The following is a 72,089-nucleotide window of genomic DNA, read 5'->3' as shown; positions in this document are numbered from 1 at the left end:
TTTCGACCGATTAGGAAGGCTAGTTACTATAGGGGTAGTATTCGCTACTATAAGCTTCCTTCTATAGTCGGTAGTAGTACGCTTAATTCGAGCTAAGTCCTTCGGCTTCTCGTATGCCCTAAGTAAGTAGCTAGTACTATTATACTTAAAGCACTTAAAGCTAGTTAGTAGAGCGCTACTAGATACAAACCGCTTAGTTTATTAGTAGAGGAATCTACCTCTTCCGCGGCCCCTACTACGCTAGGTATTGCCCCCTCGATATAGCCTAGACCGGTAGTTACTACGGCCTCGTTAGTAGTCGCTATTATTATTGTTACTATCCTTGTTAGGCTTATTAGCTCTGCCCTAGTAGCTACCTCTTCTACGGTTACTACGGTTATTATTATTAGGCTGGATCTTCGATTCTAGTCGTTCCTAGGCCTATATAGCCTATAGCTGCCTACTTAGCTAGATTAACTTCGACTATAAATTCAAGGCGACTATAGTATTATTTAAATATACGGCGGCGGTCTAGTTTAAGGGTAAGTTCCTACCTAAATTTAGGTCGTACTTCTATAATCTATATTAAATTGTCCTTAGGTAGTAGGTCGTCCTTAATAGCCCTTAGTCGGGTTTAGAAGGCTCGAGTAGTCTTATCGGGCTTCTATTTAGTATAGAGGAATTGTTCCTAAGCCCGCTATTGCCTTAAATAGGGGTTACTAAGCGTATTTAGTATAGTGTCCTTATAGGTTTGCTAGTCGATTTTAGATAGGCCTTTAAGGGAATTAAAGTAGTTATCCTAGGTTCTTTTAGGGTCGCTATCGACTTATTACTAGTTCTTCTACTATAGGCGCACTAAGTTTAGCTATAAGGCGTTAAATAGCCGCGAAATCTTTATAGACTTCCTTCTCTCGCTAGAGGGTATAGAGTTTATTACGCAAATAGGTCCTTAGAGGCCCGAGGTTAAGTAGTCCGAATATTAGATAGCTATCCCGTTAGCCTATAATAAAGCCCTAGTTTATAATATCGTTATACTTATCTATTTTAGTCTGTAATCGATTAGCTTAGTCGAATAGGCCGTATAGAAGGCCTAAGTTAGTAATTAGTACGGTCGAATTAGTAGTTTCTTAGTATATAGGTCTTGTTTTAGTAGGAGGCTAGTTCTAGTACGAATCTTAAGTCGTATTCCTAAATTAATCAACTATCTAGCTATAGCCCTTAAAGGGTAGACTAAATACTATATAATATAGGTTAGGTAAGTAGATAGATAGTATAGTCTAAAGCGTATAGTATTCGATAAGGCCTATAAAAGAGAAAGAGGAAGGTTAGAAAGTTAGGCTAACGCTAAGCGCTAAGCCCTACCTAAGGCACTAAGACCCTAGCTTTACTTAGCCGGTTATATGCCTTTTATATATCCTCTAATAAAATCGGACTAGGTTAAATATAGTAATTCGATCGTTCTACTAAGGATAACCGAGTACTATAAGATACTATAGTCGAAGAGCCTTACCTAGTAGTACTACCTACCCGGATAGGCTATTCTTTAATAGACTATATATAGCGTTACTACGGCTCTACTTTATATCTTAAAGGGCGGAAAGGTAGCATTTCTATATCTAGTAATAGCCTAGATTACTCGATAAGCTATACTCGAGTAAAGCGTATATTATAGTAGCAAACCCTATTATCTATCTAGTCTAAGTAGTACTAGAAGTACGTAGACCTAAAGAGTATACGAGTTTCTCGCCTTCTTATATAACGCTATATAGTATAGTATAGGAAGTCGTATCTATAGCCTTCGAGGTCTAATATCCTATATAGAAGTCGTCTTCTATATCTCTAAAACGCTCTTTAATAAAATAGTAAGAAAGGGCCTTTATCTAATACTAAAGTAATAATCTATACTTATATATTTACCTATACTATACTAGTTTACGTACTAATTATAGGTCTTTAAATATTACTAAAACGCCCTAAATTCCTTCTAACTTTACGATCTAGGTATCCCTCGCTATATCTAATTTTATATACTTCTAGCGATAGCCGTATCTAACTAGAAAGAGACGATAGGGAACTTAAAACTATATAGGAAGGTTTAGGTACTAAAACGCAGACTAGTATTATTAGGCTAAAAAATGTCGTAGCTTTTAGATTTCTATACGGTGCTATAGCCTAGGTAGAGAAGGTTAGATATATCGAGAGCTTTCGAGCTTAGGCGGGAATCTTTGTCGCTATTATAGCTCTAGCAATACCGCTTGTAATCTAGGGACAGCATATCCGACACAAGACTGCTAGATAGAGAATCATTACGTAATAGTATAATCTCTTTATAGGTATACCTCGATCGCGAAATTGAAACACATATCTTAATTTATCCTTATAGAGTTGCCCGATCTTCGGAGGCGTATAAAGTCCTATACTAGCGTCCGAGCGCCTAACCTACAGCTAACCGGGGCTTCCGACCTTGTAGAGCGGCGGTCGGCGTAGATTGTATACGCTTCCGCTCCTACGCGTCGACGCGTACTAGTTTGTTTAGGTTATTGTTTTCTACCTTGCTATCGCACCTTACTATCGCTCTGCGCTATCGTTTCTATCTCTTCTATTATTTAAATTATACCTTTAATATCTTCTAATGCTGTATTAATTGCGGACTACCTCGGAGGAGGTAGGGATAGGGATATACTAGTATCGTAGGTATAGGGTAACTTCGCGCTAGGTATAAGATTACGATAAGAGTAGAGCGCGGTCGGAATCGCTAACTTTTCGGCAGAGGAGGAAGAAGGGGACGATTTAGTCGATTCTAGTAATAAAAACGCGTTAGTGTCCCTAGACTATCGCCGCCCTCGAAAGTCTCGAGTTCTAGTTAAGCTAGACTCGTACTACGCGTCCTTACTATATATCGATAACCTCCGCGAATAGCGCGAACGAGCTATTCTATACGGCTTCGACGACTCGTTTAAGGTACCGGCAAAGCAATAGTACGCGTTGTTACTATATATTAATAATATATAGATAAAGAACAAGGACTATATCGAGAAGAGTAGGCTAGAAACGACGCGTTATATTTGCCGCTTTCGTAAGCAACTATACTAGAAGTTAGATAAGACTAAAGGGTATAGTGCGCGGCGCTTTAATAAGAAGATTAAACGCGCGCAAGGCTACCCTATAATAATAAAGGTATATACTATATATAATAAGGATAATAAGTCTAGTAAGCCGGAGATTGTCGCGTATCGAGTTTAGCGTATAAGCCGCGAGGATTACTCGGACTACTACTAGTTAGATAACTTCGACCTCTTCCGCCGGTATAGCGCGTTATTAACTACTATAGGGCACGAGGTATGCTATAGATATAAGCCGAGTACGGTATAGAAGACATTAAAGGCTTAGTACAACTTAGCAGCGAATGCGCTATTTAAGGCCGCCGGCGGCAATTTTATAATAAAGTACGACGTGCTTAATTCTAGTCGCGCCTTCCGGAAGGCATATAAGGATAGAAGGCTCGGCGGCGCGTCGCTAGTATAGTAAACACAGAAAGAAGATGTATTCGAGTAGTGTTAATAAGGTTAGTTAATCTTATTATTACTATTTAGCTAGGGCGTAAGGTTAGAAAAACAGCTATACGGACCGTCGCGCCCGCGTATCCGGACTCCGATTAACTAATAGATCGACGCGGAAGTCTATCTAAGTTATTAGCTCGATAGATAAAGATATTAGACTCGATTACCTGCGAATACTAGATACGAAAGGTAGAATCTCGAGATTCTAAAGTTCTTCGCCTAAAGCGGAAGCGCCGTAGAGCCTTAGCTTCGAGCTAATAAGATAATTTAGAAGCTGCGGCAACACCTCGGTCCGGCTTCTAGCGCGCCTTAGTAGACCGAACCCTAAACTTTAGGATTCTTTTGTTTATATTTGCGGTTTTCTATTATAACAATTACTAATATATTATTATAGAAGGGCTATTTTGCGAGAACATAGAAGCTATACGCTAAATCGATAAAGAGACTACCTACGGCGTCGTATATACTAGCAAAACTAGTGTAGAACTGCTTAAAGCCTATTATACGATCGCGTTTATAGACGCGACGTACAAGACTAATTACCTAGGTTAGTTTCTTTATACTATTATAGTAAAGGATAAATATGCTATTTCTCGTATAGCGGTATATATGCTCTTACCTACTAACGACGGCGATATTGTTGCGGAGTTTTTGCGTACTATAAGCAGGTAGATAGGCGGTATTTAGGTACCTAAATTCCTCCTTATAGACGACTCGGTAGCCGAGCGACGCGCAGTTCGAATAGCATTTACGACGACAATATACCTACTATACTACGTCTACGTTTAGCGCACTATCGATAGACGCTTTAGCGCGAAAATCTACTAAGAGATACGTAAATACCTACGCGCCGCCGTCGTATACCGCCGCTCGCTCGAAGGCGCGAAAGAGTCGCTCTAGGCCGCTATCGATAACCTCCCCCGAAATAGCGATTACGAGTTAAACTATATATATTTAGTTTAAGACTTCGGTAGCGATATTCGCCTATAGTATTAGCTAGTAACCGGCCCTATATACCTAGGCTGAGTTTTGAGCCTATATAAGAGGCCTCCTTCTATATTATAGATAGAGTACTAACCTCGTATAGTACATTGTTTATGTTACACTTCTATAATGCCTATGTTGTAGGGCTCTAGTTATTAGCCTAAGCAACCGTCTTGTTATCCTATTATGCTAAACATAGCTGCCTATATTGCTATAAGTTATATTACCCTCGGTAGCCTATACTATTACTATAGGTAGTAGTAGTAGTGTTAGTTTCCGTCCTTTATTAGAGCCGAAGGTAGGGCTATCTCTTTATATCTAACAGGTTTGGGTATATTAAAGGTAGTCTCTAGGTACGAATAACTATAACCGAAGCGAGGGCACGATAAGAGCCTACGATATAGACGATATAGAAGCATCTTAAGGGGCTATTACGACAAGCAGAGAAACCTCTTAACGAGGGCATCGCTTTAACCCCGAAAAGCTACAAACCCTTAGGACTGTTATAGCTTAGGGCCTAGTCTATAGCTATAGCTAGCTTCTAAGGACTCGGCTCCGGGTCGAAGACCTATTTAGCACCGCTTGCTCGAGATAAGCCCCGCCTAAGGAGGAGATAGACTAATTACCTATCGGCCTTGCTTAGTTTGCTAAGACTATTAATTAATAGCAAATACGGCTTATAGGTCGGATGGCCGGGGAGTCCCCTATTAATCGGGTAGGGCGATCCTAGATTCGCAGCCTCGCTTAGATAGTACTTAGCCTTCTACTAGAAAAAGAAGGCTACCGCCCCCCGCCTAGCTAAAGGAGATACGAGCTAGTTTCTAGGATCTAGGTATAAATAGAGATTGCAGTCTCTCCCTCCGAGCGGCTTTCGTCTAATACTAAACTCAGCTCCTAGAGGTAATTAGGCGACCCCTAGGAGGCTAAATCCTAATGCTACCCCGGGGGTAATACTAGGAGAAACAGCCTAATACACTATTCTCTCGCGCAGCAATATTATAACAAACCTAACAAACCAAAGACACTAAAAACACGTTTATATAGCATTTTATTACGACTTTATATAGCATTTTATTTCAACAATTTCACTAACAATCGAATAAGCTCTAGCTTTAGCGAAAACGAGTATTAAGAATTAGCGGAATCCTCTAAATCCGAAACCGCCCCTAATCCTATTAACGAAGAAATCAGGCGGCGACTAGTTAACATAAGTAAGCCTCCTACGCCTTCTACGCTAGAGGCGCTCTACAATGTTATTATAAAGATAATAGAGAAGCAAACTAAACTTCTCCGTTAAAACAAGCGTCGCCCGCTAGAACTAGGGAGTACTACAAACCCCTTATTCGAAGGGTAGAACGCTATAGTACATATTAAGCGCTTTAAGGAAGGCTTAGTTAATTACGAACTCGATAGAGAATCCGACTAGTACAAGATTCGGTCCTTTACGAGGACTACCTCCTCTAAGCTTTACCGAACCCTTAAAACCCTAGTTAGCTACCTAGAAAAGGACGACAAGTCTAATACCAACTAGGAGACCTTTAAGATAGCCTTTATAAGGGAATATCGGGAGCGCGATAGCCGTCGCATTAAAGGCAGTCGTACGTAGCTCGAGTCCCTCTGCTTAGTAAGGCGTACTAAGGATAACGACCTAAAGGGATATGTCCGCGAGTTTATCGAGTTAGCGGACGGCATCGAATAGAGTAACCTCGAAAACTCTTAGAGAACGAGGCTGCTCCTCTAGGGATTGCCGTAGCCTATAGCTTAGCGTATCTTCCGTCGCTACAAGCTTAGCGAGTCCGATCCTAAGAGTTTTAGGAAATATAAAGAGGTCCTAGTGTGTGTTAAGGCCGACATTAATAGCATAGCCGATGCGAGGAAGTTTATCTATAGCGAAGACCGGAATAACCTAGCGTAGGTTAGGAAAGAAGCCTTAAGAAACAAGGGACCTAAGTTCCTTCCTAAATCGTAAAGTAGTCCTAAGACCGTAACTCCTACTGTTACTAAGCACTCTTAAGACGTTGCGGACTTAGCTGAATCCCTAGCCTAGCTAAACCTAAATGCAAAAGCATTATAGCGAGTTAGGGAGGTTATTAATACTACTATACTAGGCGATGTGCCGCTAGTCTACTAGGTTTCAGATCCTAACTACCCTAAAGCCCCTTTAGTAGATGTCTACGCTATACGGAAGATCTATTCTAACTTAGATAGCAAGTGCTAGATATGTAGCGGGTTTAAATATATCTAATCGTCCTACCCTATCTAGAAAGAGCTTCTTAAAAGGAAGCTTATTATGTAAGTAAATAGCCGATTCTACTATATAGATACCGGCGACAAGATTGATTTCGAATAGGATCGGAGAGCCCCGAAGCTGCCTTAGCTAAAGACCCTTCTAGAAAAGAAGTATAGCGGCAAGATCGAGTTTGAGGATACTAGGAATAGTATCCTCGCCGCTATTACTAAACGAGAAACTTAGAAGGTTAGGGCAAAACAGGTTAAGGAGCGAAGTAGTAACGGAACTACTAAGCCTATTAAAGTCAACTTTGTTTCTTAGAATCCGGACGTAGTTACTAATATTTACGCGGTTACTAAGAACAGTATAGATGTCTACGCTACTATACGGTCTTAGACCTAGTCCTAAAGCAAGGGTAAGAGCCCTTAGAACCCTACTCGCCCTAGTGCGGCAGCCCCTACTAGGGTACTAAAGAACAAGGCGGCCGACAAGGCTAAGCAATAGCGAGAGTTAACCGCTAAAACTAAGACTCTCTAGACAGCTATAGACCGCGCTATCCGATCTAGCACCGCACCTAGCACTGCCCCTAGTACCCTACCTATAGAAAGCCTAGTCGTCTTAGAGACTCTAGAGGTCGACATAGAGGATGTTACTACCGACATTAGTAGTACCTTAGGCCTAGCTAACCTACCTGCCTACAAACGGAAGTTATCCGACCTAAAGAGCTTTCGCTTTAATAGGTATATGAAAAAGTATAGTACTAGCCTAGCTAACTCCTTAGACACAAAGGCAAACGCTCTCTTCTAGGCTTTATAGTTCCTAGACCTTAAGTCTAATGTATCTATAGGAGAGCTACTAGCATACGGTTTGCCTACTAACCTATTCTAGAGCCGAATCCCTAACGATACTACCTTTATAAAAGACCTCGCTACCCTCCGAAGGAAACAGGGACGAGAAGACTATATCGACGTCTCTTCCCTATAGTTCCTTCCTAAATTTTCAGGTGCCTAAGAGTTAGCAGAAGGCGAATCGGTAACCTACGAGAACTAAGATACTATCGATAATGCTAACGAAGAGGGAGTTAAGGAGATAGGCTAAGGGGATAGTAATAATCCCGACCCTACTCTAGTTTTAGTCTCTATTAAGGCTGTCCGGTTTACTAGCTAATAAATCGGTCGAGTAGGACCTCCTCGACCTAAGGAACTTTATTCCATCCCTAATAATATAGACCTTTCCGCAGTTACCCGTTCCTTCGCCGTCGTTCCCGCTATCTATATTTAAGTTACTATCGGGAGCTATAGTTAATAGATACTAGCAATGCTTAATAATAGTTCGGAGTTACTTATTATAAGTAAGCGTTAGGCTAAACAACTTAGGCTGCTAATAAATAGAGACATTTCCCTAGGTATATAGGGAGTAAATAGGGAGGTTACGCTAGTAGGTACTTGCTACAATGTTATAGTAGACGCCTTCGGTATATACTTTTCCTTTACCTTCTAGATTGCCGCCGACCTAAACACGCTAATTATTCTAGGTCGACTATAGTCTCGCATAACTCGAGGTGTTTAGCGCAACTGCGACGATAGTTCCTAGGAGGGAACTATCGCTAACTAGAAGGGCAACTAAGTCGTGTTTACTAGTTATATCGGCAATACTAGCTACAAATCCTACGAGGATATCCTTGCTGCTTCTAGACGGTCTTCGGGAAACGCTACGGCGCGGTTATAAGACCGGCAATCTGCGCTATAAGTTAGTATAGCTTAAATAGGTCATTTCTAGAAGTGCGCCGCTCTATACGTTAAGGCAAGTTTCTAGGCTCTATACTAAGAAGACGAGTACTCGAAGCGATAGCGAGTATAATATAACGACTACCTATACCTACTACGCAAGTTAAGGTAATAATGCTGTCGCAAGTATTATTATCGGAGGCGGGTCTACCCGAACTAACTAATTAGAACGCGAGTCTAATGCTACCCTAGGGGTGTTATTACGAATCTAACGTTTTCGCCGGCGTTATAAATTAGGACTACTAGCTGCATACCTATCGACTTAAGGAAACTTCTAAAGAAGTTTACGCGCTGTTTTGTTGCGCTAATCTCTAAGCCTAGCGACAAAGAGAGCGAGCTCGGGTTCGATAATCGATTGGTATATATACCCTATATAAGAGGGTAGCTAACAAGATTAAGCCTATAAAAGGCAGCGTGTATATTACCGATAGGTCTAATCCTAGCGGGAATCCTAACTAGCGACAAAAGTGTCTTAATTAGGAAGCAATATTGCTACCTAGGGATAGTCCGTACGACTAGAGATATATTACTAAAAAGTTCTCTACTATTCCTAGGGGTTTAAGGCTAATACCGGAAAGGCTTGCGAAGATTAAACCTAGTATAGAGCTTTCGGATCTTGAGCTTAACCTACTATATAAGCTTCTATACAATCGCGAGGCCGTATTAGTATATAACTTTACTTACCTAGGTAGGATAAACCCGGAGGTTGCCCCTCCGTAGAAGATCCGAACGATCGAATATAAGCCTTAGGCCTACCTAGGTTTCAAGCTAAACCTAAGCCTACGAGGTGTAGTTAAGGACATAATACGACAGCGTATAAAGGCTAGCACCTTAGAACCTTCCTATGCCTCGTATCGCAATCTATACTTCCTAGTTTAGAAGAAGACAGCTCCTAAGGAACTAAAGAAGTACCGCCTAATTAACGCTATACAAAAGTTTAATGCGGTTACGATTAGAGATACTAACCTTCCTCCGGAGACTAATAGGTTCTCGGAAGCCTTTACTAACTGTATTGTAGCCTTACTAGTTAACGTTTTCTCGGGCTACGACTAAATTCCTCTCTACCCTAACAGCCGAGACCTTACTAGTTTCGAGACACCTCTTAGGCTATATAGACAAACTACCCTTCCCTAAGGGGCAACTAACTCCGTAGCCTAGTTCGTTCGTATTATAAACCAAGTCCTCGCGGCCTATATCTCCTATATAGCGATGCCTTTCCTCGACGACATCGGTATTAAGGGCCCTAAAACTAGGTACGACAATAAAGAAGTAGAGCCTAGCATCCGTAGGTTCTTTCTCGAATACGTTTAGAACCTCGATAGTGTCCTCTACGACCTAGAGCGAGCTAACCTAACGGTATATAGGGAGAAGCTTCAGCTCCTATATAAACGAATAAATATTGTCGGGTTTGTAACTAATAAGAACGGCCGCTATCCTAATAATGTACAGGTCCTAAAGATAGTGTCCTAGCCGGATCCTACCTGTTAGAAGGATGTCCGAACCTAGCTTAGAGTAGTCTCCTACTTCTATATCTAGGTCGAGAACTTTGTATTAGTATATAAGCCCTTATACGCCTTGCTTAAGAAGGATGCTAAATTCGAATAGACCCCCGTATACTAAGCGGCTAAGGATAAGGTAACTAAGGCACTCGTTAGCGCACCTGCACTTACGTCTATTAACTACTTAGAGGGTACGGGTTTAATAATTGTTACTATCGACTCGAGCGGGGAAGGCTATAGCGAGATACTAATGTAGTATAACCGTAAGGAGCTATCCTTACGTTATCCTATTAGGTACGACTCCGGACTATAGAAACCGATCGAGGCCCGGTACGATGCTAGCAAGCGAGAATGCCTTAGAGTCTATAAGGCTCTAAAGAAGTTCCGACTATAGCTCTTTAGTATGTTCTTTCGCTTAGAAATCGATGCTTAGACGCTAGTCTATTAGCTTAACCGTATAGCCTCCGACCTACTAAACTCTACGATAGCTCGGTAGGTTGCCTAGATCTATTTGTTTAATTTCGACGTCTTCTACGTTCCTAGCAAGAAGCATACTAGACCGGATAGCCTTTCTAGAAGGCCCGCTATAGAAGAGGACATCGCCGAGATAATAGAAGAAGAGGATGTCGATGCGGTAATTAACCGCACTTTCTTCGCTACCTTCTATATTAATGCTATACTAGCAATTACTAGGCCTGCTGCCGATAACTAACCTAGCGACTAACCTAGTAACTAGCCCGACGAGAGCCCTACTACTAACGATAACGACTAGGCTAAAGCTAAGGCGGATGAACTAGAGAGGGATAATATCCTTAATAGGGTCTACTCCGACGACTCCTATTATATCGCCTACTTCCTAACCTATACGAAGAAAGCGCCTAGCCTATTAAAGAGTTAATACCGTCGGGTTATTCGCTATTCTCGACGATTCCTAGTTAAAGATCGAATCCTTTAGCGACAAGCGATAGTTAATGTACCTCTCTAGCGTATTATTAACGACCTAGTAGCCCGATAAGAGATCCTTCGTTCCGTTTACGATAAGCTCGGCTACCGGGCGGCGGAGGGTACCTTCGATGTCCTTTGTCGGCGGTACTAGTAGGATAGCGTATAGGCTAATGTCTCTCGCTACTATAAGAGCTGTCCTAAGTGCAATTTTAGGAATAGCTACCGTCGGCTAGGCGAGCTGCGTATCCCCGCTGCCTAATTAGTTAGTAAGCGATAGTACGGTAATAGGGTTTATCTAAGCCGGAACAATAGCCTCTATATTATTCGGGAAGGTCTTTCTCGATAGCCTAAAGCCTATTATTTCTATAAGGGCTGCGGTGCTATTAATGCTCGTAATATAGCTGCCTTCCTATTTAAAGATCTGTTTTGCCGCTAGGGAACACCTTACGAGATTATCTTAGATAACGCTACGAACAATATAGCTAAAGAAGTTTAAGCGCTACTTGTTTCGTATAGGGCGAAGAACGTTCGTATCTCCCCGTACTATCCCTAGTCGAATGCTATTATTAAGCGTAGCTATCGGTCTTTGATTAATGCCCTATCTAAGATAACTAATAGAGGGGACAGGTCCGTTCCTATCTCTATCCGCGTTCTAGCCCTTCTCTAAGCGGATCGAACTACTATTATCGATACGACTAGACTTACGCTAGTAGAGCTTATAATTAGGAGGGACGCCGTTCTTCCTATTAAGTTGTCCTATCGCACGCATAGCGTTTACGATTAGGGGTCTGTTCGTACGAGGGCAGATCTTCTTACTCTACGGGCTAAGGCTCTTAAGGATATAACTACGACTTCTTAGGAGGGTCTTGCTCGATAACGGCGCCTTCGTAAAGAGGCTAAGCAGTATTTTAATGACTATAATGCTATTAATTAGGAACCTCTAAAGGTTAGCGATATAGTCCTCCTATACCGGTCGGAGCTAGAATATAGTTACTCCTATAAGCTAGCCTTTAAATAGAAAGGGCCTTATAGAGTGTAGGAGGTCCTTTACGATAGTTCTACGTACCGTCTTTAGGAACTTAATAGTGCTACTTTAAAGCACTCGCACCCCCGGGCTAACCTAAAGAAGGTCGTCGAATTAAGAGAGCCTACCCGCCCTCCCCCGACCGAGGAGGAAGTTAATGCCTCTATAGACCCTCTACCTACCTTAGATACCTATCGAGAGGAGGATCCTACCGCGATTTTAGATCCTCTTCTACCCGATAACTATACGCATCCCTAGATACGTCTTAGTAAGCTGTTAGGAATGACTTATAGGGAAAAGGAGGGTTATATACATATTAATTGCGCGTAGAGCATTTCCGATATTGATTCCGATAGTAAACTAGACTTCTAGCTATCTAACTCTAACTCCGAGGAGGAGCTCGACTAGTCTAGCGACGAAGACCGCCTAGAATTATAGCTAGATCCCGAGACTAAATGATTGCTTATTTTTCCCTGCCTCTACTACGTTGTTTTCCTTGCCTTCTCCGCGCTATTAATGTAGTGCCGCCCTATAGCTTTAGTCCTTACTGCTTATTCCTACGGTGTTAATGCTTATAGTTGTTGCCCTCTTTTGCTTTTACTTTATCTATTGTTTTGCTCTTTAACCTTCGAGATGTTGCTATAACTTTATTCCTTTGCTCTTGTTTCCTTAGATAGAACTATACGAGGCGTGTTTTCCTAATAATACCCCGGGGGTAGCATTAGGAAAATGGCCGAACCTAACCCTCTCCCTTCCTAGCTCTTAGATAGATATAGCAACCTAGGCCGATAGCCTCTAAGAATAGGGACCTTAGGCTATTAAGCTTAGCGTTTAGAAGAAGGAAGAAGGAAGAAGGTAAACGTATAGACTACCTTTACGTGCTTACTAATATAAAAGGTGATGCTGCATCTATAACGGCAGTGCTATAGGCTAACGTACTAACGAATTAGCTGCACTAGGCCTAGGCGACTTACTCCTCGTTACCGAGCATCTCTAGAGAAAAGCTAATGCTACCCCGGGGGTATTATTAGTCCCGCTAGCTTTACTACTATAGATTTCTACTAAGGACTCGAACTAACTAGTTACATTTCGAGTACGCGAGAATCTACGATAGCTAAAGGTTAATAAAGGCGCGTAGTCGCTACTAGCAATTAGCTAGATCGATTGTTAAACTTTAGCCTGCCCTAATAATAAAGAAGTCTCGTATATAGCTTCACTTTTATATACAGCCGTTATCCGTTTGCTTTACTAGCGCGGAATATACGGACTACGTTACCTTCGTACTATATTTAAAGCGAGCTTCCTAAGCTCCTTCTTCTACTCGATTACTAACTAACTCGCTACCGCCTAACTACCCCCCCCCCTTCTATCTAAACCCTTTAATTATTATTATTAAGCAACGAACACACTTGTAAACTCGTTTATAACCTACCTCCGCTTCGGTCGACTATGTCTTCCGGCGCCCCGAATCCGCTAGGCGCTAGTAGTAGCAACGACCTACCTATCTCTATTAACCTAAGCCTAGCCGCCCTAGTTCCGATCGAAGCCCTATCCGATAGCGCCTTTGCTACTACAACCAGCCTCGAGCACTGCTTCTAGATCGTTACCGCCCTTAAAGACCCTTAAGAGAAGATCTAGAACGCTCGTACCCTACTACGCGTTATTAATAGGAATATTAAGAAGGCTGCTATCTTAGTTGCGTACGGTATAAACAACTTGCGTTAGTCTATCGGTAAGCGTATCTTTAAGCGCGAGGTTCTTAACGATATAGATATCGAGTAAGCCTTTCCTATCGTCTATAGCCTCGAGACGGCCGGCACCTAGATTCGTTTACGCTTTAAGACTCTCGACTAGGCCTTCGAACATTAGGGTAGACTAAGTAGTCTTCCTAAGAGCCTTATTAACTTCGCCTACGGTAGACAAGAGCGTACTAAGTAGGTCTCTTCGTTCGTTAATAAGTATAAGGTCCGTCGTTAAGGTGCCGAGTACCTTTCCCGTACTATAATCTATCGTATATCTACCGCTAGTAAGAAGGTAGGCAAGCAGTTACTTAACTTGTCCTTTGCGCTTAACGACTTTACGATAGCCTACTAGAAGAAGCACTACGATGCGATTATCTAGGTCGATCTTAACGTATAGATAACTAAGGATCTACTAAAAGAGAAGGGCTATCGCATTAATAGTATAGGCTTTATTGTTAAAGGTTAAGAGGCTCCTATCGTTAATGTCCTTAAACGTAAGGCTCTTCGCCTAGAAACCGAGGCCGATACGGCTACTAGTCTTACGCTCGCTATAGAAATGTAGGCTAAAGATCGTCGCTCGACCCGTAACCGTAAGGTCCCTTAAGAAGTTTAAGACGAGCGCGCTAAGGCCGAAGCAGCGCGTAAGAAGGCATTGTATACTCGCTAGGCCCTCTATAAGGCTACTAAGAAGTATAGCACTCCTTCTAGTACCGACTATAGTAATAACTATAGTACTAACTATAGTGACTCGGATATTAATATACTAGATATACTACTAGAAGATGTCTCCTCCGAAGGCTCCTTTAGCGAGCGTAGAGATAGAGGCCTCTTACCGATCCTATTAACTAAGAACATCTATAGTTCTTATAAGGGCGACTCTATTGCGCACCTTATTACTAACATCGATATAGTTCCTAAAGCCGATATAGGTAAAGCTCCTACCGCCCTATCTATCTGTTAATAGCTCGACGACCTTAGTAAGCTAGATAAGGAGCGGTTTACTATATATACTAACTATATTAAGAAGGCTGCTAAGGTCTATAGTCTCTATGCTAGTGCTAAGGCGAGTGTCCTCGTCGGTCGCCTATTAAAGATTAGTCGTAAGGTTGCTAATAAAGATGCCTTTACTGCCCTTAAGACTAGTTATACTAACTAGTTTCCCGGACGTCCCGCTGCCGCCCCGACCTCCCTAGGACTCTATGCATTCAACCCTACTAGCACTATTACTCGCGAGCTTACGCTAACTAAGCGTCGGTGCAAGCTAATTACTAGCATTCTCGGCTAAGGCACCTCCTTTAACCGCTTTCGTTAGACTAGTAATGCTATCTTCCCTCGGGTCTTCGGTTAGATATAGTCGCCTCGTAGAGCGCACCTTCCTCTTATCGTCGACCTAATATAGGAGGAGTTTCGTATGTTCTTTTAGTATATACGTAAACTACCTAAGTCTAAGTAGGAAGGCCGTAATATCCTTCAAACCTATAGAGTAAGCAACTAAATCGTCCGTTAGTATCCCGCCTTGTAGCTCTTAGCCGTTGCCCTTCGACCTAATTACGTATACGAGCTTATCTCCGTCCCTAAGCCTACTAAGTACTTTAAGGTAGGTAATAGTAGTTATACGAACTGCCCTACTAAGGAGACTTCTCGTCTCGGATAAGATATAGTTAAGCTCGCAGCTAGTAAGGGTGCTAGCTATCTACGTATTAAGGTTTCTCTTATGTCTAAAGATAAGACCGCCTGTTTAACTATTATCGAGGGCATATACGAACTAGAGGTCTTCGAGAACTAGGTTAAGAAGCTTAATGCCTATAGCCTAGTTCTACTAAATAAGATTAGTAAGCTTACTAACAAGCACCTTACTAACGACGACCTCGGTTATATATTCGATAGATAGTCTAACGAAGGCGAGGCAGCTTAGTAGATCCTTAACCCTCTAAAGGAATGCGAGGTCTCTATTTAGATACTATACCTTCCGTATAGCGATCTAAAGCCCGAGAGCGACCGTATATTAATCGACCTAGGCTACTCTCGTATTATCGACAGCACTAAGATTAAGGGCTACGACAACTTAACCGTCGCTAAGGTTGCTAAGGCGTACCGCAATCTAACCGCCCTTCTAGGTTCTAATACCTTCGTACCGTTCGCCTTCCCTACCGCTATCTTAGTCGAAGGCCTTAGTTATATTTCCGATACCCTAGTCGGTAGAATTCCTTAGTTAAGTTACGTTGTTTAGAACGAAGTTAAACAAGTCCTCTAGTTTAGTAACGAGGAGCTTAAGGACTATCTGCGCGAGTAGGAGAAGGCTATATAGGACAAGGCTACTAACCTCCTCGTTAATTAAGCTTACTTCGAGGTAGAGTACTTTAGCGCTAATAGCTTTAACACCTACGGAGGAGTTTAGGAGAATCGACTAGCTAATAAGGTTATTACTAGTAAGGATTACGGTGCATTAAAGCAGCAGTAAGTTAGCGTAGTAGATTAGATACTTAGGAAGTTGTTTATATATATTAATAGAATCTAGGAACAATGCTACCCCGGGGGTATTATTGCGGAGTTTCTAAAAAATAGCCTTAGCTACGATGCCTAAGGTGCCCTATATAACTATTTGTTTGTTTTAAGCGCGCAATGTGAAGCGTGTCTAGTTAGATACGAAGAAAGGGAGGGATATTAGCTAGTAACCGGCCCTATACACCTAGGCTAAGTTTTGAGCCTATATAAGAGGCCTCCTTCTATATTGTAGATAGAGCACCAACCTCGTATAGTACATTGTTTATATTACACTTCTACAATGCCTATATTGTAGGGCTCTAGTTATTAGCCTAAGCAACCGTCTTATTATCCTATTATACTAAACATAGCTGCCTATATTGCTATAGGTTATATTACCCTCGGTAGCCTATACTATTACTATAGGTAGTAGTAGTAGTATTAGTTTCCGTCCTTTAATAGGCAAACTACTATCGCGTCTATAACGTACCTACTATTATTAGACAATATAAGGATACTAATATAAACGAGAGCTTTTACGCGTATCTTAAAATAGATAGTAATAAGTCGCTAATAGCGGCTAACTTTACACTAATAGGCGTAGCTATACAAACAATATAGGAGGGCGAGCTTAGTAACTTTTAGTCGGATATTACTAGTAAGCGTTAGGTATTAAACGTATACCTACTCGCGCGCGGCGACGACGACGAGCTCCGGACCTAGCTTCTACGCCTTCTATAGCCTATTTAGCGCAAGATTAGTACTAAGATTAATCGCGTTCTTAACAAGTCTATATACTAAGACTCGAAGCCGTTATTAACCGAGGCAGGCGCGCTTACCTGCAACTATAAATTCTTCCGCTAATATCGCGTTCTTTGCGCCGACCTCTAGTATTATTATCTTATACTTAAACGCGTTATTATTAAAGATTATTACTAGTAATAATAGGTTAATATATTTACTAGACGCGCTCTCGAGGTCTACGAAGAAGACGCTTCTAAGTCGATAGTAGTACAAGAAGACGCCGCCGCCGCCGAGGTCGTATACGCGCCTACCTATCGATTAAACGTCCGCGAGGTGCTTACTAACGCGTACGAGTTAATCTTTTAACTCGAGCGCCTATACGACTAATAAGGCATAGACGAGAGCGACAAGCAACGCGAGGTTATTATCTCGAAGATACTAATAGTCTTCTACGAGAGTAGCGACAATATTAGGAAGGGCTTTACTAACCTCGTCCTTACTTACTTTAAGAGCACTTATCCGGAAGCTATTCTTATACTAATAAAAGCGCCGCCGCCGAAGCTATTATAAGCGCTATTACTAAGCGACATTATATCGAGCTATTGCCTTCTAAAAGCGACTAATATAGCGCCGCCGCTAAAGAAGCGGAAGGGTAAGAGCGTAGATACTACGAGTAAGAAGCCGAAGCGATCGAAGAAATAGGTAGAGAAACAGGTAGAGAAATAGATAGGGTAAGAATACATACCCGAGCGAACACTAGCGGCGCTAGCTTAGCTAAATTTTAGTAAAGAAGCGCCGTTAGTAGTTCTAGGCGGTATCGACGCGTTCTCGTCGCGTTTTCCTTTAAATTCCGCCGTTACGTAGGTCGCGTAGGTAACTAACGGCTTCTGTATGCCTCTACCGACACTACCGGCACTAAATAGGTAGCAATACGCGCCTCCGAGCGCGATATAGGTGATAGGTCTATAGTAGTATGCCTTATATACCGCCGCCCTCTAATATATATTAACGATATTAAAATAGCCGTAATCGCTAACTATACCTCGAATTTTGCTATACCGCTATTTTGCTAATAAACTTTAGCTTTATTTTTAGTAATATAACTAGTATCTACTAGCAGAGAATACGGGGTCGTTAAATACTATAAAAATAGTACGAAATCTATTAAATTGCGACCGTACGACCTCTTACTATCGATATTTAGTATACTAGCGGAAATCGCACTACTACTACTACTACTACTCTAACCTGTCGACCTAGTAACCGCAACGCGTAGAGACATCGACATTACGTTTTCTATAGTTACGTATACTATAGAGCGGACTTCGATATCTTACCGAGTCCGCTACGGTAGGCTTACCCTATTCTTAGAAGGACTAGGCGCTCGGACGCTAGTGTGGGACTTTATATAGGCCCCGATCTTAGGCCTATTTATAATACCTTACTAGGGGCCGAGCGCCTAACCTACTAAGAATAGGCTTAGCCGACCTTATAGAGCGGCGGTCGGTAAAGATTGTATACGCTTCCGCTCTAGCGCGTCGACGCGCTTTCTATTATTTAGGCGCTTGTTTTGTATACCTATTCTAACCTCGCTATCGCTACTGTCGCTACTGTCGCTGTTTCTTAGCCTATGTATCTAGCATTCTATTATTAATTCTATCTCTTCTAATATAGCTTTATCTACTAAGAATGCCTACTATTAGCGACCTCGTCGGAGATGCTAGTAGTATTCTTGCCTCGGAGGCTTAGGGCGATTTCGCGTTAGATTTAGAGGGTAGTACGCAGGCTTCGCTTAATAGTAGGCGTATTAGAATCGCTAATATATTAACAGACGCGTTAGGAGAGGACAATATAGTCGATTCTAGTAATAAAAACGCGTTAGTCTTCTCCGCGCCTCGCCGCAAGCGCATTTCTCGAGTTCTCGTAAACCTAGAAACAAACTACGCGTCCTTACCGCACGTCGAGAACCTCCGCAAATAGCGCGAACAAGCTATTCTTTACGGGTTCGACGACTCGTTTAAAGTGTCGGCTAAACAATAGTACGCGCTACTGCTATACATTAATAATATATAGGTAAAGGATAAGGTCTACGTCGAGAAGAACGGCCTAGAAACAACGCGTTTTGTTTACCGCTTTCGTAAATAACCGCACTAGAAACTAGATAAGACGTAAGGCTTCGGCTAGCGAAGAAATAATAAGAAGATTAAAGCGGCGCGTTGTTGTCTAGTTATAATAAAGGTTGTAAGCGTTTACGGTCTGAGTAGTAATAGCGGTAAAGAAGAGATTATCGCGTATCGAGTATAGCGTATAAATCGCGACGATTACTCGGACTATTACTAACTAGATAACTTCGACCTCTTCCGTTAGTATAGCGCGTTATTAACTGCCGTAGGGCGTAAGGTACACTATAGATATACGCCGCGCTCGGTATAGAAGGCATTAAAGGCTATATACGACCTAGTAGCAAATACGCTATTTAAGGCTACCGGCGGCAATTTTATAATAAAGCACGATATTAATAACTCCGGTCGAGCCTTTCGAAAGGCATATAAGAACGGCAGGCTCGGCGGCGCGTCGCTAGTATAGTAGGCGTAAAAGGAAGACTTATACGAGTAGTATTAATAAGGTAAGTTAATATTATTATTATTGCGAAGGTTGAATTACGAGCGAGCAGACTGTCGCGTCCGCGTATCCGGACTCCGATCGACTAATAGAATAACGCGGAAGTCTATCTAACTTATTAAATCGATAGGGGAATATATTAGACTCGATTGCCTACGAATACTATACTAAAAGCCTAGAATTTCGAAGAACCTAAACACTTTGAAGTTCTTCGCTTAAAGCGGAAGCGCGGCTTAGCGCCGTAGAGCCTTAGCTTCGAGCTAATTAGGAATTTTAGAACCTATAGCAATACCTCGGTCCGGCTTCTAGCGCGCCTTAGCAAGCCCGAACCCTAAACTTTAGATTCCGCGGGATTCCCTTTGTTTTAATTTTAGTTTTCTATTATAATAACAACTAATATATTACTATAGAAGACCTGTTTTGCAAGACCATAACCGCCGTACGCTAAATCGACGGCGAGACTACCTACGGCGTCGTGTTTACGTCTAAAACTAGCGTAGAACTACTTAAATCCTATACTACGATCGCTTTTATAGACGTAACGTATAAAACTAACTACCTTAGCTAGTTCCTTTACACTATTATAATAAAGGATAGATATAGTATATCTCGTACGGTAGCATATATGCTTTCGCCTACTAATAACGGCGATATTGTTACGGAGTGTTTAAGCATAGTAAGCGAATAGACAGGCGGTAGATAGCTCCCTAAATTCCTTCTTATAGACGACTCGGCGGTAGAGCGACGCGCTATTCGAATAGCATTTCTATCGATAATATACCTTCTTTGCTACGTATACGTATAGCGCACTATCGATAGACATTTTAGCGCTAAAATCTACTAAGAAACACGTCGACACGTCCGCGCCGCTATTGTTTATCGTCGCTTACTCATAGGCGTATAAGAGTCGCTATAAGCCGCTATCGATTGCCTTCTAAAGAACGCCGATTACGAGTCTAATAAGACCTACTTAGAGCGTAACTTTAGTAGTGATATTCGGCTATAGGCTAATTACTATCGCGTCTATAACGTGCCTACTATCGTCGGCTAATATAAGGATATAAATATAAACGAGAGCTTCTACGCGTGTCTTAAAATAAACGGCAATAAGTCGCTAATAGCGGCGGACTTTATACTTAAAGGGGTAGCGATATAGTATATATATAAAGGCTAGGTTAAGGACCTTCGGTCGGATATTGCCTCGCGACGGTAGGCTTTAAATATATACCTACTCGCTCGCGGCGACGACGAAGAGCTCCGTACCTAGCTTCTACGCCTACCGTAGCCTATATAGCGTAAGATTAGTACTTAAATTAATCTCGTAAACGATAAATCCGTATACTACGACCCGAAGCCGTTATAGTTAGAAGGCGCGCTTACCTACGACTGTAAATTCTTCCGCTAATATCGTATGCTTTGCGCTAACCTCTAGTACTACTATATTACACTTAGACGCGTTATTATTAAAGATTATTACTAGCAACAATAGGTAAATATGTTCGCTAGACGCGCCTTCGAAATCTACGAAGAAGATACCGCTAAGTCGATAGTAGTAGCGGAAGGCGAGAACGTCGTAGCAATTAACGCGCCGTACGCGCCTACCTATCGACTCGATATACGTAAGACACTCTATAACGCGTATAAGTTAATCTTCTAACTCGAGCGCTTATACGACAATAAAGGTCTTAATAAGACTAACGAGAAGCGTAAGATTATAATCTCGAAGATACTAATAGTCTTCTACGAGAGCAGCGATAATATTAGGAAGGGCTTTACTAACCTCGTTTTTACTTATTTTAAGAATATGCACCTAGACGCTATTCTCGTACTAATAAAGGCGCCGCTAAAGCTATTATAAGCGCTATTGCTAAGCGACATTATATCGAGCTATTGCCTTCTAAAAGCGATAGCGCCGCCGCTAAAGAAACGGAAGATTAAGAGCGTAGATACTATAAGTAAGAAGCGGTCGAAGAAATAGGTAGAGAAACAAGTAGGGTAATAATATATACCCGAGCGAACACTAGCGGCGCTAGCTTAGCCAAATTTTAGTAAAGAAGCGCCGTTAGTAGTTCTAGGCGGTATCGACGCGTTGTTGTCGCGTTTTCCTTTAAATTCCGCCGTCGCGTAGGTCGCGTAGGTCGCGTAGGTCGCGTAGGTCGCAGAGGTAACTAATAGCTTCTACGTATCTCTACTAATACTACTAGCGTTAAATAGGTAGCAGTACGCGCCTCCGAGCGCGATATAGGTCTATAATAGCATGCCTTATATACCGCCGCCCTCTAATATATATTAACGCTATTAAAATAGCTATAATCGCTAACTATACCTCGAATTTTGCTATACCGCTGTTTTGCTAATAAACTTTAGCTTTATTTTTAGTAACATAATTAGTATCTATTAGCAGAGATATCGTAGTCGTTAAAATCCATTAAAACAGTACGAAATCTATTAAATTGCGACCGTACGACCTCTCGCTATCGATATTTAGTATACTAGCGTAAAATCGCACTACTACTACTACTACTACTACTACTACTACTACTACTACTACTACTACTACTAGTAGTCGACCCGGCAACCGCGACGCGCTACGATACGGAAATTACGTTTTCTATAGTTACGTATACTACGGAGCGGATACTAAGATCTTACCGACTCCGAAACGTAGGGCGCGGTCTACTCGGCTAGAAATCAACGCACGGCCCCTAGTAAGGTGTTATAAACAGGCCCCCGATCTTAAAGTGCGAGTAGATCAACCTAGAAAGTAAATTCGAGGCAGCTCTAGTGTACCCTATAGGTTCCGTACTATCCTATAGAGTGCCCTATAACTACTAAAATTAGTATACAAATCGGGGTATTGCAAATACCCCTTATGCAACCTAATTACCTCGGATTTCTACCGTTCCGAACAGCCGTAATCGCTCGAAAACGACTAGGTCTACGCCTGTGCCTTAGTACTACTACTTCTACCGCTTAGAAGCGACAACCTCTCCTTAGATCCGTCGTTTTAGTAGTCTAATTAGTATAGGAGATAGTGTACGAGAGGATTGATCTATCCGGTGCGGTTTAGGTAGTATACCTACGTATAACCTTCTACGAGCGCGTTTCGAAGGTGTTATAGGCTTACTAATTAAAGGCTTCTAACGACGAGGTTTATAAGAGCTACCTAATAGCTATAGTAGATTAATTAAAGTGTCTTTACTAGGTAACTATATAGGTGATAAATGTAGAGCTATAGATAGTGCTGTAGCAGGTTACTCTATAGTAGAAGGTAGCTCTATAGTAGAAGGTAGCTCTGCCGTAGAAGGTAGTAGATTACGAGGTAGAAATAGCTTACTTAGTAAGGGCAAATCGTCTAGTAAGAAGGATAGCAACGGCTATTAATGCCTTAATGCCTCGTCGTTATCGTATTAATTACTTTTGCTAGCGTCCTTTAGCAAAGATAGCGGCAATCGACTAATTAGCGTTAATTGTAGAAGGTCTATATCTAAGAGGCTATTAAATAGGTTATCCTTAACCTCGTATAGTGCGTCTTCTTTACTGTCTTCGACCTAAGCAACAAAGCCGTTCTCATTAGGTAGACCGTAGACTAGCAAAGAATAGCCTTCGATAATAATGCGAGGCCTATATATATCTAGAAGGTTAGTGTTAGTTAAGGTAACTAATAGAGGCGGAGTTAGCAATGCGGCCGTATAGAAGACTAGTTGCCGCAACGGCCTATCGTTAACACCTCGCTACTTAGAAGCACGACAAGGTGTTAATTTAGCCTCTTTAGCGCTACGTTCAAACTAGTCGTTTATATAATCGTTTATTAACTTCTAGTTTATTAAGGCGTAGTTAGTTACCTACTATAGGAGGGCCTCGTATTGCTAAGCGTCGTTTAGATTAGAAGCCTACGCATCGTAGAAGCGGAAGAAGGCCTATATAACTGCTTCTTGTATAGAATAGAAGTATTCCTTAACTCGGCGCTTTTGTAATACTCCTAGAGCCTTATTAATATTAACGTAGGTCGCTTTACCTAACTAGTTATCGTCATCGATAACAAGCCTAGTATTATACTACTTAGGGTATACAAGATTGCTATTTAGACCTTAAAAGCGGCTCTTATATAACTAATAACGTCGTAGCGTAAGAATACTCGCACTAGTAATATAGAAGCGCTAGATATACTTACAAGGTAGGTAATAGCTATACTAGAAGTAGTAGAAGCATTTAGTATATACGTCGTCGTATAAAGCAGGTAGAGCTATCCGCTAAGTAGGCTTATTATTGTCTATATCCTTATAATACTATATAAGCTTATTAGCTATCTTCTTCTATACCGAAAGTAGTAGGTATTTAAAGGCCGGAGTGTTGTATTTCCGCTATATTAGTAGCTAACCGTAGGTATCGATAATACCGTTTTATCGTACGCGCTCGCGGATATAATCGTCGAGTTAGAATAGGTGCATTATAAGGCCTAGAAACAGTTAGTTGTTGTTAGTAGTTATAGTATAGAAGGGAAGAAGAATATAGTCGAAGGAGCCGTTCTAAGGAATTCTAGCTATTCTAAAAAATGCAGAAGAGGGCTTCTTTTATATAAATTCGGACAATATTGTAAATAGGGGACGAATACGCACCTCGTAAGCTCTATTTACGTATCTAACGCTTATCTCGGCGCTTTAAGTATACGTAATAGCCCTCTAGTAGACTAGTTGTTCGAACGGCTATTAAAAGGGGATCTCCGAGCCGTACCTAAGTCGCCTATCGATCGCTCTTAGAAGCTATCTACTTCTTCTTTAAATAGTCCAATTTCTCGACTGCCTTTAGTATATTATAGCTTAGTAGGTCGCTCTATACAGTCTTAATAAACTGCTAGCATTCTTCTTAGTCTCTTGCAATAAACAATATATTAGTTATAGCCTTAAAGGTAGTTAGAAAGCGCTTAGGGTGCTTCTCGAGGGTTTTAGTAAGATAGCGTTAGTAGAGGCGCTAAATAATACTACAATCTATAAGGCCTTAAATTATACCGAGTTGCTTACTCGCTAAGTCGTTAGTAATCGACTATAGCGGTATCTAAGAAGACTATTTAGTCTAGTTTAAATCGTCTTAATCTTTAGCTTTACTAGAACAGCCGTCGTTAACGTAGAAGTGCTTCCTATATCTATCGTATTCGCTAACCTTCTTAATCTAGTCGGATTAAGCTATTTCTCGAAGGGTTGAGATTGCTATCTTAATTAGGTATACCTACTCGCAGTCTAGAAGGAAGTAGGCCGCTAGAAGCTATTTAAGGTAGTTATTGCGGACGTAGACTATCGATAGAGGCTATTTTAGCTTATTCGTATAATAGGTCGAGTCTAATAGAAACAAAGACCTATAGTTGCGAAGGGCTCGAAGTTGCTAGTTAGAAGCCTAAACAAGGCCTCTATTTAGCTTTCTATTAAGTCTACGAGACTTAATTATTCGTACGAGGCCTCGTCTACCGCTAAATTTAGCGCTTAAGTAGTCGTATACCTACTAAAGTTAGGCTACAACCCCTATTTCCGCACTATCTCTTCGCTTATTACTTAATCGATAAAGGACTTCTCGATTAGCGTTACTAACGCGGTCTCGAGTAATTGCTACGGCGCTAGCGTCGTAATATACTTGCTTCTGTTTAGGCCGTCTTATTTCTTCTACTAACTAAGCGACTAACGTTAAGCCTAGAAATAGGTTAATATAAGGTCTATAAGGTGCTAAGAATCTACTTACTAGCTCGAAAATCGAGTATCTCTTTCTATATAGCCTTTATACTATTATTAACTACTAGACTATCGACAAACTCGAGACTATACGAATAGCACTTATTTAGCGGCAAAAGCATTACGTAAGCCGGTCTTACGACCGTTAAACTATTAGGTAGACTGCGTAGTACGTAGTTATCGAGAAACTCGCTAAATTCGGCTCTTAGTCGCTTCTCGTAGACCTCGATAATAGTTAACTTCGCGCGATAGTCGAAACAAGGCTTCGTATACGCTATACGCTTCCGCTAAGGCCTCTTACGTATCTAAGCAGTTATAACGACTTCTAGAGCCATTTCCGCGCGCTAATAGTCTATATAGCGCTTATAGATGCGATACTTAAAGCTAAGTCGTCGATATAGTCGCCTATTACTATTATTTAATAGGTAGTTCGGCCGGTTCTTATAGTACTATACGTTCGATACGAAATGGCGGTATTCGTCGTATTCGAAGCCTTCTATTCGAATGCCCTTATTACTACTAGTAGGGTAGAAGAATAGGCGCCTTCGATTATATAGATTTAGTAGAAACGGGCTCTTAAACTATAACAATACGCTTAGTACGAGATTATTACGGTTTACGAGATATACGTACCGGCCGCTTAACTTCTAGCTTACTAAGCAACAACTCTATATCCTTAGGCGATAGGTGTTTAGCGTACGAAGGCTTATATATAATAAAGAGCGTAGAATTAGCGATAGTAAGGTTAAAACAAAGGCGGTACGTAATACGAGGAAGAGGTAGAATAGGTCGATAAATAAATAGGTAGAAATAGTCTCTAGATAAGGTCTAGTTTAGCTTTATTGTAAGCAGGCCTATACTATACTATTATAAGGCTTCAAATTAGCTCGAAATTGGACCTCTTAGCGGTCTATATGTAGCCTATTAATAACTATAGAAGTGGACAAGCGCCGTAGCAAACCTAGCCGCCGTGGCGGCGCGATCTGTACCCTTGTTTAGGTTGATATACTTATATCTCCGATCTTGACAGCCTACAGGGGAGGCTGGTAAGCCCCGCAATCGACCTAGGATTGCCCTTGCTCCAGTACGAGTATCACGCAATATCTTCCCATGCATAAAGACAGCACTCTACAGCGTCTGAACACTTCGGAGTGAAAGTGGGTATTCACCAGATCCCTGTTTCTCAAGGATTACAGCGAATAGAAACTTGTTATTCAGCGGGCCGCGCCTAGTTACTTTCACTCCGAAGTGTAAAGACGCTGTATATGGTTGCTAAAAGCGCTTCGTCCCTGAAGGCACACGCCGTTGCGAGTGATTGTTCACAAGCAATTCGACAGCGTTCTGTCATCAGACCATCGAAATGGAGCGTCAGTGTCACTTTCTCCTCGCTTGGACCACGCTCTGAGCGATCCCTTTGTGGTTGCAATTTTCATGCCCAATTCAGGAGTTTGGTGGCTTTGGGGCATTTTGCTTGCACAGCAACGCGCCTCGAGCAGAAACTGGTCTGTCTGTTCACAGCCTTCCCGCAGATGTCGCAAGCCTCAAAACCTGGAACTGGTCCCGAAAAGAACCTTTTGATGTTAACATCGTCGACATAGGTGAGCTCACCTCCATTAGCAGCGACATGCGGGACACCCGGAAACATCACAGTCTGCACGGGCAGTACTATTTGCATTCATATACGTTTCGCCCACGGCTCTAAAAGCCAGAGAGTCTCACCTACCGGGTTTATCTTCATAGGCAAGTGCGCATACTTGTCTTGGTTTATGTCATTGGCCTATTACCATCTTCGCCAGCATGGCCATCACCCTCGCATTGCTTGCGCTCGCTAGCAGCAGCCTTGCAGTGCCCACAGAAGGACATCAATGCCGAGAGGTGACCTTCCTCGTCTCCGCTTCAGCACAAAATCGCAATATATCGAATGTCGACTTCAGCAATCTCGATGCCCTCACTGCTGCTTTACAAGCCGATAGCTTCGAACGTTTCGAAGTATCCGGGAAGCAGCAGATAGCAGGCTGGTACTGCGAGCCAACGCTTAGATCACTGAGCGTTGACAAGCTGCAAATACTGTTGGGAGCTATCACAACGAACCGGGAGGTGTGGACAGGACAAGGAGGGACGGCGTTGCACGCTCCGGAGCTGAGAGCTTACAAGCCCGAGACCTATTCGTGGACAAGATATGCAAATGAGCGAGGATATGCAACATTGACACTAGATCATTTGGGCAACGGCAAGAGTTCCCATCCCGATCCGATGAATGTGGTGCAGTCACCATATGAGTATCATTCTACATACCCGCCGGCCTTGAACGTTTCAGCTAATTCTTTACCCAGAGTGGCTCTGTATCATGCGCTCGTGGAACAAATTAAATGTGGTCCCCTTAGCGGTAGCAGTCCCCTCCCACGGACCTTCCACCACTTGGCTTTTGTGGGACTGTCTTACGGCTCCGTGATTGGCAACCTCATTGCTCAAGGATACCCAGATGACTTCGAAGACCTTATACTGACCGGATTTTCAAAGTCAGTGCTGCCGTCACTGCCAGGTGTGGCAGCACAAGGAGCGAAGCCCGCGAAAGAGGTGGATCCAGAGCGCTCCGGGAATCTTCCAGCAGGATACCTGATGTCTCCGGTCGAACAGACGAGGACGAATTCCTTTTTTGGCGATCCGAAAGAAGTCGATTTTGAACCCGAAAATGCGCACCTATTCTTTACCCGCAAAGATGTCGTATCTGCGGGCCAGTTCGTCAGCACGTACATTGATATCGTGGAGGCACCCATGTATAGAGGGCGGGTTCTGATATTGACAGGAGAGCAAGATCAAGCATTCTGTGGCCCGGGCAGCTCTGCCATCAATCCTCAGCCTAGTTGTGGCGGTCTGCTTGCCGAGACAGGTTCGCTGTTTCCGAATGCTCAATATAGCTGGAAGAGCGTACCAAGATCTGGACACGCACTGATCTTGCATAAGTCGGCGCGAGAGACTTTGCAAGTGGCTCATGACTTCTTGGCGGGCAAGAAATTCGGGTACTAAGTCACGAAATTTTCGACTGCGAGCGGATTCCTGAATTGCATCAGAAGTGCATGACACAAGGCGGCCAAATAGTCATGGACTGTGTAGCCAGGGTCCTGACAGTAGATAATTCGCTGCAGTCTCAATTCAGCTTGGACGACATTTCCAAAGCTCTTTGGTATGGTATTACGCTTGACTTCCAACAGATGCGCGAGTCTTGCTCAGGTATCGTAGCCACACCTCCAGCTCAGTGGGGCCCAACGATGGTGCTGATATGATCGAAGCGAGCGAGAATCCATGCGAGCTGGGCAACGGCTGAGGCGAATCCAGAAGGGGACTCTGCTTTACAGTCGACTGGTATTGAAGACGTCAAACATAGGTCAATATCCGAGTGTGACGCCAATCGCGAGACGTGATCTCACTGCAGTGACGAAAATACCACAATGACCGCATTCGGTGATATGAGCCTACCTCCGACCTACCACTCGGTCTTTAGCGTTCCTCGGTGGCTGATGACAGTTTCGTGCATGCATAACCTGCTCTCTTGGAAATCAGAACGATCAAGTGAGATTGTATAAGAAGGCGGCAGCCCATCGACCGTCGCTCTGCAGCACACACCACGATCCTTGGACATAACAATGGCAGCGAGCAGATTGATTGTCTTGGTCACCGGCGGTGAGGGCACCATCTTGATGTTCTCTATCGTGTATACTAACATTCTCCAGCAAATGGTGGCATTGGGCTGGAGACCGCCCGCCAGTTGGCAGCGCAGTCCAAACACGTTCTTCTAGGCAGTCGGTCCCTCGAAAACGGCGAGCAGGCGGTCAAGACACTTCAAGCCGAGAACCACCCTGGACCTATCGAACTCCTGCACATCGACGTCTCCAAGAAAGATTCGATTGTCGCAGCTGCCAAACACGTGAATGACTCCCATGGACGGCTAGATGCCCTTGTCAACAATGCCGCAGTCGCCTCTTTCCCAGAAGGCACCCCAATCGAAGAACAGATGCGGCAGTCTTTCGAGACGAACTGTATTGGTCCGCTCCTGGTTGTCGACGAGTTCGCTCCTCTTCTCAAGAAGTCGATCACAACTCCTCGAATCGTCAACGTCTCTAGCGGAGCTGGCTCCATAACCAGAAGGCTCGATGGGAGCCCCAGTGTGGCGAACTTCAAATCTGTGGCATATCGCTCTACCAAAGCTGCCTTGAACATGATAACTGCAGAGCAGGTTATCGAATTTGGAGAGTTGGGATGGAAGATATTTGCATATTGTCCAGGATTTACGATCTCAAATCTCAGTTCGCTGAATACGACCGCAAGTGGTGCGAAGCCCACTTCCGAAGGTGCGAGCCCTCTCGTGGATATCATAAACGGCAAGAGAGATGCAGAGCATGGAAAATTTCTCAACGAGAAAGGTGATCAGTACCCATGGTAAAGAGAGGTTTCTCGTCCGGCCTTCCTATGGTATCCAGAGATTCGCATCGGATGGCCAGAGTCTGCACTCTGTTCATCATCAGTGAAAGAGATCACAGGAAAGGCACCCAGATTAGTAGTCTCATGAACGCTTTCTAGGTCCGTGAGATCCTCCTCAATCTCACTGTTCATCAATTCAAGCTTCCAATCAGGACGACTGTCGGCCGATAGATTTTGTCGACTGTACTGAACGTCTGCCGATTCGTGAGCAATCTTGTTCGTCAACAGGTGACAGAAATGAGCGCACCTTCTGGCACATCGGACAGAAATCCATAGCCCAACACTCAAGCCCAGCATCCGTGCCTGCGACACGTGTCAATGACGAGTGGCAATTTCTGATTGATCATGCTCAAAACGCGTGCAGGTTGGCTTTTCCAAGTCAATTCAAAGAACGTTGATGGGAGATGAATGCTAAAGGATGCGCCAAGCGCGGACATGCTCTGCTGACCACGGGAAAAGGGATGAATATCGATGTAATGCTGAGCAGCTGAGGCTAGAAGGGATCAATCCCGACCTCGTCAAGCCATGGTCTTCATGTCGTCTTAATTCGGCGGAAGTCCCGCACAAGCTTCCTCGTTTCCTTCACAGCATTGCTGTTCTTTCGTTGGTGGATATATCATGATGAACACTTTGTCCTTGCACCATTCCGGTACATCCTTCTGCTGCTCCGGAGTCTCGTCTCGCTTCTCTGGCAGTCCTTCACACGCCTCTGCGAGTCCTTCGCAGCAGCGCTGTGCTGGTGTTGGAGGCCAGATGGCAGGGAACGCCGCGCCTGCACACCACGATGGGACCTGTGCTTCATCTGTGGTCTGAAGAGGAAGAAATGTGTTAGCAAGTGACAAAAAAGGAAGCTAAGAACGGGGACGACTTGGCCTCACTTTGCTTGCGGGCAGCGCGTTGACCGAGGTAGAGCATAAGGCCAGAGCAGTTGCGCCTGCAATACCACGCATGATCGGATTCTGAGCAGTTCGAGTTGCTACAGAGTAATTGCTCTTGGAGAATGGTGAAGAGTCAGAAATGCGTTTGGTAGTCGACGAGGAGTGTCCTGTCCCCGTAGGCTACCTTCCGCTGCCATCTTTATGTGTTCCTGAATCCGCAGTCCTGCCAAGTTCAGAGGCTCGACGCGAAACGTGTTTGATGGCCAGCTGAGCTGGGTGGCACATGTTCCAGGAATAAGTACAAGTGCATTCCAAGCACATGTATGGCCACTGGCCATGCCCATGTAGCGTCCGTACTCCGGCTCTGCGCTCTGAAGGATGAAGACCAAGAGTCTTGACGTTGCACGAACGCGATGTGCAACCATGCCCAATCTCAGCTCACCACCCACTGTATGTCAATACGAGTCGCTAGAGTGAGAAGGGAACATGGTTCAGTGCGATGGTCAGACCATTGGTTCTGATCCTGGGAACTCGTGATGATCCCTGGTGAAGCATGAGGCACCGATTGTTCCGGCAGGACCGAACTTCAGCGCGACACATGAATAATGAATGCTATGCTACGCCACGCCACGCCACGCCACGCCGCGGTACGCCCTCGCCCTCGTTCTCACCGCGACCTGGAGAAGGAGGGTATGACTAGTTGGCAGTTGCGATGCATCGCAGCGGCAGTGGCAATTTTAGCAACGGGAAAGCACCGTACATACATATGTACACACATTCAAAATCACTATACCACCCTTGCGTTGCGCCTACTCATGCAAAGCACCGAATGCTCTGGCGGAATCCTACATTCCTCGAACGCCGCACCAGGCACGTGAGACGTGCACACCACTCGCATCTGTCTGACTTTGCGAGAAGCAAAGTGACAGTCAGCTGGGAGGAAGTCTACGTTCATGACTGTGAGGGAGGGCGATTAAACGGAAGTGTAGCCAGTGATTGATTGTTGATATTTCAGCTCATACGTAGAATCTTGAAGTTGATTCTGGGATAGTGTAGTCGCAAAGAGCCCTTGCCTTGCGGCACCTGCACTTCAATAACGACCTCGTTTTTCGATATACCAACCAAAGTTCCTTCGTCTTTGTGAGTGAAGCCAAAGTCCACAGGAGCGATGGTAACCCGCTGGCCCCTTTGCAGCCCCAGCACGTCTGATTCATCGAAATATGGTTCTTGCTCTGTGAAATCCGCGGCGAGAATACGGTCCACAACCTGATCCTCAGCATCTGCTCCCTCTTGAAGTCTGCCACCGCCAGCATGGTCTTCCCCGGCCTGTTCAGCCAAATCTCGGAATCGTTTGACCCAATCATGCAATTTCGGAAATTCAACGTCGCTCAAGGCTCGCTTCATATCAGCCGTAGCCCCATTGGAACCATCGCCCATGTCTTGCGCCATGTTGAGGCCCCAGTCAAATACCCAGCCAGCATGGATCTCCGCTAGACCAGGATTGTCGCCACCTAGAATCCACTGCCGTCCATCCCTCAACATTTTCTCGACGATATCATAGTAGATTCGAAGCTGGCTAATAGACCAAGATCGATTTTCGAGAAGCGCTTGTTTTGTGAAGGCACCGCCGGATCCGTCAGAGCGATCCTTCGTCCAGACTTCACTTGTCATCAAAGGCGCAGTCGGCGGAATGCAGCCAGCAGTTCGCCAGAATGGACCTCCATCAATGATCAAGTTCTCGAGCAAGTCTTCAACACCTGATCCAAAGTCATCATCGGCGCCAAGTCGATTCTCAGGAAAGAATGTCTCCAGCTTGGCTAACATCAGTCTGGTGTCGATGTAAATGTCTCGACCGATGGCCATGATTGGTATACGTCTATAATTGACTCCAAGGCGCTCTTGCAAGATTGGCCTTGGCATGTATGGTGGTACTCGTATTTGCGAGAAAGGCAATCGACGTAGATTCAGATACCGGACCATTCTCCTCCCAAATACAGACTCAGGATAAGTGAACAGTATGATGTCCCCAGGATGTCCATTGAGTAGACCTTTTTTGTAGCTCATATTGTTTCGTCTGTCGTTTGTAAGTGCCGAATAGCTGTTGGCCAGGTGGTGTCAAGATGCTGTGGTTTTACTGCTGGGAGAATACGGTTGATTTACAGTGATCTCAGAACCGACTTATCTTGGTCTGGCGGAGGTGGTGCGGAGAGCTTGGTGCGCAATTGCCTCATGTGGAGCTTGCCGAGGCTACGAAGTTACGAGTCGAAGGCAGTGAGTCTTGTGGTTGCGCGCCAAATGTTGATGTGATTCGCTGGGTCGGCAATTATTTGCAGCGTACATTGGCTCGGAGAGCGTCCTTATAGGGATCTGAAGCCCCTGTTGCGTTGTTTTGTTTATTACTAAAGTCAGGAGAGCATTGGCCATATCTTGTAGGAAGCCCAAATGGAAGCATCAAGCCGACGTTGGGGTTTGTTCCCCAAAAGGGTGGCTCTCTATTTCCGTCCGGTGTCTCTGCAAGAATGATCGAATACCGTGCATGCTTCGCCTAGGCAACCGCTTTGCAATCTCCTGAAACGACATGCCTGAATTTCGCCAATCCAGGACTCTGCTGATCTCATCTGCAGTCCATCGCTTCAAACTTCTGATTTCATAGGCTCTGGTCAATTCACTTCTCCACCTCCAAAGTGCACGATACACTTGATCCGTTGATTTCACAAGCTCAAGGGCAATCCAGTCTGGTTTCGCTCCGGTATTCCACAAGGCAATAAGTCTCTCGCGCTCTGACTTGGTCCAGCGAGTACGCATCTTGCGTTGAATTTTTTGCTCGGGTGTTACACCTTCTTTGGATAAGCGACGGACGAAATGTCTTACAAGTATCAGGGACAGCTTTGTCTTATGCACGATTTGCATGACGTCTTTTCCTTTGGCAGCTAATCTGCGCACTTCCCTTGGGATCTCCCTCTTCGCGAACTCTTCGTGAATGATCTTGCTGACCGTGCTCGGAGCGAAGCCTTTCGTAAGAGAGATTTCATTTGCAGATTGTCCGGCCTGCTTCAATTGCAATATCTGTTCTCGATCTTGCGGGGTGACTTTGTGAGATGTCCTCGGCGTAGGTGTCTGATATCTCCATACATGCCTTTGGATGGCATGTATACTTTGCCTGTTTTCGCGAGCCATCTGCTGCGCTGTCTTGCCCCGAAGTAGGCCTACTTTGACAATAGCATCAATCTTTGGGTGAGTAGCAATTTTGGCTGAGAGTTCATAATCCGATGGGACCAGGTATCGGTGGAAGTGGCTGTAGAGTGACGACCGATTCAAATCAAGATCATGCGCGATCGATGTGAGGGACTTGCCCTCCTTGAATCGTGATATTATGAGCTTGTCGTTCGGCTTCAGGACATAGCTCGGTCTCCCCGGCACTTCAGATTCATCTTTGAGCAGCCGATTAATCGCGTCTTCGCTACAGCGCACCTCATCTGCAACGGCTTGGCGTGTGTTGCCAAGATCTTTCTGCTGTAAAATATGTTTGCGGTCTTGCTCGATGAAAGATGTTCCCCGTCTGGCGCCCACGGTGGTAGGGAAGCGAACTGGTGGCCTGGCAGGGGGCAACAAGACACGTTGCCGTGGCAAAGGCTTGAGAGGGCGGGCGCGAGGCATTCGGATTACTGACCGGCCTGCAGCGCCGATAAGGAGTGTACGTCAGGAAAGGAAACTTAATCAAACTCGTGCCCAACCGCCCATCTCAGAACGTAGCGCTCCGTGGAAATACAATGCAAAGCTTGCTTTGCCAGGGAGGTTTTGCAAATTTTGCTGACTCAGCTATGCCAAGACAAAACAGGGTGCAGCCAACTCTAATAGTGGCTAAAGGTTGTACCGACCTCTAAGTTCTTCGCCTAATAGGCTATTTTCAATACTTAATCCGTCCCTCGTAGAGTCTATAAGGCTTCGATAGGTCTAGATAAGAGCTTTATATAGCTTAAAAGAAAAGAGTTCTTTTATAGGATAGATTCGTATCTAGGATTATAGCTACTCTATTTCTCGCTCTATGTAATATAGGTTGTATTAGTAGGTAGATAGGGTAGTAGTAGATATAGTAGTATTCGATAAGAATCTAAGAAAAGAGGGAGGAAGATAGGCAAGTTAGCCTAACGCTAAGCGCTAAGCCCTACCTAAGGTATCGAGACCCTAGCTTTACTTAGCCTAGTTATATACTAATTACGTATAGCCTCCGAGTCTTTAGCCCTAATATACGCTTCCCTTCTAAAGGCCGCGCCTTTATAGCCTTTCTATATTCTAATCTCGATCTCTATTACTACTAACTTAGCGAATCTAATAAGCTACTTAGTCTACGCTAAATTAAACACTTAACTATCTAATTATATAACTATATTAAACCTTACCTTCTAATAGTAATATAATATTCTAACTACGCTATCCTTATATCTAATAAGGTAATATATACCTATAAGAATTAAGGGCTATTCGCTAATTATAATACGAGCGCGTCTTCCCTACTATAATAGGTAGACGTACTATACGAGGTATTATAGTACTGCCTCCGTTCTAAGTAATATTATCTAAGTTCTTTACGTCTACTCTAAAAGACCTAGTAATGTTCGTTTCGAGGGCTAATTACTATTGTTTCTAAGGGCTATTTCTATCTATTGTTTGTAGTTTCGCTAGCCCTAATTAGTTAGGTTTAGTAGCCTTTAATTGTTAATATTCTAAAACACAGTTCGTCTAGTTTCTATAAGTAACGGCTATTATAAGCGTAGTAGCTAAGGTTCGCCTTACTTAAAGGGTTAGAAAGGTCGAGGAGTAACCTATTGTCCGCAAGATCGACCCTAGCTAGCTTAGCTCTATATTTTTGCCCTTAGTTAGTCTATTAACTAATTAGTCCCTAGGCGGCTCTCTCTCTTTTTAACTAAACTCCCGATATAGTCGTTCTTTTAACTCAGTTAGTATAGTAGGCTTTAGTCTTAGGCCTATAGTATAGGTAAGGTTGTTCTAATAGGTATAGTAATAATAGTAAGTGATATTAACAATAGCGGCGCTAGCCGTCTTAGCGCAAACTTTACCTTGCTTCTAGTTTTCTTCTCTAACTAATAACAATATTATTAATATACCTGTATCGGCTTCTAACGTATCGCTAGCTCGTAGCGCAACGCTATTATTATTATTATCGTCGTTATTTGCGCGCGCGCGCCGCCCTAACCGCCTAGGCCTTAAGGCCTCGATAGAATAAAGGAATAGGAGCGGAACCTAAATACTAAGAGAAGGGCCTTACTAAGTTAGTAAAGAGGTAGAGTCCCCGAAAGAGTAGGCGATTAGTTAATAGTTATAGCGCGTTTATTAATACTCGGTGCGCGTTTACTATTATAGTATAGTCTCGTTTTTGCTAACAATTGCCCGCTTCTAATTAGTTAGCTAATAGCACCCTAGGGGTGTTATTAATCCTAGGTCTCTCTAGCGATATTATAGGCTCTTAGCCTTCTTCTTGTTCTTTATACTAGTCTAATACTTATCTAATAACTTAGTTATATCCTTAAAGGAGTCCTTAGCTTCCTACGAGTCCTATTTAGGTAAATAGCCTTGCTACCTAAGTAGGTACTCCTTCTTGCCTTATCTAGTCCGGTACTTTAGTATACGCTCGACCGACTATAGCTCTTTACTATTAGCTAAGACTTCTTCTAACTTAGTAGGCGCTTTATCGCCTTCGCGCTAGTAGTATAGCTTAAGGAGGGATATATAGAAGGTATTATAGATAGTATAATAAGGAGGAAGCTACAACTAGTAAGCCTATATACCCCTAGCCTCTCGGATACGAAATAGGCTAATATATCTTAGTACGAGCTTAGGCCTTGTTTTTCTATTAGGTAATAGGTGTTTACGGATACGGAGGTTCTTTATACTAAGTATAACTATATCGCCTTGCTTAAAGGTTATTAGTATATAGCGCTTATCGTAGTAGGTCTTCTAGTATTCTTAAGCCTTTGTTAGCTTCTTAGCTATCTTAGAGTAGATTTCTCGTATCTTCTAAACGCGTTCTATTGCCGCTAGTGTCTCTAGTACTTAACGCGCTTCCCTTTCCTTACGCTCGGCCTCGAGCGAGGTAAATAGTTGTTATAGCAAAGCCGCGTTTTAGCCTATTATAGCTATATAGGGTGAAACCCTAGTTAATAAGTGTATACTATTGTTATATACGAACTCTATAGGTTGTAGGAGGTTAACCTAATCTTTAGGGTTCTTATTAATATAGCTGCGTAGGTACTACTATAGCGTAGTTTTCTACCTCTCTGTTTAACCGTTAGTCTATAGATAGAAGGCTATTAATAGCCGATGCTTTAGTCTTAGCTATAGGCATATCTCGCTCTAATAGTGCGATATTAGTATCGATCCGCGATTAGACACTATCCCCTTAGGGGTTCCCTAATAGGTAGAGAAGATATTATTCTATAGCGCTTCTGCTATATTAATAGCAGTCTAATCTTTCCGTACTAGGATATATCGAGCGCCTTTAGTAAATCGGTCTACTATAATAAGGATAGCATTATATATATCCTTACTACCCCTACGCTTAGTAGGAGGAAGGCCTATAATAAAGTCTATTATAAGCTCTACGAATAGCTTCTTTAGAACAGGAAGTAAAGACAGCTCGCTAAATACTAAGTGCTTTAGTGCTTTAATACGCTAGCATACTATATAGGTCTGTATATATTCTTTTATATACTGTTTACTATTTAGCTAGTAGTATATACGCGATAGTAGCTCGTACGACCTCTCTATACTATAGTAACTAGCAAGCTTACTATTATAGTGCCGCTTTAAAAGCTCTTATCTAATCGATTGTTTAGCGGGGATATAGTATCTGCCCTTAAACTTTAAGCAACCTTTATTATCGAAGTGCGAGTAGATTAACCTAGAAAGTAAATTCGAGGTAGCTTAAGCACACCCTATAGGTTCCGTACTACCCTGCAGAGTGCCCTATAACTACTAAAATTAGTGTACAAATCGGGGTATTACAAACACCCCTTGTACAACCTAATTACCTCGGATTTCCACCGTTCCGAATAGCCGTAATCGCTCGAAAACGACTAAGTCTACGCCTGCACCTTAGCACTACCACTTCTACCGCTTAGAAGCGACAACCTCTCCTTAGATCCGTCGTTTTAGTAGTCTAATTAGTGTAGGAGATAGTATACGAGAGGATTAATCTATCCGGTGCGGTTTAGGTAGTGCACCTGCGTATAACCTTCTACGAGCGCGTTTCGAAGGTGTTATAGGCTTACTAATTAAAGGCTTCTAACGACGAGGTTTATAAGAGCTACCTAATAGCTATAGTAGATTAATTGAAGTATCCTTACTAGGCGACTATATAGGTAAAGAATGCAGAGCTATAGATAGTGCTATAGAAGGTAGCTCTGCTATAGATAGTGCTATAGAAGGTAGCTCTGCTATAGAAGGTGGCTCTACTATAGAAGGTGGCTCTGCTATAGAAGGTAGCTCTACTATAGAAGGTAGCTCTACTATAGAAGGTAGCTCTACTATAGAAGGTAGCTCTGCTATAGAAGGTAGCTCTGCTATAGAAGGTAGAAATAGCTTACTTAGTAAGGGCAAATCGTCTAGTAAGGAGGATAGCAACGGCTATTAATGCCTTAATGCCTCGTCGTTATCGTGTTAATTACTTTTGCTAGCGTCCTTTAGCAAAGATAGCGGTAATCGACTAATTAGCGTTAATTATAGAAGGTCTGTATCTAAGAGGCTATTAAATAGGTTATCCTTAACCTCGTATAGTGCGTCTTCTTTACTGTCTTCGACCTAAGTAACAAAGCCGTTCTTATTAGGTAGACTGTAGACTAGCAAAGAATAGCCTTCGACAATAATACGAGGCCTATATGTATCTAGAAGGTTAGTATTAGTTAAGGCAACTAATAGAGGCGGAGTTGGCAATGCGACCGTATAGAAGACTAGTTGCCGCAACGGCCTATCGTTAACACCTCGCTACTTAGAAGTACGATAAGGTGTTAATTTAGCCTCTTTAGCGCTACGTTCAAACCAGTCGTTTATGTAATCGTTTATTAACTTCTAGTTTATTAAGGCGTAGTTAGTTACCTACTATAGGAGGGCCTCGTATTGCTAAGCGTCGTTCAGATTAGAAGCCTACGCATCGTAGAAGCGGAAGAAGGCCTATATAACTGCTTCTTGTATAGAATAGAAGTATTCCTTAACTCGGCGCTTTCGTAACACTCCTAGAGCCTTATTAATATCAACGTAGGTCGCTTTACCTAACTAGTTATCGTCATCGATAACAAGCCTAGTATTATGCTACTTAGGGTATATAAGATTGCTGTTTGGACCTTAAAAGCGGCTCTTATATAACTAACAACGTCGTAGCGTAAGAATACTCGCACTAGTAATATAGAAGCGCTAGATATACTTACAAGGCAGGTAATAGCTATACTAGAAGTAGTAGAAGCATTTAGTATATACGTCGTCGTATAAAGCAGGTAGAGCTATCCGCTAAGTAGGCTTATTATTGTCTATATCCTTATAATACTATATAAGCTTATTAGCTATCTTCTTCTATACCGAAAGTAGTAGGTGTTTAAAGGCCGGAGTGTTGTATTTCCGCTACATTAGTAGCTAACCGTAGGTATCGACAATACCGTTTTATCGTACGCGCTCGCGGATATAATCGTCGAGTTGGAATAGGTGCATTATAAGGCCTAGAAACAGTTAGTTGTTGTTAGTAGTTATAGTATAGAAGGGAAGAAGAATATAGTCGAAGGAGCCGTTCTAAGGAATTCTAGCTATTCTAAAAAATGCAGAAGAGGGCTTCTTTTATATAAATTCGGACAACATTGTAAATAGGGGACGAATACGTACCTCGCAAGCTCTATTTGCGCATCTAACGCTTATCTCGGCGCTTTAAGTATACGTAATAGCCCTCTAGTGGACTAGTTGTTCGAACGGCTATTAAAAGGGGATCTCCGAGCCGTACCTAAGTCGCCTATCGATCGCTCTTAGAAGCTATCTACTTCTTCTTTAAATAGTCTAATTTCTCGACCGCCTTTAGTATACTATAGCTTAGTAGGTCGCTCTGTGCAGTCTTAATAAACTGCTAGCATTCTTCTTAGTCTCTTGTAATAAACAATGCGTTAGTTATAGCCTTAAAGGTAGTTAGAAAGCGCTTAAAGTGCTTCTCGAGGGTTTTAATAAGATAGCGTTAGCAGAGGCGCTAAATAATGCTATAATCTATAAGGCCTTGAATTATACCGAGTTGCTTACTCGCTAAGTCGTTAGTAATCGACTATAGCGGTATCTAAGAAGACTATTTAGTCTAGTTCAAATCGTCTTGATCTTTGGCTTTACTAGAATAGTCCGTCGTTAACGTAGAAGTACTTCCTATATCTATCGTATTCGCTAACCTTCTTAATCTAGTCGGATTAAGCTATTTCTCGAAGGGTTGAGATTGCTATCTTAATTAGGTATGCCTGCTCGTAGTCTAGAAGGAAGTAAGCCGCTAGAAGCCATTTAAGGTAGTTATTGCGGACGTAGACTATCGACAGAGGCTATTTTAGCTTATTCGTACAATAGGTCGAGTCTAATAGAAACAAAGACCTATAGTTGCGAAGGGCTCGAAGTTGCTAGTTAGAAGCCTAAACAAGGCCTCTATATAGCTTTCTATTAAGTCTACGAGACTTAATTATTCGTACGAGGCCTCGTCTACCGCTAAATTTAGCGCTTAAGTAGTCGTATGCCTGCTAAAGTTAGGCTATAACCCCTATTTCCGCACTATCTCTTCGCTTGTTACTTAATCGATAAAGGACTTCTCGATTGGCGTTGCTAACGCGGTCTTAAGTAATTGCTACGGCGCTAGCGTCGTACTATACTTGCTTCTGTTTAGGCCGTCTTATTTCTTCTACTAACTAAGCGACTAACGTTAAGCCTAGAAACAGGTTAATATAAGGTCTGTAAGGTACTAAGAATCTACTTACTAGCTCGAAAATCGAGCATCTCTTTCTATACGGCCTTTATACTATTATTAACTACTAGACTATCGACAAACTCGAGACTATGCGAATAGCACTTATTTAGCGGCAAAAGCATTACGTAAGCCGGTCTCACGACCGTTAAACCATTAGGTAGACTGCGTAGCACGCAGTTATCGAGAAACTCGCTAAATTCGGCTCTTAGTCCCTTCTCGTAGACCTCGATAATAGTTAACTTCGCGCGATAGTCGAAACAAGGCTTCGTATACGCTATACGCTTCCGCTAAGGCCTCTTACGTATCTAAGCAGTTATAACGACTTCTAGAGCCATTTCCGCGCGCTAATAGTCTATATAGCGCTTATAGATGCGACACTTAAAGCTAAGTCGTCGATATAGTCGCCTATTACTATTATTCGATAGGTAGTTCGGCCGGTTCTTATAGTACTATACGTTCGACACGAAATAGCGGTATTCGTCGTATTCGAAGCCTTCTATTCGAATGCCCTTATTACTACTAGTAGGGTAGAAGAATAGGCGCCTTCGATCGTACAGATTTAGTAGAAACGGGCTCTTAAACTATAACAATACGCTTAGTACGAGATTATTACGGTTTACGAGATACAGGTACCGGCCGCTTAACTTCTAGCTTACTAAGCAACAACTCTACATCCTTAGGCGACAGGTGTTTAGCGTACGAAGGCTTATATATAATAAAGAGCGTAGAATTGGCGATAGTGAGGTTAAAACAAAGGCGGCACGTAATACGAGGAAGAGGTAGAACAGGTCGATAAACAAATAGGTAGAAATAGTCTCTAGATAAGGTCTAGTTTAGCTTCATTGTAAGCAGGCCTATACTATGCTATTACAAGGCTTCAAATTAGCTCGAAATTGGACCTCTTAGCGGTCTATATATAGCCTGTTAATAACTATAGAAGTAGATAAGCGCCGTAGCAAACCTAGCCGCCGTAGCGGCGCGATCTATACCCTTGTTTAGGTTGATATACTTATATCTTTATTATCGATCGACTAGTTACTCTTACTAGATCGAGTCGTTCGCCTACTTATAAGCTTATTAATACGTTCGATAGCAAAGGCGTCCCTCTACTAAGTACGTAATAGCTTATCTATAAACGATTAACTATCCCTATTTGTAAGATTATTTAATAGTACCCTCGCTATCGAACGAGGTACGTATTATATATATCTAATAGCACTAGCAGCCGGAACTACTATAACCTCTTCTATAGTGCTATCGCTATATAGGCTATTACTATAGATAGTAATGTCTTTAATCGAGTTATTATAGCTCGAGCGATCTACGTCCTTTCTAACGCATACTAAAAGAACGATAACTCCGCTATAGTATTTACTGCCGCCGCGGGGTCCGGAAGTCCGCTTATCCTACGCTTGCTTATTAATAGTATAGGCTTTAGCAATCTTATACTATAGGGTTAGAAACAAAGAATTAATATACTAAGTCTCGCTATCGTAATTAGGTCGCCTCGATAGGCTATTAGTAGAGTTACTTACGCCTAGCCGGTATAATATATTAAAATCGAACCCGGCGAGGTAGACGGCCTATCTAGCCTATCGACCTATAACCCTTGTAACCTTAGTAATACTACGCAGGTTGTTATAGTCCGTATAGACCTAAATAGGGTGCTAAGCACTATCGAGATAGTAGCGCTAATACTTAAAGGCTTCTACAATTACTAAGAGCTCTTACTTATAGGTCTCGTATCGACGTTCTATATCGATTATCTTACGTAAAAAGAAGGCAATCGGGTGCTAATAGGTATTATTAGCTTATTGTGACATAATAGCTAATATAGCGAACTGTAAAGCGTTAGTCTTAATACGGATCTGCTTACTTAGCACGAAATAGTATAACAAAGGGACTTTAGTAAAGCGTTGCTTTAGACCGTTAAAAGCGGCTTGTGTTTTGTTAGTCTATTTGAACTCTCTAGAAGGGTTGGCCTTAGTCTTAGTAAGCTTAGTTAGTAGCATTATATGCCTCGAATAGCCCTTAATAAATCGACGGTAAAAGTTAGTAAAACCTAGGAATAATTAGAGTTCTTTAACGCTACTAGGTATTAGCTATTTAGTAATAGTCTTAATCTAATTAGGATTAGCTTTAATACTATTAGTTAGTACGAGGAAGCTAAGGAAGGACACCTCCTTAGTAGCAAAGGTATATTTAGAAGGCTTGCAATACAAGCTATAGGCTCGTAGGCAGTTAAGCACCTTACGGACTGTAGCCTAGTGCTCCGCAATGTTAGGTAAGTGTATATAAACTAGGATATTATCTAGGTAAACTATGTAGAGGTAATCTAATAGGCCGGATAGGGCCCGATTAATGTAGGACTAGAATATAGTAGGGGCATTAGCTAGCCTAAATAGTATAACTAAATACTCGAAATAGCTATAGCAGGTATAGAAGGCTGTTTTCTATTTATCGCCCTTACGAATACAGATACAATAGTACGTATCCTTAATGTCTAGTATAGTATAGAAGTAGGTACCGGATAGGCGATCGTAGGTCTTATTAATAAGTAGAAGTAGATAACGGTCCTTAATAGTAACAGCGTTAAGTCTACGGTAATTAATATATAGGCGTAGGCTACTATCCTTCTTTAGAACAAATAGGATTAGTATACTAGCAGGGCTATTACTGTACTGAATTCGACTATTAGCTAGGTTCTTATCTAGGTATTTACGTAATATAGCAAGCTCTCGTTTACTAAGGTTATAGAGTAGTCTAAAAGGAACCTCCTTGCCCTCTATAATGTCGATCTTATAGTCTATCTTTTTAAATATAGGCAGTATCGATGCTAGGTAGTACTTAAACACATAAATATAGGTTTCTTAAATAGGCTACGGTATGCGAGCAAGCTAATTAGGGTCTATACTATTAGGAGGCACAGGTTTATCGTTATTACTACCGAGTAGGTCGGTAGTCGGATTAGCTAAGGCGGAGGCTAGCGTTAGGCTACTAATAAACAGAACCTTAATATTGTTAGGATACTCGCTAATGTTAATATATTTAATGTTCTCCTTCCTAGGGATTCTAAATTGCTACTATTAGCTGCCTAAGTCTATAGCTATAGCGTATTGCTTAAGAACAGGGTTGCTAAGGACAATATTAGCTAGAAGGTTGTCTATATCTACTACGTAGGCAGTAAAGTCTAGTAGGCGTTTATTGCCGAGGTCGTCTTTTAGAACTATATAAATATAGTAGGCTCTATAGGTTAAGTGCCGAGCGTTATTTAACTAAGCAAGGATTGGTATATTAGTCCTATTTAGTTATCGGAGGTCTAATTGTTTAGCTAGGCGATAGTTAATAAGGACGCTAACTAAATTGCCTAGGTCTAGTATAACATTGCTTCTATAGTTAATACTATATATGTCCTATATAAGATAGGTACGTATAATAGCTAGCACAATGTCGATAGTTCTACGCCGTATAAGGCTAATATTTAGTGCGGCGCTTATTCTTTTTTCGACTAATTAAAAGAGCCGATAGGGGTAGAATTAGCGGTAGAGAGGTGCCTCCTATGCTTAGCGGAAGTACGGTTAATTCGGGCCTAATCCTTAGGTTTCTCGCATTAGCCTAGTAGATAGCTAGTACTGTTACAGTTATAGTACTTCAATCCGGTTAGAATATTGCTATAACCGCTATTGCTATTATTATTAGCCGAACGGTTAGTATTATAGGGATACGAGCCCCTTCTACGGCCCCTATTACGGCCTCCTCTATATAGCCGTCGGCTACGGCTTCTTCTACGGTTAATAATGTTACTGTTTCTATTATTAGTATTATTACCTTAGTAGGAACTTTAGTTTCCGCCGCGGCTACGGTTGCTACGGTTAGTACTAGCTAGTCGGATCCTCGATTCTAGTCGTTATTAAAGCTAAACAGCTCGTTTAGCTGTTTCTACTTCGACTATAAATTAAATGCGTATTAGGTTAGCCTATTCAAATATACGGCGGCGGTCTAATTTAAGGATAAGCTCCTATCTAAGTTTTAGGCGTATTTCCGAGATCTATATAGAATTAGTCTTAGCCGGAAGGTTATCTTAGAGGGTCTTTAAATAGGCCTTAAATAAGCGAGCCGATTAATCCGTCTTTTGCTTAGCTCGAAGGTACTAATCCTAAGCATATTGTTGCCTTAGTATAGGGTTTCTAAGGGTGTCTAGTATAATAGTCTTATAGGTTTGCTACTAAATAGCAGTCTAATCGCTAAGGGAGTTAAAATAGTTATCCTAGGTGCGTTTTAGGTCGCTATTAATATACTATATAGCGTAGAAGATAAACGAGTAGTCGTCTAGAAGAGCCCTTAGTACATTTCGCTAGTTAAGCTTACAATTACGTATATAATTATTATATTGCTTGCGACTAGAGCCGTTAAATACAGTGCAGTCCTTAAGCTTAGCATCCTTCTTCTAGATAGGGACGGATAATAAGGAAGGCCCTATTGTTAGTTTAGTATTAGTTATTAGAGACTCCTATAGGCGGCGAATCTCGAGGAGGTTGTCCTTTAGCTATTATTCTTAACGTAGAGCAGCGAGTCTATTCTAAGTAGCTTCTTAAAGTCTCGCTACTAGCTAGGGGCTAAAAGCTAGTTAGTTATATCGACGATTAATAATATTGTTAAGAATATCGTTAATAGGCAACGATAGATTATCCCCTTCGACTATAGGTTCTTTAGTAGGTTCTTTAGCAGGCCCTATACTACTAGCGTTGTCGTTGCTAGCGCTACTAGAGGCGCCGCGGTTGTTGTTACTATTATTAGTACTTCGTAATAAGCCGGCTATTATAAGGGGTAGCACTAATAATATATTATAGGCCCCTTATAGTACAGATATAGCGGAATTAGTAGGTATAGGTCTAGTGCGATCGACTTAGTATAATAGGCCGTATAGAAGGCCTTGTTTAGTAATTAGTACGGTTATTCTAATAGAATAGTACGTATAGGTCCCGTTCTCGGGCGTAATATAGTTAGATTAGTAATTTTCGTAGCTATACCGCTAAAAGCTTGAAATAAGGACTATCTAGCTGCTGCCCTTAAAGGGTAGATCGAATACTATATAATATAGGTTGTGTTAGTAGGTAGATAGGGTAGTAGTAGGTATAGTAGTATTCGATAAGGATCTAGGAGGAGAGGGAGGAAGGCAGGCAAGTTAGCCTAACGCTAAGCGCCAAGCCCTCTCTAAGGCATCGAGACCCTAGCTTTACTCGGCCTAGTTATATACTAATTACATATAGCCTCTTTAGCCCTAATACTCTAGCTTAGGATATCGAGCTATAGGTAAGACTATAGCTTACTAGTAAGGTATATGTAAGTCTTAGTGCTATAATATACTATAAAGTAGAAAGTTAATTATAAGTATAACTAAAGGCAAAAACTAATTAATTTCTAATATATAAAGTATTCTAAAGACTATATTTATCTATACAAGTTATTTAAGAACTATTTATAAACTACTATTTTAGTTAGATTGCTACTAGTAGCTTAAATAAATCACTTACTACCTAAATAGTAGATTACTAGTAGCTTAAAAAGATCGCTAGCATTTAGTAGTTACTTAAAAAGATTATATAATATTTTAGACTAGTATTCCGCTACGACCGGTTTTCCGCTATCCTATCTACTAGTAAGGTACGCTCCTAGTAAGAACAATACTTCCTAAATACTAGTATATATAATACGATAAAAGTAAATTAAATTAGTTCTATATACTATACTTCTATCTCTATAAGTAGTAAGGGTAGTCGTCTAATACGATTATTAATCTCTAAAACTTTAAAATCTAAGCCGCTGCTACTCTTTTCGTCGTCGCTATCTTCTATCTCGCTTCCGCTCCGTAAATCTAAGTCCTCTTACTATCGCCTAATATTGTTGTTATTAATCTATTTAATCTCTTCTATTTTAACCTACGTTCTACTTATCGTATTCTACGATAGTAAAGATTAAAAGTAATCCTAGGACGTTTTAGGTTTCGTAGTTTAGTCTTTATATATATTAGCAATTATCTTTAGCTCGCTTTCTACGTTCTTACGCTCTTTCTCTACCTTATCGTAAGTTACTTTCGCCCGAGTTAGAGTATTATATATATTCGCTATATCTATTAAGCCAATTAGGAACGCGGTTTACGTAGCGATATCTTCCTTCTCGAGAATTTTAATATCCTTATTTACCTCTATCCTTCTTCTAAATATATATATCTTTCTTTGCCTTTTATATCTTGTCTTCTATAGTCTTTAATATAAATAGCGTTTACCTATGTTTTTCCTTTAGGTTAGTAAGTTTATTTTAAGTTTTAGTCTTCCTTTATAGGAGTAGACTGCGTTATATAGCTAGCTCTACCTACTATATCTCTCGTAGTCCCCGATACTTCTCTTTATACGCTTCGAAGGCGATAATATCTTTAAGGTAATAATAACGCTTCTTCCTAAGCTTTTTATTATAGAGTACGTTATTCTTTCGCTTCTTACGATTCTATTCTATATAGTCCCGTATTTTACTAACTTTATCTTCTACGAGTTTAGCTCTAGCCTCGAGAGCTGCTATACCTCGTATTATTTTCCTTAGAGTCGTATATCGCGTATAGTCTATTATAGGCGGATATAGGTAGAGATCTATAGTATACGTAATCTACTTCGTACTATCGTAGTATACGGCGCAATCTACGAACCCGGAGGAAATACTAGAATCCTAAAATCCTAATTAGTATCGGGAATAAATATCTAGGTACGTCCTTTATAGGTAAGATACCGATTTGTATTTTACTTTCGAGAGCCTAGAGATCCGGACGTATCCTACGATATCGTAGACCTAAACGATTATAGTATACTAGATACGGGTATAGACTACGGGGTTTAACTCTCTAGTAGTAGCCCGAGACAGGAGACTTATTTTACGAAGGTAGACTCTAACTTAACCTTATATTAAACGTAAATTGCAATATACGTATTCTACGACTATAGAACTAGGAGCTACGATACTAGCGGATACCCTTCTTCTTTTACCCTTTATAAAAGCTAAAACGCGACCGATATTAAATTCTAGTCGATCTCTAATATATATATTATTTTAGATAAGTCGTAATACTCGACCTAATTAAGTAGGATTCTTCCGATAGTCGCTTAGCAAGTACTTCTCTATCTAGTACCTAAATGCTATAGGCTACGAATATTATATATATATTCGAAGGTATAAATATTAAAAGTCGGATCCGAGTATAGAGCCGAATAAAGATCTTCCGATCGATCGTAGACTATATACTAAGGTTCGAATTCTATACTTTTACTACTTCGGAGTACCTCTATCCTAGTAGACTAAATATACCGATATCTAGAAGCTATATCAAATACGTAGTAAACGGAAGGAGCAGATATAAGAGTATTTAGTTTACTTTATAGAATACGATAAACTTATACGTAAGATATAATTTATATCTATCGAAGATTAGTATCTAGTATCGTAGTTTCTAGACAACTAGGTCTCTATCCTCGTCGAAATCTTTATTAGTCGCTCGCTCGCGGATTGCGGCTTCGAACCTTTCAAGCTAGTTAAAACTATAGTCGGAGTTACTTTATCTATTTTTAGATAACGCGTAAACTATAAGCGGGTCCTTAAGGATCTTTCGTAGAATATAAATATAATTTACTATAAAATGCTAGTACTTTCCTTTCGTAATTATAAATAGCGGTCCTATTTAACCGTCTAGTCTAATCGATTTAGTTACTATAATCTATTCGTAACTACCGGGCTATATAGACTAAGTAGTTCGCTATCGGTATAGTATAACTATCTTCCTCGTAGATCGCGTAAGGCGTCCGATTACAAATCCCGACTCGTTTATACTATAGATATCCTTTAACGTAACGTCGTAGTATTATACGATTATTATTTTAAGCCTACGGTAGAAATAAATCGCTTACTACGGATCCTTATTCGTACCGATTTAGTCGTTATCTAAGACCCGTTTAAATATAGTTCGAACGGTAGGGTTCCTCTATATAAAGCAATTAACCTAGTAATAGCTTAAAGCGTAGAATATATGTTTAGGCTAATAGTCTTTCTAGAGTACTAACGTATAGTTACGACCCGTAGCTAGCGATATAGGTATCCCTATCTAGTATGTCTTTGTATAGTATCGTACTACTATACCTTTAAACCTCGCGAAAGATACTAGTTTACCTCCTACGCTTCGCTCCTTAGGCGAGCCTCTCGGCCTATATAAGCTAGGAGATAATTCCGATAGACCTTAGATACTTAGTATATATACTATTTCGTAGATAAGTCGGATATACCTCAAATACTCTAGTATATGTATTTAGTATAAGAAGTAGGCAATTAGAATCCTTTTAAACTGCAATTATATTTCTATCTCTTTCTTTCCTCTCCTAGTTACTCTTAGTAAGCGAAGAATATCGACTATACTTTCGTAGCTTATATAGTTTCTATATCTAATCTAGTTCTAAACTATCGTTTGTACTTTCTTTAAGGAAGTCGCGATCTATAACTAGTAGGGATAAACCTAGACGAGGTAGGCTACTCTCTAGATCGTTATCGGTCGTAGGATACGTATTATCGCTGTTCTTCTATATACTACGTATTAGCCTTTTACTAGTTGTTTTTAGAGATAGAGACTATTTAGTAGAGGTAATGCTAACGCGCTCGCGTAGCCCTAGAGGACCTAGTATACGTATTATACGACCTCCTACCTTCCTAAATCTATCGCCTTCTATACTTATATTAGAGTTAGATATAGAAAGATCTAGCGAACTTACAACTAAATTATACGCTATCGAATCGCTATATCCGCTATCTGTACTATCGAGCCCCTCTATACTCGGGGCGACGGGCGAGTCTTATAGTACGCGAATACGCGACTTCTATAGAGTACGAATAGGCGACTCTCGCAAAACGCGAGAACCTTAGGTAGGAGGCACTTAAATAGCCTAGCGGACCGAAGGCATAGGTATTAGGGGTATCTATAAGCTACGAATGCTTAAGGTTAGATAGATTATTAGATAAAATTAGGATAGATATCGTAAAAAGTAAGTATAAGAGTAAGGATAGTTAGATTTTTAGATTATCGAATACGAATTCCCTAAAGGAGATAGCTTAGGATTTCTAGAAGGTATACTACGATATATATATCCGCTAGCCTATATACTTGAGGACCTATAAGGGACTTATAGTCGTAAAGTACGAGGCTATCTAGTGCTAGAAATCGAGCCCTAATAGACTTCCCTATATACTACGTACTAAACCTCTCGTAGTATCTAGTAAGTCTACGGGTTACTTTCGTAAGCAACGAGCTACCCGTCTTACCCTATAACTCGGAGGGAACCTCGCTATTTACGAAGTCTTAGTTATAAATCTATAATATATATATATAGGTTGCCCCTATAAGTAACGAGCTACCTGTCTTATCCTATAGCTTAGAAGATCGGAAGAGGAAATTAGTAGAATTGCCGAGGAAAGTAAGTCGTAAACTATAGTAAAAGACTATAGGTTGTAAACTACGGTAAGACCTAGATACCGCCTAGTAGCTAGGCGACAAGATTTCTACCTAGGAGCGTATCGTTCTATACGACTATTACGGTAATTGAAAATTCCGAGCTAGCGTTAAGGCAACGTACGAAAGCGGGTAGAAATAGCTTAGGTAGCGAAGTCCGTACGGATTAGCTAAGGAGAGTTAGTATTATACGAAGGCAAGAAAGGTAGATATAGTATACCTAGCCTAGATACAGGGAGCGCTACTACGGACTATAGCCGATATTTGCGAGCCGATTACTATTAGCTATAACCGGATCGCTATTCGCGTCCTTCGAGTATATCTTAATAGCCTACGTATATCGTATTATTAGAAACTAGTAAGATATATCTATTTCTATAATACGGCCGATATTTAGGTAACGCTTAGTCTGCTTGCCTATCTTAATCGCCTAAAGCTATATATTATAAGCGAACTATAAAGAGGGTAGCTCGCTAATTGCGACTTACTATAAAGATAATAGCCGTTTATATATAACCGTAGGGTAGATACGTACGACCTCCGCCTATACTATCCTCGCTAATAATAACTATAGCTAGATCTTCCGGACAATTTCTAAAAGAAGCGCTAGGTATTACCCGATTATTAGCGTAGTAGCTATAGGACTTCGGAAATTACAAGTTACTACGCTAGCACTTACGAATTAGATAGCTAAAGAAAGTCGCTAGATTTGCTTATAGGTTTCTGGGCTTCGGAGGCTATAGATATAGACCCTAATCCTCGAGCTATTAGACAATATTCCTAAAGTAAAGTTAGACTCGTATACTACGAAAGTATTAAAGCGTAATATACGAACAACCTATAGCTTCTAATGCCTAAAAAGATTACGCTAACGAAAGTTAATAGCTCGCTAAATGCGATTGTCTATAGCCGATATATTACTATATCGTAAGTAGCGTATTATAACTAAGTCCGGGAAAGGGGAAGGTCTAGCCGTTACCCTAGGGATCGACCTAGTAAAGGGGATAAGTACTATTTATATTACGCGTACCGACGTATAGTATCTCGCTAGGGGCGAGCTAAAGGTACGTATTGCTAATAGTCGTACGCTATACTACCTGCTACTAGGCTCCTCCTAGCGGTATACTATACGATCGTAATAGGCGACTTTTAGAGCAGTATACGGTTAGTAAATATATAGCAAGCTACGGGTATAGTATATTACACTACGCGGGTATAGTATATCGCGGTATACGGGTATAGAATTAGAAACATAGTAGAAGGAAGTTTAGGTTAAACCGCGAAATACGACGTTCTTTTATAGCCCTACGCGTATTGCTATATACGTACGTACGTGCCTAGTGTGCGTTTGTCTTATAAACAGTAAAGTAAGTAAAGTATATAAAGCAAACTACGACCTTTGTAAAGCTTCTAATAATACGAAAGGTAGCAAACTAGTATAGATAGTACGTTATTTTACTAGCTACTTTAAAGCTACGAACATAATAGAAGTAATAGGGAAGTTTGCTTACAACTAGAGCGCAAAGTACGAAATAGTAGAGTCGTAATTAGCGAATGTATAATATATAGACTACGAGTATATAGTAGTATAACCGTACGGCGTTAGGCGAAATTTATTAGCGCTATACCTAATTTGTATCTTAGGTAGGATAGCGGAAAACCGGTCGTAGCGGAATACTAGTCTAAAATGTTATTGCTTAAATAAGTCGCTAGTTGCTCAAATATTACTAGGTTGCGACTCGCTAGTTATCTAGATAGTACTATAGAAGCTATTTTAGTAATTCTAGTAACTTAACTACTTTAAGTAATTAGACTAATTCTAGTAATACTAATTTGAAAAATCTGAAAAGGTACCTTAAGTTCTTTTTACTAATAGTACTAGAACACTTTTCTCTAAGACTTTTTTCTCTAAGTCTTATTTGATTATAATCAAAAGGCGCCTTAGTATATTATATATACTAGTATTATTAGGGCTTTCTTTACTCCTTTACCTAGACCCTTATTTTGTCTATCGGTATCTTTTTGAAGGGATAGTGCTTGTACTATAGATAGAGAGCTTTGTAGTTGTTCTCTAATAAATAAAAGGGAGCGGTTATTTCCTCTAGTATTCTAGTAGATACTATATTATTTATTATCTGTAGATAGTACTTTTTATTAGAAATTACTATACAAGTACACTTCTTATAGCGTGTATAGACGTCTTTCTATAAATACTTTATAGATACCCCTAAAGGCGATTATATTATCCTCTAGTTCTAACAAGATAATTACTAAGGATATACGTATTATTAGCCCTTTTCAAGCTTTATTTATAGCTAAACCTTTTATATCTCTAGAGATATAGGACTTCTATTCGGCGAGTAATTATTTTCTATATAATCTATAGATTCCTATCGAGTATATAAAATTGCCTTTTCTGATTTTAAGACAACGATTTTTATATTCTATAGTATCTATTCTTTAAGCGTTTCGAATAAATTGGTTACTAAGGTTTTAGCAAATATATCTGCTAACTATTCTTTAGTTAGGACATACCTAAGGTCTATAGATTTTTTTAAACTTTCTCTCTTATATAGCATTCCGAGAGGTCGATATTTCTAGTCCGAGAACAGTATTCGGTCTTATTTGCTACTAATATAGCTAATTTACTATCGTTATATACTAGACAGTTACCCGTTTTCATACCGACTTCTTTATATATATCTTCTAGAAAGGTGTAGTCTTAGAAACATTCTTTAAGAGCAATATATGTAGTCTCGCAAGTGGACAAAGATACGTATTCTTATAGAGTGCTATACTAGCTAGTAGGCGCTTTGTGTCCTAATTGGGGTAGAACGCTACGCAGTCGAGTTACCCCCCTTATTAGCATCGCTATAGCTAAATAATAGGGGTTACGACTATAGCATATGCACTAATATAGCACCTAGGGCCTTAGGACTATTAAGGTATTTCTAAACCTATAGTAGGATAGATAGCTATATACGCTATCTAGGGAGAGAGTAGATAAAGTATAGGATAGAAGAGAACTGTAGGGCGTACCTAGTAGCTATATTTACTAGGGGCAAACAGATTTAAATAGACACTAGCCTAGTATAGAGAAGAGCAGCGGGGGAGGCTATAGAATAGTACCCTAAGATATAGAAGCTAGCTCGCTAGGTAAAGGAGAAGAAGGGAGAAAAAACATGCCCTCCCTAATTCCTATTACTCTAGTATATAGAAGGAGCATAAATATATACGAACGAAGATAAAGCAGACATACTAGCTAAACACTTCTTTCCTAGACTTAGGGAGGCTAACCTATTAGATATCCTAGAGGAACTACTACCCTAAGAGAGGATCTAAATAGATATCTTAGTGTTCCTAGAGAAGATTACCTAAATCCTTAAGAAAGTAGTACCTAACTTAGCCCTAGGACTAGACTAGATTACTAATAGGTTTAATAAGGAATATAGGCAGATCTTAGCCCTATATCTAGCACTGCTGTTTATAGTATATATCTAACTTAGCTACTATCTTATAATAAGTATTTATATCTTATATATACTCTTAATATAGATATGTTTAGTGCTCCGAACTATCGTATATACTCTCTCTCCTTCTATTTAGGATTCGCGCTTTTTACGAGAGTTGTCTGTCGTTCTAAATACTGTAAGGCTTAAGGATTAACTAATAGCGGACATAGCAATACTATAGTAACTGATTTAGTACGAAGTTCGCTAGATCTTTCTATATCTTAATTAGATATATAGTATTAGCTAGTAACCGGCCCTACACCTATAGGCTAGGGTTTAAGCCTATAAAAGAGGCCTCCTCCTGCATTATAGACAGATTATCTAACCTCGTATAGCATACTATTTCTGTTACACTTCTATAGTGCCTATATTATAGGGCTCTAGTTACTAGCCTAAGCGATATGTTTGTTATCCTATCTTGCTAAACATAGCTACCTATATTATTATAGGTTATGTTACCCTCGGTAACCTATACTATTACTGCCCGTAGTAGTAGTAGTGTTAGTTTCCGTCCTTTAATAGATATATATATAAGTAATAAAAGTAGAAAGCAATAGATTTAGAAAGATAAAAGATTAGGAAGATTATATAACGCGTATACTAAACCCTAACGAATTACTTATACTCGTATACTATACCGAGTTTATTAACCGTTAGAAGCCTAATAAATAATATATATCCTACGACTAACTAAAATCCGGAAACTATCAACTCCCTTAGTATAGGTACTAGGGGCAACGAGAAGTGCATATAGGTCGGATCCTATATATAGGTTTATCGTATTCTATAGGTAAGTCGAATCCTCCTGTATCTACTCCCCTTATATATTGCGTATTTTATATAACCTTACTAGAGAGATATCGGATTATTTGCTCTGCTAGAGTAGAAGCAGTTAAAGTATAGAATAAGATCTTTCGTATATAGTCTAGAGTCGATTAGGAAGTATTTCTTGAAATCTATACTTAGATCTAACTTTTTAGATATTATAAGTAACTGCTCTTTCTTGCCGTAGAGCAGAAGTAATTAAAGCATAGAATAAGACTTTTAGTATATAGTCTACTATCGATTAGGAAGTATTTCTTAAAATCTACTACTTAGATGTAACTTTTCATATTTTTATCTTTAAGGATATATAAGCAACTACTCTTTCTTACTACCTACGAGCTACTAAGCCTTCTACAGATAAAACCTTATCGATACTAGCTAGATATATATACTGCTTTCTTAGAAACTCTTCGTAGAACTATACGTTAACTTATCTACTAAGCCTTCTTCTTAACAAAGCCGTACCAGAATACACATTCTGCATTCGCAGTCTATAGTATACAGACACTAGGGAAGTATCTACTAAATAAATGTAAGAAGAATCTTACTAGACTAGCCTACGTATTTCGACCTATTTAGAAGGATACATACACCGCAGACCGGATAGAAAACAATATTAGCCGCGTTTTGTACAAATTAAAAGTAAAAAGTTACCTTTTAATATCGTAGGTTCTAGCTCTATAGCTATAGAATAGGTATATTATAGATTGTATAGAGCTAGGAACGAATCTAGAGTCTACCTTCGCAAAATACGTATCCTAATCCTAGCTAGTTCCTAAGAGTAAAACTTACAGACTACGACTATATATAATAATATCCTATACTTTTCAGTTCTACGATATCGTATGCTATAGCTATCTATATCTTTAGCACTTAGTTATAGGATAAATCTGAATTTGGAAATACCTAGTTTTAAAAGACGTTTAGCTTTTTAAATACTTAGTTATAGAACGCGTTTAAATATTTAATTTAAATACTTAGCCGTAAAATACGTCTAGATATTTGAACTCTAACTCGTATCCTACTTATAAAAAACGGATCTAGCTAATGTTATTTTATAATAATTATAACTTCAAACTCTTAAAAGTTTAAGTTCCTCCGACTTTACTAATTATACTATATCTATAATATGACAACTCAACAAAAGTTGGGGCCCCTTTAGGCTTAGTGCGGCTCAAAACGACCGAAAAGCCGACTCTGATTGGTCGGCGGCGAGGAACTTCAAAATTTCTCGATTCTCGAGCGGTCCGGAGGGCGTAGGAGTCGCGGTATCGACTATAACGCTCCGGCGCCGCGATAGTAGTGTTTCCGAGGCCGTCTCCGTCGTTTACGCCTAATCCGGCGGCGTTTTTTGCTCGAGGCGGTATCGTTCGCGCCTAATCCGGCGGTATTTGCTCGGAGCGGTAGGCTCGAAAGGCTTATCCTACGCGTTCCGGATAGTACTACTCGCTATAGGCGTTTTATAGGGTACTTGTAGTAGGCGTTAGATAAGGTACTCGCTATAAATAGTTCGAATCCTATTTAACTATAGGCGTTTTAGATAGTATTTGCTATAAGCGTTTCGGATAGGACTACTCGCTATAGCTATCTCGGACAGTTACCGCTATAAGCGTTTCGAATATTACTACTCGCTATAAGCGTTTTTAGTAGTATTTACTGTAAGCGTTTCGGATTAGACTTGCTATAAGTATTCTAAATGGGACTTACTATAGGTATTTTAGAAAGTACTACTTACTATAAGCGTTCGTAATAGTACTTACTATTACCGTTCTAAATCAGACCTACTATACGCGTTCCGGATAGTACTTACTCTACGCGTTCCGGATAAGACTTAGTATAAGCGTTTCGGATTAGAATTACTATATAGCGCGTTCTAAATAAAACTTAGTATAGGCGTTATAGATAGTAGTACTAACAGGTAGCGCTCCGGATTAGACTTACTATACGCCTTCTTAATAGTACTTAGTATTGTAAGCGTTCTAAATTAGACCTATTATAGGCGTTATAGATAATAGTTAGCTTATCCTACGCGTTCCGGATAGTACTACTCGCTATAGATATTCTATAGAGTACTCGTAGTAGGCGTTATATAGGCCCTATAGGGTATTCGCTATAAATAGTTCGAATGCTATTTAACTATAGGCGTTTTAGATAGTATTTGCTATAAGCGTTCCGGATAGTACTACTCGCTATAGGCCTTCCGGATAGTGCTTAGTATAAGTATTTAGTTTCGGATTAGACTTAGTCTTACTTTATACATTCCGGATAAGACTTTCTATAAGCGTTTCGGATTAGACTTGCGTATAGTATACGCCTTCCCGGTTTATATCGGACCAACTATACTAAGCGTTTAAAATAAGGCTTGTCCTACGCGTTCTATATAGTACTACTCGCTATAGGTATTCTATAGAGTACTCGCTATAGGCGTCTTTAGTAGTATTTTCTATAGGTGTTTCGGATATAACTTGCTATAGGTATCCTAAATAGCACTTACTGTAGGTATTTTAGATAGTCCTGCTTGCTATAGGCGTTCTTAGTAGTACCTGCTATTAGCGTTCCGAATTAGACTTACTATACGCGTTCCGGATAGTATCTACTCTACGCGTTTCGGATAAGACTTAGTATAGGCGTTTCGGATTAGAATTGCTATATAGCGCGTTCTAAATAGAACTTTGTATAAGCGTTATAGATAGTAGTACTAACTATTAGCGCTCCGGATTAGACTTGCTATACGCGTTCCGAATAGTACTTACTAAGTTACTATTATAAACGTTCTAAATCAGACTTTCTATAGGCGTTATAGATAGTAGTTAGCTTGTCCTACGCGTTCTGGATAGTACTACTCGCTATAGGTATTCTATAGAGTACTCGCTATAGGCGTTTTATAGGGTACTTACGGCCCCTTTAGGCTTACTACGGCTTAAAATAAGCTAAAAGCCGACTCTACTTAGCTATAGCCGAGGAACTTTAAAATTTCTTAGTTTACGAGCGGTTCGGAGATTACAGGAGTCGTAGTATATAGTTCGTAAGCGGTTCGGAGATTGTAGGAGTCGTCGTATATATCGTAAGGCTACGATAGTATTATTTCCGATGCTATATCGGTCGTTTATACCTAATCCGGCGGTATTTGCTCGAGGCGGTATACTCGAAAGGCTTAGCCTACGCGTTTCGGATAGTACTACTCGCTATAGATATTCTATAGAGTACTCGCTATAGGCGCTTTATAAGGTACTCGCAGTAGGCGTTATATAAGGTACTCGCTATAAGTAGTTCGAATACTATTTAGTAACTATAGGCGTTTTAGATAGTATCTACTATAAGCGTTCCGGAAAGTACTACTCGCTAAAGATATCTCGGATAATTATCGCTATAGGCGTTTCGAATATTACTACTCGCTATAAGCGTTTTTAGCAGTATTTGCTATAGGCGTTTCGGGCGTTTTGGATTAGACTTACTATAGGTATTCTAAATAGCACTTGCTATAGGTATTTTAGATAGTACTACTTGCTTCAAGCGTTCTTAGTAGTACTTACTATTAGCGTTCCGAATTAGACTTGCTATATACGTTCCGGATAGTACTTACTCTACGCGTTCCGGATAAGACTTAGTATAAGCGTTTCGGATTAGAATTGCTATATAGCGCGTTCTAAATAGAACTTAGTATAGGCGTTTTAGATAGTAGTGCTAACTGTTAGCGCTCTGGATTAGACTTACTATACGCGTTCCGAATAGTACTTACTATTATAAGTGCTCTAAGTTAGCCTTACTATAGGCGTTGTTAGTAATAGTTAGCTTATTCTACGCGTTCCGGATAGTACTGCTCGCTATAGATGTTCTATAGAGTACTCGCTATAGGCGTTCTATAGGGTACTTAGAGTAGGCGTTATATAGGGTACTCGCTATAGATAGTTCGAATGCTGTTTAACTATAGGCGTTTTAGATAGTACTTACTATAAGCGTTCCGGATAGTGCTGCTCGCTATAGTCTTAGCCTATAGGCCTTCCGGATAGTACTTAATATAAGTATTTAGTTTCGGATTAGACTTAGACTTAATTTATACATTCTAGATAAGACTTTCTATAAGCGTTTTAGATTAGACTTGGTGTACGCGTTCCGGTTTATATAGGACTAACTATACTAAGCGTTTAAAATAAGGCTTGTCCTACCGACTCCTACGCGTTCCGTATAGTACTACTCGCTATAGGTGTTCTATAGAGTGCTCGCTATAGGCGTTTTATAAGGTACACGTAGTAGGCGTTATATAGGGTGTCCGCTAAAAGTAGTTCTAATGCTATTTACTATAGCCTATAGGCGTTTTAGATAGTATTTGCTATAGGCGTTCCGGATAGTGCTACTCGCTATAGATATCTCGGATAGTTACCGCTATAAGCGTTTCGAATAATACTACTCGCTATAAGCGTATTTAGTAGCATTTACTATAGGCGTTTCAGATATAACTTGCTATAAGTATTCTAAATAGTACTTACTATAGGTATTTTAGAAAGTACTACTTGCTATAGGCGTTCTTAGTAGTACTTACTATTAGCGTTCTATATTAGACTTACTATACGCGTTTCGGATAGTACTTACTATACGCGTTCCGGATAAGACTTAGTATAGGCGATCCGTATTAGAGTTACTATATAGCGCGTTCTAAATAAAACTTAGTATAGGCGTTATAGATAGTAGTACTAACTGTTAGCGCTCCGGATTAGACTTACTATACGCGTTCCGAATAGTACTTAGTATTATAAGCGTTCTAAATTAGAATTCCTATAGTTGTTTTCGATTAAAGTTGCTATAAGCGTTTTGAATTAGACTTACTATACGCCTTGTAGGCAGTACTTGCTATAAGTGTTCCGACTCGGAAAGAACTACTTACTATAGATATTTCGAATAGTACTCGCTATAGGTATTCCGGATAGCAATTACTATAGGCGCATTCCGGCTCGCTATAGGCGTTTTTTAGGGCACTCGTAGTAGGCGTTATATAGGGTACTTGCTATAAATAGTTCGAATACTATTTAGCTATAGGCGTTTTAGATAGTATTTGCTATAAGCGTTCCGGATAGTACTACTCGCTTTAGGCCTTCCGGGTAGTACCTAATATAAGTATTTAGTTTCGGATTAGACTTAGACTTACTATATATATTCCGGATAAGACTTTCTATAAGCGTTTTAAATTAGACTTGCTATACGCGTTCCGGCCTATATAGGACTAACTATACTAAGCGTTTAAAATAAGGCTTATCCTACGCGTTCCGGATAGTACTACTCGCTATAGGTATTCTATAGAGTACTCGCTATAGGCGTTTTATAAGGTACTCGTAGTAGGCGTTATATAGGGTACTTAGCGCTCGCTATAAGCAGTTCGAATACCTATAATCGTTTCGGATTAGACTTGCTATACGCGTTCCGGTTTATATAGAACTAACTATACTAAGCGTTTAAAATAAGGCTTGTTCTACGCGTTCCGGATAGTACTACTCGCTATAGATATCTTAGATAGTTACCGCTATAGGCGTTTCGAATATTACTACTCGCTATAGGCGTTTTTAGTAGTATTTACTATAAGCGTTTCGGATATAACTTGCTATAAGTATTCTAAATAGTACTTACTATAGGTATTTTAGAAAGTACTACTTACTATAAGCGTTCGTAATAGTACTTACTATTACCGTTCCGAATTAGACCTACTATACGCGTTCCGGATAGTACTTACTATACGCGTTCTGGATAAGACTTAGTATAAGCGTTTCGGATTAGAATTACTATATAGCGCGTTCTAAATAAAACTTAGTATAGGCGTTATAGATAGTAGTACTAACTATTAGCGCTCCGGATTAGACTTACTATACGCGTTCCGAATAGTACTTAGTATTATAAGCGTTCTAAATAAGAATCCCTATAAGTGTTTTAGATTAAAATTACTATAGGCGTTTTAGATTAGACTTAGTATCCGCCTTATAGGTAGTACTTACTATACGCCTTATAGGTAGTACTTACTATAAGCGTTCTAACTCGGAAAGAACTACTTACTATAGATATTTCGAATAGTACTCGCTATAGGTATTCCGGATAGTAATTACTATAGGCATATTCCGGAAGTAGTTACTATAGATATTTAAGACTATCTTGCTATAAGCGTTCCTAATAGTGCTCGCTATAAGCGTTTCTAAATAGTGCTTTCTAATATCTATAACGCGTTCCGGATTAATATTACTTTTTAGTATTAGCGTTTTAGATATAACTTACTATACGCGTTTTAGATTAGGCCTACTATAGGCGTCTAGATAAGACTTTAGCTACTCGTCGCCTTAGGCTTCTCGTGTGGCTCTTCGAGCCACATAAGCCCTAGTACTATAATAGAGATTGGATACACGATAGAGCTTTGCTTCTAACTCGCTATAGTAGACTAGATATAGTATAAGGTACTAAAGAAACCGGTAGAGAACTAAATAGAATATGTTTATAAGAAGCGAAAGATAATATACTTTACGATAAGAACAATAAGAACATAGCCTATTATTACCTCGAGGATATATTATTAACTTTAAGGCTCGAAAGGAAGAGTATTATAAGCTACTAGCGATCTAATAAATAGAGATAGCTATATACTATAGTTTGCTTTTTTAGAAGAAGGCTAAAACTTAAAATAAATTAACTAAATTTAAGAAAATAATATAGATAAGCGCTATTTATACTATAGACTATAGAGGATCAAACGTAAGAAGCAAAGATGACATACTAAAGAAAGAGTAGAGATAAATAGATAAGTTAAACTTCTTTTAAAAGATAGTATTCTTACGTAAACCGCGTTCCTAATTAGCTCGATAAATATAGAATACGAAACGAAAATGTACGATGCCCCGGCTCGAGCGAAAGCAAACTATAGCTAAATAGAAAATTTTTAGCCTACAAAGATATAGAAACCGAGCTAAAGCCAATCGCTAATACATAGGGTAATCCCCTTCTTTAAGGATATACGAAGCTCTCGCCTAGGCCTATCGAAGCCTTATAAGCTCTACGACGGGCGAACTAGGCACAAAGCATAGCCTAGCAAGCGAAGAACTTAGAAGTTAGTATAACTTAAGTTAATCTTCGGATATAGCTATACTCTATATATAAACATCTAACTACAAAGCTTATAATATCCTAGCATTATCCTTAGTCTTTAACTATAATAAAGCACGATAAGTAGAATATATATTAAAAGACAGTAGATTAACTAGATTAATATCAATCTAAGGCGGAAGCAAAAGCAAAACTAAAAATAGTAGTAATAAAAGAAAGATTAGTAGCGATAGACATTTTAAAGGAATAGAGGTAAATAGTTATATTAGACGACTATCCCCGCTATTTGTTAGTACACAAATATAGTATATAGTACTAAATTGATCTATTTGTATTATGCTCTATATATTAAGAGATAATATTCTTACTAAAGGTATATACTAGGTAAGACAGCGAAAAACGATACTAGTAGAAAACTTGTCCTATATACTATAGGTAAGTTCTCTAGCTATAAGACAATAGTATCTATAGAATATTTATTATAGAGGATAGAGTAAATATTTATAGATATAGATATCTTTAGAACTTAAGAAAGAGATAGCCTATACACTAGATAAAAACTACGCGCTAGAGAATAATAGATATATCTCTTAGCTAGAAATCCTTTAAACTTAGCTACCTAAGGATTTAAGAAGACTGGACCCTCTAGTGCTTAGGAATAGAGTCGTATTTTGTAGGAACGGGCTATTTTATAGCTATTTCTAACGATAGTATAACTGAAAATGCAAACTTTAGGTTCCTAGCTATCTTATAACTATCGATAGAAGACAGTTCCCTAGTATAAATAGAAGACAAAATAGACCGTCAAGAGACCTAGAAAACTCTTTAGAAATAATACTCCCGTAAAGGATTTAATATTGCCTGTCTTTTCTTTAAAGGGCTATTCTAAACTACTTTGAAATCCTATATTAGTATCGAGAAATATAATAATACTATTCGGCTATTAGACGACGAACTAAAGTCTATAGAAGCTAAACTCGGCAAACAACTCGCTATAGCTAGGACTTTTAATTATTCTAGCGACTAATACGAGTCGTTCCTAACGAGCTTAGCCTAGCTACTACGAAAGACAAAGATAGCCTTAGGCAAGAGGATTTGGTTTCTAATTTCTTAGACGACTATAGGAAATATCTACCTAAGCGAAATTTCGAAAACGAAATGTAAATATTTACAAAGTCTAGAAAAAGGAAAAGAATTATCTAAGAAGGCCTCTTAATATTTTTATAAGAAGGGAACTCAAAGCGCTTCTTATAGGAGTTGATAATTTTATAAAAAAGACAAAATCAATAGTAGTACTTTAGAAGACGTAAAGCTAGTATGCGAGAATTACAGAACTAGGTAGTAGAAAATGTATAGACGAAGTAGAGTACATTTATTTATCTAGAGATAAACTATATAATAGTTCTAGTTCTAGTAAAGAGTAATAATACTCTTCTCGAGACTCGTCTAGTAATACCGCTTTAATCTTAGATATGCGCGCTTATAGATATATTATTAGTAATAGGTTTTATTTTATAACTTATACTTAAAAGTCTACTGCTCTGTCTCTAATAGCTTGTAATATAGGAGATATAAAAGTAGAAGTTAAAGATACTTCTAAAGTTATAGCTTTTACTTATAATCTATTTCTATCCGATCTTAATCTAAACTTAATAGATAGATAACTACGAGGACTCTACCTAGCTTAAAAAAGATATAATAGAACTTTCTAGCAAGAATAGGGCTTTAGTAACTAAAGCTATTAGAGAAAACTGTCCCTACAAATTAGAAGTTCCTAGGTTTAGACTATATTAGCTTTGAAATAGTTTAAAGTCGAAAAAGCTCTAGCTAAAACTTTTAAAAAAGACCTTAAAGACTACTCGATAGTTTAGGATAATCGGCTAGTATATATTTGTTAACTTATATCGACACTCTAAATCCTAATAGTAATCTAGCGTTTTAGTACCCAAACCTTCCTACATGGTTTTAAGTTCCCTATCGTCTCTTTCTAGTTAGACACGGCTGTCGCCGGAAGCATACAAAATTAGGTGCAGCGAGGGACACCTAGATCGTATAGTCGGAAGGAAGTTGGGCCGCCTTAGCAATATCTAAAGACCTGCAATTAGCACGTAAACTAGCATAGTGTAGGTAAATGTATAAGCATAGATTATTACTTTAGCATCAAATGAAGGCCTCTTTCTTGCTGTTTCATTAAAGGGCGTCTTAGAGGCGTAGAAGACGACTTCTGTATACGGCCTTAGACCTCGAAGGCTATAGATACGACTTCCTGCACTATATTATATAGCGCTATACGAGAAGGCGTGAAACTCGTGTACCCCTTAGGTCTACGCACTTCTAATAGTACTTAGACTAGATAGACGATAAGGTTTGCCGCCGCAATATACGCTTTACTCGAGCATAGCTTGTCGAGTTGTCTAAGCTGTTGCTAGGTATAGAAACATTGCGTTTCCGCCCTTTAAGGTGTAAAGCAGAGCCGTAGTAAGCGCTATATGTAGTCTATTAAAGAATAGCCTATCCGGACAGGTAGTACCACTAAGCAAGGCTCTTCGGTCGCAGTGTCTCGTAGCACTCGGTTGTCTTTAATAGAACGATCGAATTGCTACATTCAACCTAGTCCGATTTAGTCGATTAGTAGCTAGGTCTTAACTACAATAGGTTGTAGTACTATACCGAGTGTATTACTATAGAGTCTTCCTTCGGAGACAATAAGATATAGGGCTTCGTTGATAGCGTATTCTAGGCGATATCTATACCTAAGAACGACTAGTAGTAGAAGATAATATACTCGTCTTATTATAAAGCCAATGGCTTCAAATACTAAGGTATAGCTACTCCGGATAGACTGTTGCCGTCGATGTTAAGGCTATTCCTTAGACTAGCGAACGACTAGAATATGTATAGACAGACATATATTCTAGCGAAGATCCGAGCAATATTTAACCTACTAGGCTATCTAGAGCTCCGCCGGCCGGCTATCTTCGTTGCTAGTAACAACGCTTATTTAAACCTCTATAGCTATATATCTCTATTCGCTGATTCCCGTAGTTAGCGTTGGATTACTAAGGATAGGCGTATAGCAAATACTCGACTTGCTAGCGTTCGAATTCTCGTCGAATAGGGCTTCGGCAAACTCGAGAATTATTAGGGATTGAATTGGTTTAAGGGCTCGATATAGGTCGGTATACAACCGGTCGCACTATATTAGAGGGTATTAGTATTATTATATAACTGTATAGTGTGTTTAAGGTAAGAAGGTTATAGAATTAGTCGAAGAAATCCGGATATTGTAGGATAGCGATTCAACTATATAGTACTAACAATCCGGCATTACCTTAGGCTTTATCCGCTAGTCGAGTAACGGATAGATTTTCGCGTTCAAGGTCGCAAACGATAGGCAAAGGCAGTCGGCAAAGAGTATACTATAACCGGTAATGCGTAGGTAGTTGTCCTAATGTTAATATAATAGTAAAGAAGTTGTTATATCCTAGAAATTACGATAACTTCTAAAGCCGGCTAGCGGCTATAACCGACGCTAAGGTTACGATTCTCGGTTACATTGCTAAAGGGGAAGGCCGTTTAATTATAATCGGTTGGCTCCTAGTAAATATAGCGACAACCTCGATGCTTAGCGAAACCTAATCTCTTCTATAATGTACATCCGAATATCGAAATCTATTAACCTAACTTCGCTAACAATAACGCCTTCAGCTTATTAATACTACTCTTTGTCTCTATCGCCGTCGCTCTAACACCTTCTACCGACCTTTATAAGTTAGACACTATCAATTTAAGACTATCTACCGTTACCTACACGCTATTAAACCTCGCCGCCGTCGCCTTACGATTAGTATTAAGCGCCGCTGCTAGATCCTCTACCCTCGTATTCGATCTAGCTTGTGCCTCTAACAACTCGATCTTCCGCTTCTTAAAGGAGTTAGCCTCTCGCTCTAGGTCTAGCATACTATTAAACTAGCGCTTAGATTGCTTTATATCCTTCTCGGCAAGATTAGCAAGATTATTAGAGGCTATAGTATGCTCGCCGATCAGATTCTTCTTAGTAATACTAGCCTATCGAAGCGACTTGCTACTCGTACGATTAAGCAAGAGGCCTTCGCTTACAACTCGAGCCTATGCCTTCCGATTACGACTATTGTTGTCCTTAGCGGCGGCTTCTAAATTATCTTCTATCTCCGCCTGTTCTTTAGCATTAAACTCGCTCTAAGGGCGACTCGTTGTCGAAGGACTAGTACTCGTTAAGCGACCTATTGCTGTATAGAATAAGGCCTCCTTCTCTTTGTCTATCTATTCTTCTTCGGCTATAGTCTGCTTACTAGCTTCCTTGTCCTTCTTCTTAGCTTCTATTATAGCTATTAACTTATCTAACTCAATGTCTATAGTACTCGGATTCTTGTCCTTAGATATAGTCCTTAATAGGTTATCTAACCTCTCACTAATCTAACCCTTTACCTTGCCTTTACTAAAGACAATACGCTTTAGGTTCTTCGGACACTTTAGTACTAACGACAACTCTCGCTTAGCGGTCTGTTCTATCTCCGTCTTACACTTATTGACGAAACTACTAAGCGGCTCGTAATAGAAGCTATAAGAGTGCTAGACAAGGACTCGAAGGACGAGGAGTTTAATGTCCGCTGTCTACTTTACTGCCTTACCTTTAACTAGACCTTTGCCTTTGCCTTTGCCTCGAGGCGTTAGTTTATCGGGCACCTCTTCTACTAGGTTGTCCTTATTAACCTTACCTTCTTCTTCTACTTCCGCTCTTTCTATACTATCTTCTTTACTATCTTCTATAGCCGCTTACTTAGCCGACTAAGCACCTAAGCGCTTATTGTCCGCTTCTATAGTAGAAGCTATTACACTAGTTTCCTTACTAATCGCCTCTTATTCGGATGCCGCTGCTAGAGCTATACCTTCGCCCCGTCGAGGGCTAGGTTTCTTACTAGTTTCCGGTCTTGCTATAGGCGTAGAGTGCGTTAGGTCGAGCTTAGAAGGAACGGACGAGGCTAAATTGAACTACGACTATAAACTTTGCTAAGATTAAGTGCTTTCTAACGCTAATTGAGAAGTAGTTTAAGAGCCCTATAACCGTTGCGCCGTCGCCTCTAGTTGCTAAGGGCTATAGTTAATAAACTAACTAAACTGTAAAGACTGCTAAGTAAGACTAGCCGCCGGTTGCGACTATTGCGACTGCTACTAAGCCGATTATAAGTAAATAGAAGCGGTCGTTAGTCTATAAGCTAAATACGTATATAGGTCGATAAAGCGTAGATTCTCGAGCGGACTAGATAGCGGAAATAGACTAGATTGCGGCGGCTACAATAGCGACGACTACGGTAGCATAAACGGCGGCGTATTCGGATAATAATACTGCTATATTAGCACTAGAGTCTCTAGATATAGCATATAAATACTAGGCGACGAATACGGTTGTTGTAACTATTATTGCGATTACTATTAAGATAGCTGTAAAGCCGGAGGTTAACTGCTTCGTGCTATACTTCCGTACGTACTATAGAGTGGATCTAGTAAGCTCTGCAACCCTTCATTTAGATTAAAGAAGGCGTATAAGTACGCTAGCATATAATTGCGGTCTATTGCTAATAGTTGTTATCGTTGCAGGTAGTCTAGTAATCGATACGCGACTAGAAGACGCGTAGTAGTCGACTCTACAGTGCGATTAACCTTATAAGCTCCTAACCGTATTTACTTCTAGTTAGTCTACTGCCTATTCTATCGATGCGGACCTACACCTACCCTTCCTTACGGCGTAGGTACGATGGGGCTACCAAACTATAGAGGTTAGCTCGAAGTGGTTAGCTATAGCAAGGGGCTAGAAGCCAGTTGTTCACTTACTAACCCAATCTATCGATGCGGTCCATTAGAGTTCAGTTGCTAAAACGCTAGAATAGATATTAGTAGAAGTCAAATAGAGCTATAAAACTTAGATCTTAGTATAACCTACCTATATAGATATAGCGCGTCCCTAATTAGGAATCTAGCATATTAGACTCCGAGTCTAACGCGAATCTAGTATATCTAACTTATATATTAGCTAGTATTAACTAGTATTAGATCTACTTATCGAGCGATAGCTACCTATAATATAGTATTAATCTGTATATTGAAGAGATACTCTAAATAGGGCGAACTTAGCTATATCCTATTCCGTAGTTAGATATAGTACTATTTATACCCGTCGACTCTAATACCTTTATAGAAGAATCCCCTCTAGGGCCCTACTGTCTTCTAAACTCTTCTAAAAACGACTAGGGATACCCTAAATAGCTAGAAGCTTCTCGAACCTATTAAGTAGCATTTAGATAACCGCTCTAGAAGTCCTAGCTAATAGGTAATAAAAACGAGGGCCTAGAAAACGGCTACGAACTCGTACCCTAAGAGAGAACTGCTATAGCTTCGATCGCGATTAGAATAACTATTTCTAGAGATCTTACTATAACTAAATAACTAGAGACATCTAATAGTATGCGTAAACCATTACGCGTACGCAGAATGTCCTAGCGCCTTAGTAGCTAAAATAGTAGGGCGACGAACGACTATCGCTAGTTAGAACGATATATAGTTCAACTATCTGCTCTAGGACGACTAGTAAGACTTCTAATACCGTCTACGACTTCCTACTAGGCATACATTATCTTCTCTAATAGGTTACATACCTACGTAACCTAACAACTTAGAAAATAAAGACAACGGAGACCTGTACCTATATAGATCTAGAACTGTAGCTGTATGTGCCTTTGGTAGATTATAGTACGCAATTCTATCGACCTATAGGGACGAAAGGAACGCTATAGAGTGTGTAGTCCTTGCTACGTTGTGTCTTAGAGAGAAGGAGACCTACGGTCTAACCTAGAGTTACGAAGAACCCGTAAAAATCAACCTCTAGGAGAAGCTTATAACCGAGAACTAGGCAATCTAAAATTACCTCTAGTGTCGCGCCTATCCTCCTTCTAAAGTGCTATAAAGGTAGAGTTTCTAGATCTTAATTAATATACGGACGTATATGTATTAAATAAATACTATTGTCTAGAAATCTTTCTATTTCTAGATACATTTATTACCTGTATCTATAGAATCAAGAACTCGATAATATTACGTAGAGATAATCTACTTCTAAGTGTCTTTAGCTTATCTAAGATATGATCTATAGATACAAGAAATCTCGGCTAATTATAGACAATCTACACATTCCATTTGTTATCTAGTTATATAACTATTATCCAAGCACACAGCTATTCTATTAGGAGGTAAAGAGTATCTATAAATTATCTATAGATATCTTTAAACTTAGAAGTCAAGACTTGTTCTTTATGTACTCTAATGCAATACTTTAGCTATAGAAGAACCTCAAGTCGCTATTCGTCTTATACTACAAGACGTCTAGGCATACTAGTAGTAACTATATCTAGAGGTATATCCTTAGAGATATAGATAAGATACCTATCCCTCTAAGATATTTCCTTAGTAGACTATCTATTGTTAATAGAATACACTCGTTTACTAAGGATTATCTAATAGAGGAGATCTCTTTATATAAAAGTCTATATTCCTATAAATAAGCTCTCTGTCTATAAGATAATATTATCTATCTATTATCTATACTAGACAATGTATAAGAAACATCTATTCGTCTATAGATCTTTAGGACTTTAAAAGAGACTAATTTCTTGCTAAATATATATAACGAAGATACAATACCTATCAAGAATATACTTTCTTAAATAGGTAAAACTAAGCTACGTCCTTAGTATATTCCTTTAGAGATAACCTTTGTAAATGTGTAAGAGTTGGGATAACCCCCTACAAACACACAAGAATTAAGATAACTTCTAAGGATTTCCGAAGGTTATAGTAATTTGAAAGAATTCAAAACTAGAGCTATGAACTCGACTAGCAATACTATGAATCGCCCTAGATATAAAGTACTTAAGTTAGATAACGGTAAAGAATTAGTATCTAGTAGAATAGAAAATCAATTAAAGGACAGTAGCGTAATTCGGCCTCTAATTCTAAGTTAACCGGCCTAATAGAACCTTACTATAGCGCGTTGAGGACTTACTATACGAGCCTGATTTACCTATATATATTTAGAGCGAGGTTCTAGAAGCGACTATGTTTGTCTATAATAGAATACTTTATAGCCTAGCCTTAAATTTAAATCCTTTTACGAAGTTAGGTATAGTAAAGAGCCTAATATAAGTAGACTAAGAATCTTGAAAATCTAGAGCTTATTATAAGTACCCTAACCCTACGAAGTTAGACCCTAAAGATATAAAAGCGATTCTATTAGGTTTTACAGACTTTGAAAACTATAGCCTATTAGACAGAGATATTAATAGAGTAATATATATCCGAAACTTTATAATCTTAAAAGGGCAATTTATTACTTAATCTAAAGATATAGATACTAATAAAGAGGAATTATTAGCAGAAAGATCTAAATAGTCCTATATAGAAGGAACTGTCTAAATATAATCTAAATATAAATAATAATAATCCTTCTATAAATAGTACTATAGATCTCTAAGAAAGGGAATAGATGTAGTAATACTCTAGATAATAAGTTAGATAGCCTCTGTCTATACAGGATATTATTATGAGTACTAAAAATCTAGACTGTTATATAGATAACAATACTACAAAGTAATCGTCTATTGCTAGACCTTTCTATACTTTATAGGACAATAGTCTAGAAGACGGGTTAGCTTGTTAATTAATTAGGCTTTAGGGAATAGTATCTAGACTTGAAATCCCTACTCGCTAAACTATACTTTCATCCCTTTAACATAGACGAAGCGGCGTTTATAAACACTAAAATAGGCTTTCTAATAATATAACACGTAAATATTATTCTTCTCTTTAGCCCTAAAAAGACTTTAGTTAAAGACCTTTAAGATTCTTTATCTAAAGATCTAGAACCGGGCGATCTAGGTCCTATTAAGTATTATCTCTATATCGAGGTTACTAAGACTAACTAAACAGATCTAGAAATCTAACCTAAAAAGAGTAGTAGAAAGGAAATAATACTTGGATTGAATAAGGAAGGACTAAATGCTATTTCTTATACTAAACGAGGTTAGATTAGATCTAGAAGAATCTAAAGACTAAGCTTCTTCAGAGTCTATAAGGTAATTATAAGCTAAATTAGGTTCTTTTATCTACTTATCGACTAGGGTTAGACTCAATTTAAGCTATAGCGTAGGTGTGGTATTTCGGCTTTCCTCTTATTCTAGTAGAACGTACTTTTAAGCTTTAGTATACTCTTTAGTCTAGGATATCTTTATAAAGTTAGATAGCCTTACTAGTAGTGTAGTATTACTTATGCATTCCTATGTTACTAACTATGTTCCTACTATAGCCTCCTTAACCTACTCTACTATAGTACTTAGCCCTTAGGCTAGGGAAGGGAGCCTCTACTAGAGGTCTCCTCTAACTGCCTCCTAGTCGGCTTTTCCCTTCTAGAGTCTCGGTATTCGGTCTCTCCGTTCCTACTATAGCTCCTATGTCTTTATAGAGATTAGCTTATAGTCTAATCCTATCTCGCTATATTTATCTACCTAGTATTAGCTAAGTCTTTACTAGATATTATAGGTAATAAATATAAGGTTAAGGGTCCTTACGCTCCTCTAGTTCTCCTATATTACTATCCCCTCTACTATAGTAAGAAGCAAGCTATTCTCTTTTATAATTCTAATAAGGTTGTCTGCCTAGTAGTACTAGCTCTAGTCTAGGTTGCTTCCCTATATTAGGTAGTAAAGATTAAAATTACCTACTAGGACTTAGCTATTACCTTAGTGCTTTCGGATAGCCTACTTAATAAGTAGTAGTAACCCTACTTCTCTACTACTCTCTAGGGCTAATAGGCATTAGTAGTTATAGATAATAACTCTATCCCTTCCTATCCCTATACTAACTAATAGTAGGTCTTTATACTAAGAGTTTAGTTCCTATAAAATAATAAAACCTTCTTTATTTCCTTAGAGATATAGAGTACTACTATAGGGTACAGGCCTTACGGAATAATAATATAGAAGCCTAGGTATTTAACTATGTTTCCTATAGTTATATTAATCTTAGGCTCCTATATAGTCTTCCTTTAGGTCTATTTGCTAGAGGAAGGCTCTCTATACCTTGTTTGCCCTATAGTTTATATTATAATAGATAATAGAGAGGCTAGTTAATATTAGAGAGTAGTAAGGGGTCTATTATTTATATACTAGTATCTTCCCTCGCTACTGCCCTCTATTAGCTTAGCTTATAGCCTATAGTGGCTATTAGTCTTCCTAGGGGCCTTCTCTCTTAGGTACCCTAATAGGTCTCGCTGCTCCGCTCTCCTAGGAATTCGGCTCGCCTCTTACTACTTTATACTAGTATCTAGTCTTTATAGCTCCTCTATATTCCTCTAAACTTCTCTACTATTACGTCCCTAATCCTATTACCTT

General features: G+C 40.1%; 3 protein-coding genes across 3 annotated transcripts; 2 read left to right on the top strand and 1 right to left on the bottom strand.

Annotated features, from left to right (window-relative positions):
- Positions 1 to 27,309: 27,309 nt before the first annotated feature.
- On the top strand, positions 27,310 to 28,323 carry MYCFIDRAFT_124382 (uncharacterized protein; the record flags this gene model as incomplete). The annotated part of the gene is made up of 2 exons (XM_007925816.1): positions 27,310 to 27,599; positions 27,654 to 28,323. Coding segments are annotated over 2 exons (960 nt in total), but the record flags the coding sequence as incomplete, so codon positions are not given.
- A 664-nt stretch (positions 28,324 to 28,987) lies between these two features.
- On the top strand, positions 28,988 to 29,903 carry MYCFIDRAFT_162487 (uncharacterized protein). Its single transcript, XM_007925815.1, has 2 exons — positions 28,988 to 29,001; positions 29,052 to 29,903. The coding sequence occupies exon 2, from the start codon at positions 29,333 to 29,335 to the stop codon at positions 29,759 to 29,761; it is 429 nt and encodes a 142-aa protein (XP_007924006.1). The 5' UTR covers positions 28,988 to 29,001; positions 29,052 to 29,332; the 3' UTR covers positions 29,762 to 29,903.
- A 1,752-nt stretch (positions 29,904 to 31,655) lies between these two features.
- MYCFIDRAFT_151894 (uncharacterized protein) lies at positions 31,656 to 32,741 on the bottom strand (the record flags this gene model as incomplete). The annotated part of the gene is made up of 1 exon (XM_007925814.1): positions 31,656 to 32,741. The coding sequence occupies one exon, from the start codon at positions 32,739 to 32,741 to the stop codon at positions 31,689 to 31,691; it is 1,053 nt and encodes a 350-aa protein (XP_007924005.1). The 3' UTR covers positions 31,656 to 31,688.
- Positions 32,742 to 72,089: the final 39,348 nt, after the last annotated feature.

This window comes from Pseudocercospora fijiensis (genome assembly GCF_000340215.1).
Source record: "Pseudocercospora fijiensis CIRAD86 unplaced genomic scaffold MYCFIscaffold_2, whole genome shotgun sequence".
NCBI classification, from domain to species: Eukaryota; Fungi; Ascomycota; class Dothideomycetes; order Mycosphaerellales; family Mycosphaerellaceae; genus Pseudocercospora; species Pseudocercospora fijiensis.
The sequence above is the reverse complement of the archived record's forward strand: the minus strand, read 5'-3'. Positions and strand labels throughout refer to the sequence as shown.

What these genes read in the sequence shown, in the direction of transcription:
- MYCFIDRAFT_162487 (XM_007925815.1), top strand. Translation starts at nt 29,333, where the DNA reads ATGCGGCAGTCTTTCGAGACGAACTGTATTGGTCCGCTCCTGGTTGTC.